Source organism: Alligator mississippiensis, chromosome 2 (genome assembly GCF_030867095.1).
Source record: "Alligator mississippiensis isolate rAllMis1 chromosome 2, rAllMis1, whole genome shotgun sequence".
In the NCBI taxonomy this organism is placed as follows: domain Eukaryota; kingdom Metazoa; phylum Chordata; order Crocodylia; family Alligatoridae; genus Alligator; species Alligator mississippiensis.
The window spans coordinates 257103723-257175333 of NC_081825.1; the positions used below are offsets into that span (position 1 = coordinate 257103723).

General features: G+C 45.2%; 1 protein-coding gene and 1 long non-coding RNA gene across 4 annotated transcripts; one reads left to right on the forward strand and one right to left on the reverse strand.

The window, feature by feature from the left end:
- The first annotated feature begins 8739 nt into the window (after positions 1-8739).
- On the forward strand, positions 8740-41907 carry BRMS1L (BRMS1 like transcriptional repressor). 2 transcript variants are annotated; one of them, XM_014611341.3, is made up of 10 exons: positions 8740-8940; positions 16539-16629; positions 17235-17362; positions 23244-23323; positions 26248-26344; positions 27355-27438; positions 34114-34178; positions 36629-36668; positions 37431-37557; positions 40317-41907. In XM_014611341.3, the coding sequence occupies exons 1-10, from the start codon at positions 8805-8807 to the stop codon at positions 40438-40440; spliced, it is 972 nt and encodes a 323-aa protein (XP_014466827.1). In that variant the 5' UTR covers positions 8740-8804; the 3' UTR covers positions 40441-41907. The 2 variants fall into 2 exon arrangements, with proteins under 2 accessions (XP_014466827.1, XP_019344284.1); XM_019488739.2 differs by lacking the exon at positions 8740-8940 and adding an exon at positions 9407-9679.
- Positions 16623-39464, reverse strand: LOC109283502 (uncharacterized). Of its 2 annotated transcripts, XR_009460220.1 has the most exons (4): positions 39403-39464; positions 20573-20653; positions 16909-17028; positions 16623-16815 (listed from the first exon to the last, which is right to left on the reverse strand). It is a non-coding gene; the product is annotated as an uncharacterized LOC109283502 (long non-coding RNA). The 2 variants fall into 2 exon arrangements; XR_009460219.1 differs by lacking the exon at positions 39403-39464 and having other exon boundaries at positions 16627-16815; positions 20573-20684.
- Positions 41908-71611: the final 29704 nt, after the last annotated feature.

Here is a 71611-nt window from a genome sequence, read left to right on the forward strand (position 1 = left end):
CAAATATTATTGTATGTATAAAATTAAGAGAACAAAAATCCTTCTCTTTTTCACAACGCCTAGCTTATTCTACTGTGTTTATTCTCCTACTGAGTATAATATTAGACATGTTTTCCATCTTCTGGCTTCTTTTAAAGCCAGAAAAATGTATTCTTCCTCCTGAGGTAGTTTAACTAGCCCTTCTCTTAATCAATTTGGATTATATAGTAATAGTCCAAAATGCTGTAGTAACAGTTCATAAGATGTAGCATTTTGGAGCATTAGTTGGCCTGTGGATACATGGCCTTTGATACTGGAATGCCTACCACTAGCACAATGAGGACTTAGGAGTCGGGACAGAGACTGTTGTTGTGACTATATGGAAGACAAGAGCATAATGCTACCTGTAAGGGACGCAGATTTTTGAAAAACAAAAATACTTTGGGCGAGGTGCCATTGCTAGTGCAAGGGGGAAGATAATGAGGTTCATAGTTGAACTTGCTTCAGAAGAGAACTCCCTTCAGATGATCCTGCCAGAGGAATAGAGAAGCTGTAGATGTCAAATTACAAAGCAATAAGAGGTAATAATAGGAGTTATATTTAGGTGTCATTAGGCATGTCTACATGAGATGCGGACTGCAAAATAGCTGAATAATACTGTACAGTAGTGTGTCACAGCACCAGCAGTGCTAATACTCTACTGCACACTATTATTAGGCAACTATGCAGTAGCATCACTAAAAAAGTGTTGCTGGTGCTACTGCTCAGTAACTCCAGTTACTGAACATTTATTTAGTACTTGATTATATAAGTACTAAATAAATGCACAGATTAACCACTATGCGGTCGTGTTCATGTAGACATGCCCATTTAGGCTTTATTTATGAGGGTTTTGCCCTGTGTAGTTCATAGATGTTAGATTCATAGATGTTAGGGTCGGAAGGGACCTCAATAGATCATCAAGTCCGACCCCCTGCATAAGCAGGAAAGAGTGCTGGGTCTAAATGACCCCAGCTAGATACTTGTCTAACCTCCTCTTGAAGACCCCCAGGGTAGGGGAGAGCACCACCTCCCTTGGGAGCCCGTTCCAGACCTTGGCCACTCGAACTGTGAAGAAGTTCTTCCTAATGTCCAGTCTAAATCTGCTCTCTGCTAGCTTGTGGCCATTGTTTCTTGTAACCCCCGGGGGCGCCTTGGTGAATAAATCCTCACCAATTCCCTTCTGTGCCCCCGTGATGAACTTATAGGCAGCCACAAGGTCGCCTCTCAACCTTCTCTTGCGGAGGCTGAAAAGGTCCAACTGACAGAGCTCTGGCCCTTGTCTATACTTCAAAATTTGAAAATATAGCTATATTCAGCAAAATCTCGTAGTGCAGACACAGTCTATGTAAAAAGGTTCCTTAGTCAATATTACTTGTATTGGTTCCTTGAACAAAATAAACTATTGGCAAAAAGGACGACTCCCTGTAGTGCATCTATACTAGGGCTTTTGGTGACATCTGTTTTGGAAAAAATCCATCTTTGCTGCCAAGGTTATGTGGGGGAAACTTTTAGTATACGCTAGGTGTCTCATATTTATTTTCAGTTCTGTTAGACTTCACAAATATGGATAATGGGTTATTTCGAAAGTGATTACATCAACTTTCTTATTATATAACAGGACTTCTGGTCCAGAGAACTGTGAGTGTACCAAATGCATTGGAAAAGAAGGTGATGAGGTTGTCTTTGACACTTTGGAATTACCAGAACTTAGGCCAAGCTAATTGGCCTAGCACTTGTCTGCAGCATCAGCCACCATGGCACAGAGGAGAGAGTCACCTTCCTGTTGAGCAGTTGGGTAATGGGCAGCAGGCGCACACATTCTAGCAGGCACCTGTGCCACATACGTGCCACATACATACCCAGCAAGTCTGCTGAACCTGCACTAAATCCCTATTCAAGTCTCTATACCTGAGGATTGCCCAGAGCCTCTCCTTTATACAGAACTCTGGCATTTTGGGGGTAGGAGGATTCCCCGCAACGCCACCTCTCCAAGGTTCTTGCTGCTAGACCTAGTGTGGATAGCTTCAGGCAGGGAGAGGTGAGTGCATTTGAGCCCACCAAAAGACAGGGGCCTTCAACCCATAGAACTTGATGCCCAAGGTCCCCGTATCAATCTAGGGTAGTCAGTAAAAAGGAGGCATTAGGTTCCTCAGGTACAGATGCCTCCCACACCACCTCTCCTGCATAAACACTTTGCAGTTATTTGTTGTCTTGTGCTCATTCAGCTGTTTTTTAACTAGTTTGTTTTTGGGTTCCAGGGTTTAGGAAGATGCTTTTTCTTCCAATTGTTCAGTAAAACATGCACAGTTGTGTCAGGGCCTGCATTTGACTGAAATCAGAATACTGCAGCTTTTCAAACCATCTGGCAAAGTGCTCCTCAGGATTTTTTTAAACAACTGCAGGTATCTGTGCTCTGTTCTGACCACATATATTTCCCATGTAGATAGTGGTGGAAATGTTCTAATTATTTAACTTTGCCAGAAATTCCTTTTGGGTGATACAATAACTTTGTTCTAGAAAATTTGATTTTTGCTTCAGTGAGCGACCACTCTCTCCAGTCCTTTATGTTCTTGTATTAATGCTGACCTCAATCTGCAGGCACTACCACTAGAGTTCATCTAACCTGGATGTGTCTTTGAAACATGGGTAGATCCAGACAGAAGTCCAAAGATTTATTTTCAAACTCTGAAAATGCTAGATCACATTAAATTTACAATCAAAATACTTTTTCTCTCTCTCCCAACTTATGTAGGGATTTTCCCCAATACTGAGAAACACACAAATGAACCTTCTATGATAATAGTGGAACTCTCCAAAACTGCATATATGTATGAATGTCTGGGCAGTTGGCCAGTTTTATACAGACTCAATTTTCTTTTTGTTAGTGGAAATCCCTGCCCTCAGACTAAGTATTTTTCATTTAGAAGCAATCTGCATTTCTTTGACTTTCAAACTGGAATCTTAAGCTTATCACAGAACATTTGCATCAGTTCTTGTTCAAAAACTTTAGTGCGCCCCAAGCTATTGTCTACATAAATAGACAGAGCACTTGGTATGTTATCCAGTCCTGGTATATCTGGATAACTCTGTTTCATTTCTGGCTACAAGTTTTGGCTGCTGGAAAATGACCCTTGCTGTTCATTTTTCCAAATATGTGGGCTATGAGACTAAAATCAGTCAAATAAGCTTACTTAGCCCCTGAACGATAGTGGGCTTTTATTTTACTTGGGCTGGGACAACCTGATGTTTACAAATGCAAGTGTTGCAAATGTCCTTTTTACTTGCAACAGCAGCAACAGGAGCCACCACAGATATACTGTGGTGGCAACAGCAGCTGGGGACTATTTTTGAGTCCCTGACTTAAGTAATGCTCAGGGGCACAAACCCTGCTTGCAACACCTCTGGGTTCTATAGGAACACCAGCTCACAATTTCTCTTCTTTGAAACTGGTTCCCAATTTTTAAACCAGTTTTAACCACCTGGCCCCGTAAAAGCCTTACAACAGGGGTGGGCAATTATTTGTGTCCTCAGGCCACATAAAGTTTTCTTGAGTTGTCACAGGCTGGGTCAGCATCCTCCCTGCACTGTGCAACAACTCACCAAAACTCCCTATGTTGGGCGGGGTGCGGGCAAGCAGGGAGTGGTGTTCAGGAGTGGGACAGGCAGATGAGGCTGGGATCATGGGGCAGGGTTGGAGGGGCAGTGATAGACACGATCTGCTGGGCGCATACCCGTGTGATGGCCTGGGCTCTGTGGGCAGGGGCATACAGACAGCAGATCGTGGCTCTGCCCCAGCCCCATGCTGTCACCACCCCAAGATTGCGGCCTGGGACGCAGCTCCCCGTTCAGCTGCACACCTCGCTTGTGAAGCCCCTGGCCAATTCATAGATTCATAGATGATAGGGTCGGAAGGGACCTCAAAAGATCATCGAGTTCGACCCCCTGCATAAGCAGGAAAGAGTGCTGGGTCTAGATGACCCCAGCTAGATACTCATCTAACCTCTTGAAGACTCCCAGGGTAGGGGAGAGCACCACCTCCCTTGGGAGCCCGTTCCAGACCTTGGCCACTCGAACTGTGAAGAAGTTCTTCCTAATGTCCAATCTAAATCTGCTCTCTGCTAGCTTGTGGCCATTATTTCTTGTAACCCCCGGGGGCGCCTTGGTGAATAAATACTCACCAATTCCCTTCTGTGCCCCATAGAGCACAGAGGCCATAGAGACCCTGAGATTGCGGGGCAGTGACAGCGCAGGGTAAGGGCAGAGCTGCGATGCTCTCTACCTATGTCCCTGCTTGCAAAACCAGGGCTCTGCCCCACTCCCTGCTGTCACCCCTAGGGTCTCCATGGAGACCAGATGGGAGCTGCATGGGTAGGGCATACGACCAGGGGTTGCATCCAAGGCCAGGTCTGGGATCTGGGGCTGGGGCCCAGGGGGGGAGCTGGGGCAGGGGGGGAGCTGAGACACTTTCGCTCCCGCACGGCCGTGCCCATGGATCCCACGCGGGTCACAGGGACGTGCGGCCACCAGATCGCAGTGCTGTCCTGGCCCCAGCCCCGCGCTGTTTCCTCCACAAGATCTCGGGGAGCCCATCTTGCTCCCAGAGACTACACCCCGCCAGCCCATGGCCCCATCCCAACCACCCACCTGTGCGCCCTGCCCACGCAGGTCCCGGCACTGGGCGTGGGACAGGCGGGCCGGGGTGCCTGGGCAGTAGCGCCGGTTCCGACAGCCGCGGTTGGAAGGAGCGCTGCCGCCGGGGCTGCTGGGAAATGGAGTCCGGCTGCTGCGCTGCCCCAGCGCCGCTGCACGCCCGGGGGCAGGGGCAGCGGGACCGGCCGCACGCGCATGGGCGGGGCCAAGTGAACCTCAGTGGGCCGGCAAGACTGCTTTGAGGGCTGCATCTTACCCAACCCTGCCTTACGAGGATTTTAAATTAAAGGCAGTGGTCATACACCCCCATCTTAAATATAATATTAATAAGTAAAATGTTATGCCCTCTTCATTTTTTCTACCTTTTTATATCTCCATGCCAGAACGGGACACAGCACTCAGATACACAGTGTCACCAGTGCCGTATACAAAGCTGAAACCACCTCCATCATCCTATTTGCCATTCCCTTATTGATATATCCAAGGATAGCGGTCAAAAATTGATTTACACAATGCCTCCTTAATCTTTAGTCAGTATTTTTAGGATACAGTGCTCCAATTTGTAAATAAGGGTGTAGGTTGTAGCCGTGTTGGTCTCAGGACATAGGCAGACAAGATTCTTTGGGTGAATCTGATATCTTTTATTAGACCAACTTAAATAGTTGGAAAAAAAATTTTTTTTTGCAAGCTTTTGGGTTTAAAAACCCTTCGTCAGGCTGAGGATTTGTAAATAAGACCTATATTCTTTGGACCAGATATTCAAAGTTACTAAATAAAAAAAAAAAATCAACTGATACCTACACAAAATTGTACTATTCATGTTATGTTTGTCTGATAATTTCTTATGGGAAAAATAACTTCAGGCAGATTACAATTATAGATAGGGTCATAAGTATTTACATGTTGTTAAAAGTATCTGAATCTGTCATTAGTATTTTCCATATTTTTAGAAAACTTAACTTCAGGTATTTATGACAATATTAGTCACTACCATACTATCTAATTCCCTCACAATGTGTAATGTTTTTATGCTCACAATATCCTAACAAGGTAGAGTTGCTCTCTTATTCCCATTTTACGGATGATGAACTGAGGGGGAAAAAACCTAAGTAATATGTCTAAAGTCACACAACTTACAAATGTGCCTGGAGCACAGCACATTGAGCTGGGTTGCAGCAGCCTTGGCTGGCAGGAGGGCCAGGGGCGAGGGTAGGGAATCAGCCTACCAGCCCAGGGCTGCTCCTATCAGGTTCAATGTGCTCCAGAGCGGCTGTCTGGGGTATGAGGATGCTTCAGTGCAGTGCTAGCCAGCAGGCATCCCCCCGCACTGAAGCACCCTTGTGCCCCAGCCAGTCAGCTCAGTGTCTGCACGTGCGCTAATGTGCATGCCAAAACTCCGCAGCAGGGTAGGACTTTTATTTACAAGACATACCCTGCTAAGGAGTTTATTAGTTTCGTGTGCCCTAACAGGGTTGCACGTGTAGATGCTGAGATGCTTACTGTGCATTCAAATAGTCAACTGCAAAGTAAATGTCTCATGTAGATGTACTTTAGTAGTAATTTAATTTGTGGACTACGGTTCATCAGTTTGCAGCAATGGAATTTATACTGTGTTCTGCACCCACTTCCACTGAATTGACTAAAAGAACAAAAATGTAATAGAATGTAGCACTATCTGCGATGGAATATGTTTAGTATATACTTTGGCATCCTGTACATGGTTTATTTACACCAATGTAGCACCATCATAGCAAGCTTCCAGGATCTTTGTGCTATGATATTGATAAGCATAATTGCTAAGAATAGATGGGATAAATTACAGTAAATCAAGAATTTATTATTTTTTCACTGATGCAGCTATTTGCATGTACCAAAAATAAGTTCTCTCTCTCTCTCTCACACACACACACACACACACACACACACACACACACACACACACACACAAACACTTTTTAATGACTCTGTTTTGGCAAACAAACAAGACTAATATTTTATTGGTTACCTCAGAATAGCTGCACCTAATGTGGAAAAATTAAACTTAGTAATTAATCCCTAATAGTGAACAAGATTTCAAACAGTGACTTACAATTATAGCAATTTATCTTTCTATTAACCAAATCTGCATAGTACTATAATTACATATTTAACCATTGTCTGGTATGTTTCATATACGCATGCCAGAGCATAGATGCTTCTAATTAATAATAGTCATGAAAGTTGCCAACCTGTTCCTTAACCCTCTCTCCCTGGGGTCCCCAGCCAAATTCCTTCCAATTCCACGCGCTATGTCACAGCCTGTTTCCTTTGTGCTCCATTTTCCAGGCATGATGTGGAGAGATGTAAAATCTCTGAAAAAGCTAGATCTGGAATAGGAGCAAAGCTGCCATGTTAGCATGGTGCTGCATCCTGACTAATTAACTCCACCTTTCTGTTTCCCATGTTGGAGATAATAGACTTGAAATATTTTTTTTGTGGGGGGGTCAACTTGCACTTTGGGGGTGGAGGGTGTCAACCAATCCCTCGATACCTGCCTGGGTGGCCCACAGTTTGAGAACCATGGCTTAAACCCACCACTAACATATTAAACACTCTTCCTGTACAGATCACTTTGGGAAAAGAATCATAGAAAATGAGGGTTGGAAGGGACCTCAGGAAGCCATGTAATCCAACCCCACAAGAGCATGTGAGCAACGTATAACAAAGTCTAACTGTTGCTTTTTGCTACAGCAAAACTTGGGTTTTGTTTTGGTGTAACAGAACCTACCCACACCTAGCCTAAAAACTAAAAGTAAGCCTATTTTGTAGCAATGATTCTAGCACTATAAATAGTTACTGCCATTTTAACTCTTGTTCCAAAGCTTTCTTCTGAGATGTTGCCTATACATACCAAGAAATCAGCATCCTGTATAACATCATGTCATCCCACTCTTGATGGTCCCCATGCCAAGCAAGGAGACAGACTACTTTGTGTACTATTATGGACACAATCTGTAGAACTCAGCACTTAAATGAGACACAATTCTTTGCTTCAGTGGACATAACCACCTCCCGTCATAACATGGAAACAGTTTTGTTAACCATCTCTGTTCAATACAGCAACCCCTAATATGGCTGGAGGGCAAACAGAACAATCCTGGAATTCAGGCCTGTAGAACACAGCACAACTCAAGACAACATTGGTTCTTAGTCCTTCTTTATGTCTACTGACTATGAAATCCTCCTTGTTACCAAACCCCTCCCAGTGGTTATCGTCAGCCCTAGGGAGCAGACTTAAAGTCAGGTGTAATTAAAAACTGATATTACATCTACTAAGACAGCGGTGCCCAATCTTTTGGCTCCATGGGCCAAATACAGGCCTTGAGCTCAATTTGGCATGTGCCAGATCACAGCCCCAGCCCCATATTCTGGATCAGCCCTGCCAGCCCAGCCCCAGTCTTGCTTGTGCCAGATTGGGCCCGCTGCCCTGCCCCCAGCCCTGTGTGCGCTAGATCCCAACTGCCCCTCCCCTGCGGATCCAGGTCCTGCGCGGGCTAGCGCGACCCCTGTCACCTGCCCCGCGGGGCTCGGAAATTTGGCGGCGGGGGCTTATGAATTGCCCTGGCTCCCCGGTAGATGTCCGGAGCCTTGGGGAGCCCGTCGCGGACTCCGCGGCCGGATGCGGCCCGGGAGCTTGAGCACCGCTTGCACCAGGAGATGAAGAGAGGTCACGGGTCGGAGCAGGAGAAGAGGAGAAACCTCCGCCCGGGCAATCCTGCCAGTTCCGAGCCGCCAACCTCGGGCCTGAGGCTGGGACAAGGGCGGGGTCGTGGCCCGGGGCTGTCCCTCAGCCCAGCCGGCGGCGCCTCCGATCGCAACGGGCCGCCGCTCACTTCCCCTGCCCCGGCACGGAACCTCGGCACCGCCTCACTAGGGGCGGCACTACGAGTCCCGAGATACACCGCGCGCGGGCCAACCAAGCCTGCCGAGAGCGTGCGGGAGCCACCCACTCGGCGGGGAACCCGCCAATGGGCGGTGGGGCGGCGCCAGGGGGTTCGGCTGCGCCGGGGCAAGGATGGCGCGGGCTCATTGAGGAGGAGGAGGAGGAGGAGGGGCCGGGGGTAGCGGCGGCGGCGACGACGGGCGTGGGCACGATGCCGGTCCACTCGCGGGAAAAGAAGGAGAACAACCACGATGAGATGGAAGTGGATTACGGGGAGAACGAGGGCAGCAGCTCGGAGGAGGAGGAGACAGAGAGCTCGTCCGTGTCCGAGGAGGGCGACAGCTCGGGTAGGCGGGCAGCGCCGCGCGCCCCTCCCCCCTGCCCCGCGCACTGTGGGCGGGGCCGGCCCCTTCAGCCTCATCGCCTCAGCTGGCCGCGCCCCACGGGGGTCCCGCCCCGCCCCGCCCCGCCCCCTCCCCTCGGCCCAGGTCAGCCTCCCTTCTCCGGTCCCTTCCGCCCCGCGGGGAATGCCGCCTCAGGGCGCCCGCCCCGCCCCGGTTTCGGAGCCGTTGACGCTCCTCCCCGGGCCGATGCGCCGAGCGGCGCTCGCCCCGCCTCTGAGTCTGCTTCCGCCGGCTCCTCCCTGACTCGGTGTTGCCGAGGCGGGGACGCGGGGCGGGGGCGGGGTTTCAGCTCGGCTGCCCCGTGTGGGGCGTGCCCCCGGCTGTCCCGGTGTCTCTCGCGTTGGGTTTGCCTAGTTCCCAGTCAGAAACTATTGGGGACGGAGAGCTGGCGCTTAGCAGCGGTGCTCGAGGGCTGGGAGGTTGAGAACCGCTGTCCTGGCTTCCCGGGGAGGGAGGTATCCCGTCTCCCTCCGTTTCTGTGCAAGAGGCAGGCAGTTCCTTCCCTTCTTGCTGGGGCAAAGGGCAGGCTCCAGTCGTCTGAGAATGGCTGAGGTGGCCAGTGCTGCTTAACCAGATTGGGTAGCGAGTTGTTCAGGATGGTGCTGCCTAAATCTCTGGGGCTAGGGAAGTCCAGGGTCTCACCAGTGCGAGATCAGAGCTCCAATGACCATCTTAGTGAAAGGTGAGAGCTACTGCAGGGCTGGGCACGGGGATCCAGAGCAGACGGGGAAGGTGATTATTCCTGGCAAGCTCTGTGGAGCAGATATTGTTACAGCCTTGCTACAGTGGGGGATGCAAGTAACAGCCAATTTGCTTGAGTGAATGGCAACCCTGGGAAAAGCTGAAGATATATGATGCCTTCACTGATGTAGTGCACATTGGTGTGGCCTTACTCCAGTTCTTTCAGGGTTAATCATATGCTAGAGATTGGGCAAAGTGGACTCTGGGTGTTGAGGTTTCAGCTGTCTGATGTGAAAAAAACAGGAGCAGTCCGTGTAAATGTGTCAGGAAATAACAGCCCCCATCATTATAGTATGAATACAGTCATTATTGTATCTATCTGCATTACAGTTCTGAGAAATATTGTATATACTTGACTACCAGACAAGGATTTGTTTCCCCCAATCAGTATGGGGAAGAAAACACCTCATCTTACATTCATGTACAAAGAAACTGTATTAAGTACATCACCTAGCTATGAACTGCTACTAAAAGTAGTATGTGCTTTGTACTGGAAACCAACTATGTCATTAATTAAATATAGTCAACACTGAGCATGACTGTAAAACACTTTTTTTTTTTGGTAAAAGTATATATCTTTATATATACATAAAGGGGGATGTATGTGTGTGTACACATGTACACATACACACCTAGTCACTTTTCATCATTTATTTGTGCCTTCACCTACAAAAGAAAAACCTGTGCACCTATTATAGTATGTGTACCTGTGGAACCATGCTTTTGCACACCCGTCCACAAGGCTGCATCTCCCTTAAACCCACTGTCTCTTAGTCCTCTCCCTGAATACGGGGTTTAAAAACTCGGTTCACTTGTTATCGCTCTCACTGGAGCATCTGCTGCTGCTGTGCTTGTTGCTGCCTTCGAATCCAGTTGTCTCGACATCCTCTTTGCTGTCCGTTTCCCCACTTGAGGTAAGTCTTGGAAGATCCTGTGTCAGGTATCCCTCTGCCAGGTGGATTTGACTGTGTCCTCACTGTCCTGTGCTGCCAGTTGCTGATAGTAGTATGGGAGTTTGCTCAGGGCCATTTTAACACAGTCTGCCACCTCTAGTTCATGTGTCTGTACATCAGGAGGTTCCTGGATTTCCGCAGGGCGCTCCTGATGCAGGACATGAACTGATCGAAGCAGGCCAACGGTCAGGTGCCCGTATGGCGCTGCCTCTCTGGTCAGCTGTCTGACCCCTGTCGTCACTTTGCAGAGCCACTTTACCTTTTTTCACACCTCCTTGGCATAAGAGCAGAGCCATAGGAGGTGGTCGATTGTCTCAGTGGCTCCTAGGCAGATTGCCATCAGGCAGCAGGATCTCCCCGGCTGCCCCTTCCTATGTGTCCAAACCCTCACTGAAAGGGCTCGGTAGGTTACCAGCCAGTTCGAGTTTCTGTGGTCTTTGCACAGGCCTGTGTGGCAGATGCGCTCCCACACAGCTTGGCAAGCGTCGCCCGGGAGGAAGTCTACGGGTGACGATATCTCTAAGTCTCACCCCCCCCCTGTATCTTCTTGTGGTTGGCCATGGTGGGGCCTGCATTCCGTAGGCTGTACATGCTGTGAAGTTCATTCAGGATCTTGTAGAACTGAGGTGGGTCCATGAGCCACGGTCTCCTATTGGTTGACGTGAACGTCCCCCAGTGTCTCGGGAGGTGCCCTGCAAAATATCTCACAAGACAGGCTGTTTTGGACTCTGTGCCCATTGCCAGTTTACAGATCTGGCTTATGTACTTTGCCCAGAGGAACAGGAGGGTGTCTGGCATGGCCCTACCCCTGGCTCGTTTGACCCTATACAGATTCTTTCTGGCTACCTTCTTCCATGTGGAGCCCCAAAAGAATACACGCATCACTCTCTGGATTTTGTGGGTGATATGCTTAGAAGGGGGAAGACCAGTGTGGTGTACAGAAGTAGAAGCAACCCTGCTTTCATAAGTGCCACGTGCCCCCCCATAGAGAGGCAGTGAGAGTGCCACAGACCCAACCTGTGTTTTACCTTGTCCTCTGTCTTTTCGTATGCTTTCCTGCTGCTCAGCTTGGGGTTGAATTCCAGCCTGAGGATCTTGACACCCTCGCAGGGGACCAGAGACATGCAGGGATTCCAGGTCACTGAGCTTGCCCACAGGCAGGTGCTCTTGCCCACACTGAGCTTGGCCCCTGCTGCTGCCTCGGAGATCTGTGCGCCACAGAGTTCATTTTAATGACCACTTGCTTTGGCACAGAACATTCAGATCATCCATGTAGACCAGGACCTTCTCTGCTGCTGCCTGGTATGTGAACTCCTCAGATCCTGGGGTCCTGCCTGATCCACTGGGCCAGGGGTTCAATTGTGCAGATAAATAGGATTGGGGAGAGCAGGCAGCCCTGCCAGACCCCCAGCTCCACTGTGATCCATGCACTCAGGAACCTGTTCACCTGCACCTTGTTGCTCATGTCCGTGTAGAGGGTCCTGATCCAGTGAACAAAGGTTGGGGAGATTCCCATCTGCTTCAGTGTCTCAAAGAGGAACTGGTGGGTTACTCTGCCATAAGCTTTCTCCAGGTTCAGGTTTGGGACAGTGATGTTCTGCCTTCTCTCTTTCCAGCTGGAGTGCCTCTCAGTTGCAGCAGGACTCTGTGGATCGGGTGCCCCAGATTTTGATGATGGGTCATGTCTTTACTTGCCCTGGCCTTTCCTACAGTACAAAGAAACTGTATTAAGTACACAATGTGATTCTGCAGGCCGCAAGTTTGATACCCCTGGTCTATGCTATTGGTTTAGGAGAGAGCGGTCAGACTAGAACGTTGTATTTTAGGGCAGTGGCAGGCAACTTTTTTTTAATGGCAGGCCACAATGACCTGGCTTGGGTTCAGTGCAGGCCACTGCTGAGATCTTGCCACTTCTCCTCACCACCTTGCTGCAGTATGGGCAAAGGTCTGCACTACAGAAATGGCATGGAAGTCCCCAAACTCCACGGATAGGATCCCATAGCTCTGCAGGTTGTAGCTTGCCAATCCCTGCTTTAGGGCACTGCTGCCTAGCCTGGTAAGTTTATGTAGAGCTTGAGTGACTTGTGTCAAGGTCACACAAAATTGGATAGAGCAGGAAACTGTACTCAAGTCCAAGGCAATTGTTGTAGCCTGTGTTGGCTCCTGTCCATGTAAAGGTTCACTTTGAACTTGTTGAATGATGCGGCACTGACTGTTTAATCAATGGATTGTGTTAGATAGAATTGTTATTAGCTCTAGATCTAAATCAGGGGCAGGCAATTATTTTGGGCAGAGGGCCACTTACTGAGTTTCGGCAAGCTCAGAGCCTGGGCTGGCTACAAACAGCCGCGCCAGGCTCATCCCCTCCATGCCGAGAGCTGGGGAGAGACCAGGGCTATGCTGCCTCAGGTCCCTCCCCCACCGCCACCTCTGAGGCGCGCCTGCACGCGCTGGTGCAGAGGTGAGGCCGGAGCCTGGTACAGCTGTTTGGAGGCTCCCGGCTGTAGCCGGCCCCGGCTCTGGGGAGCTGCTGCCAGCCGGGATCCCAGGCTGCTCCCAGCAGGCAGCTGGGATGCTACAAGCCCTGCTGGGAGCAGCCCAGGCTCCAGCAACTACCTAGAGCCGGGGTAGCTGCTGGCAGCCACAGAGCCCAGGCTGTGGGGTAGGGGCTTTGGGTGGGGGGCAAGGGGCACAAGCAAGGCATCCTGCCATGTACCCCTTGCCCTCATTTTGTTTTTTTTGCCATGCTGGCACTCCAGCACCTTCCGAGGTAGGCATTGTGGTGTTTTTCGGCACTCCAGCCAAAAAACGTTGCCCACCCCTGGTCTAGACTCTAGAGGAAAAGACAATCGGGACTCGTAATAGAGATGATATCTTTTATCAGACCAACAAGATTTTTGCAAAAAAAATTCTTTAATTGTAAGCTTTCGGGCACAAACACCCTTCATCAGGCATTGAAGAAAAGATTGTACAATTTTGTAGTTTTGTAGAAGAATCTGGATGATGTCTTAATTTGTACAACCTAAATAATTAACTGCAAAGGGAGAAAAATTGTGTGATATACTCTTCTTCAGATCTTCATGGCATATAAAAAGAAGAGAAAAAAACTCGTTAAAAATCTGTGTGTGTTTTAAATCTCTCCTGAAATGCTCTGGGTAAAGAATTAGGATCATTGTAAACACAAGAGACTGACACCTGTGAAATTCAGAAAGGATTAGAGTTTTTTATCATCGTTTTTTAAAACTGTTGTTTTTGTTAATATTTGAACTTAAATGGCTCTAACTCCTGGAAGAAAGTATATTTTTGTTAGGGTGGTGTCACACATTCAACTTAACACTGTGCAGTTAAAATGTGAGCAAATGCATGTTCAGGCAATTTAATGCATGTTAAGTGCCATTGTTCCATTACAGAGTTGCTTCCTTTTAGGCCAGGATTATCTTAATGTACTACATCACAGCATCCCAAAGATTTGCAACTATTGCAAGTGAACTGTGATTATACCCTTAGAGTGAGCAGCACTGTCCTTTCCACTTGTGTGGTGAGCACTCATGAAACAGTTCTTGAGACACTTTCCTTCTGTCTCCCCAAGTCATCCTCCAATAACTATAGAAAAGATGAGTAGAAAGACTCTTAAAGTGGGGAAAAATTGGAAATTTTTCTTTTTGAGAAACTACTTTTCAGGTTCTGTTCTATATTATTGAAAACGGTGGGAAGTAAAAGCCTTTTACTTCAGTCTTCACAAATAGGGACAACTACCTCATGATGGGTGCAGCTGGCAGCAAAGACAGGGAAGGAGACAAACAGTCTAGAGGAGTAACAGAAAAGGTTATGGATTACTTAGAGAATCTTGATGCTTTCGAGTTGGTAGGGCCAGATGGGATGCACCCTAGGGTACTGAAAGAATTGGCTGAGGTAATTTCAGAGCCATTGTCTATCCTCTTTGAGAATTCATGGAGTTTGGGTGAGATCCTGGATGAGTGGAAAAGGGGAAATATAGTGCCCATTTTTAAGAAAGGGGAGGAGGATCCAGGGGATTGCAGACCAGTCAGCCTGACTTAAATATCTGGAAAGATCATGGAGCAGGTCCTTAAGGAATTTATTGTGAAGCACCTTGAGGAGAACAAGATGATTAGGAACAGCTGGTGTAGATTCACCAAAAGCAAATCATGCCTGACCAACTTGTTTTCTATGATAAGGGGACAGGCTTTGTGGATGTGGGGAGAGCAGTTGATGTGATATACTTTAACTCAGAGGTTCCCAAACTTTTTCTTATTGCATACCCCCTTCCAGATTTACCAGCTGCCCACATATCCCTACCAGCATACGGTTTGTATTTTAACCCCTTAAATGCCAATTATTATTATAATAATGAAAATGAAATCCACCATTAACACAATTTCCTCTCACCTATCCCCCAGATATGTCTGGTGTACCCCCAGGGGTATGTGTGTCACGGTTTGGGAACCCCTGCCTTAACTTGAGTAAGGCTTTTGACCCTGTCTTCTCCCATGATATTTTCATTAGCAAGTTTAGGATATACAGATTAGAGGGCTCCTCTAAGGTCGAATCATTGTGCTCACATCAGTGACTCAGTGTCTGATATCAATGTCTCAGTGTTGGGGGAAGGTATCAACTAGGGTTGCTCAGGGGTCTGTTCCAGGTTTGGTACTGCTCAACATCTTCATTAATGATATGGATGCTGGGATGAGGACATGCTTAGCAAATTTGTGGATGACACGAAGTTGGGTGGAATTGCAGACACGCTGGAGGGCAGGGCTCGGGTCTAGAATGACCCGAATAGAATGGAAAAATGGTCTGCAGCCAATCACACGAGACTCAACAAGGACAAGTGCAAAGCCCTGCACTTGGGACAGACTATTGCATGCAGAAATACAGACCAGGGAATGATTGGCTAGGCTTCAGTACTACAGAGAAGGACCTGGGGGTTACAGTAGACCGGTGCTGTCCAATTGGTGGCTTGCAGGCTGCATGTGGCCTGTGAGGGGGTTAGATTGCCACCTTTACTCCCACCCAGCTGCTGCTGCCTCAGTCACTACATACTGGAGGAAGCTCTGGGCTCCCCCTCCTTCTGGCTGCTGCTTTTGTAGGCTTTGGGCTTTCCCTCCTTCTGGCTCCAGGGGCAGGGTAGGCCAGTGCAGTGTGGCACAGCCTGTAGTATGGGGGAATCCCATGGTATGGGGTGCTGGTATGGTGCAACGGAGGAGCCTGTGCCCAAGGAGCTGAAGGTAGGGGTGGGGTGCCTTTGCACCTGCATGGTGCTGTGGGGTGGAGGGGGAGAAGTACCTTCATGCCTAGGGCAGCACAGAAAGTGCATGCATGCCTGCACGATAGGGAATGTCCCCGTGTTTGGTTCAGTGAGGCGTAGGGAGTGCCCGCTTGCTTGGTGCAGCAGGGGAGTGCCCAGGGAGCCTGTGCCCTGCCTTGTGCAACCCCTGCAGTGTGTGGCCTGTGGGATGTGATGCCCTGGCCACTAACAGGTAGGGCAGCCCTGCAGTAGACCATAAGCTGAATATGAGCCAGTAGTGTGCTCTTGTTTCAAAAAATAGCCAAGAATATACTGAGTTGTATTAAAGGAGTGTTACTTGCAAATCAGGGAAAGTGATTCTTTTGCTCTATTCAGCGCTGGTGAGGCTTCATTTGTAGTACTGTGCTCAGTTTTGGGCCCCACACTTCAAATAGGATGTGAACAGTTTGGAAAGAGTCCAATACAGAGCAACAGAAATGATTAGAGGCCTGGAGAGCAAGACTTATGAGGAAAGGCTGAGAGAGAAATGTTATATTTTATTCTATTACTTTGCAAAGAAATTAACTCTTTTTTATTCATAGAAATGGATGATGAGGACTGTGAAAGAAGAAGAATGGAATGTTTAGATGAAATGTCCAACCTTGAAAAACAGTTTACAGACCTCAAAGATCAGTAAGTAGTTGCATGTTTTGAAAACGTTTTTCTATTTAAAGATGATTTCAAATGCTGCCATTTTAAGAAGACTGATGATTAAGATTAAGAGTAACTTCTTCCTTAGTTCATTTCATGAGGTTTCCAGGTGTAGATCTTCCCCAAATGCCATTAGAGGGGATGGCATGAGTCTGTCTTCCCAAAATGCTGGGGGTATAAAAATATGGAACCGTGTCAAGATCCATTTTATTATTTTTTTAAATAGAATTTGGAATAGTATACACCAGTATATATTATTACCAAGGCTCCTCTCTGGGGTATTAATTAGATTTATCTAGATGCCTTGCGAGAGCAAAAATCTTTGTACTTCATCTTTAGAAAAGGATAGACAATCCTGGACTTCATATCTGCTTACGCCTTCTATAAAAAATATGCAAGAGAATTTATTACAAAGCTTGGAAAATTAGTGGCAACAAATACAAATTTATAGGTTTTAATTTTCTGCTATGGGAGGATTAGATTAGATATGGGATTGTGCAAATAATTTTTTCATAGAAAATTATTTCTGTGATTGTGCTTGTGTTTTTTTTCCCCTTTTACTTAATACTCTCCTTTTACAATTTGAGACTTTACAAAGAGAGATTAAGTCAGGTGGATGCGAAACTGCAGGAAGTCATAGCTGGAAAGGCCCCAGAGTACTTGGAACCGCTGGCAGCTTTGCAAGAAAATATGCAAATCCGAACAAAGGTGGCAGGTAGGAATGTGAAATTATTGCTTCTCTTTAACAGTGTACATTTACTATGTAGATTCAAGGTCAGTATCTTGTTTTAGAGTGTGGTTCTTACAGATGTGAAGTTTTAGGAAATACTTAACAAAGCATAAACCTTTTTAAACAAAAGTTAAAAATTTGTTTGTATCATTTAAAAGATACTGTGTAGGAGAATTTATTAGAACCCTTTATAGAAGTTAGATGTGCATCTTTTTTGAAACTAAGAAATCTCAACTGATCATATAAAACCATAACTAGAAGATGCACCATCTTGTTTGCAGTTTTGGGGTCAAACCTGCACTCGTGGGTCACTGGCAGAATTGGAGTGACCTACCTCATGAAAATTTTACTGGTTCTGTTCTGCTGTCTCAGATTCAGACACTCTTCCATTTCACTATGCAGTCCCCTTCAGTCCTGTGTCGTCCTCCCCCCCCCCCCCCCCCCCCCCCCCCCAAAAAAAAAAAAAAGAGAGAAATTTGAAACCTAGTTAGAGTCCTTTTTCTCAGTACATCTTCATTTATGCAGCTTGCTTGTTCAGATACTGTTGGTTCACAGCAGAGCAGTATTGGATTTTAAACTTCTACCATTTAGCTAACTGGATTTCAGGTTTTGTTTTTTAATTATGTGGAGAAGCCAAAGCTGAGAGAGATTCTTGTCAACTCCGTTTGCTCTCTTGCTGAAGAATATTATAGGTCAAGGCTAACAGTATACAGACGGAGTGCTGGTATGACAGAAACAGAAAAAAAAAAGATCTCCTCCTGTTCAACCCCCATTGTGAAGTCTGTGGATGGTGACCTGTGCAGCTAAATTAGTCTATGGGACTTAAACTGGAAAAGAGCAAAGAATCAGACAATGAGGAGGTCTCTAGCCAGAGAAATAATGTATATGTCCTCTTAGAAGACAAGCGTCAGATGAAAACTGCTGGAAAAGGATCAAAACTGCCAGTCTTAGCAACATTAGTATTGATGCAGCTCTTCACTCCTTCAGTTATATGCAAGAAAGGAAGGCAGGTCAGATCCAGAAGCCCAGATCAAAATTACTCAGTACACTCTTATTCTGGAGTTTCCCCTATTGCTCCTTCAACTGAGGATTTCTAGGGCTACTAATTCTTAACATTAGAAGGATTACTTAACCATCTTTTAGTTCTCAATTAGCCTTCTTCTAGTATTGACATAACAGGCTTTTCTGGCTTGTCTTTGGGTTGTCTGTTTTAAGTCTTAGATCCTAATGCAGATATTAAGAGCTAGGTGGTATGAAGAGGCAAAATACCCAATATTCCTCTCACCCACTTAGATCATAAGCGACACTGTCTGAAGGAGAGCACATCTCTGAAGAAGAAGAGAGGCAAAGCCAAGAAAGAGGAACCCTAATTAGGGTGGGTTAAAATAATACACATTATCCAAGTCAGAAAGGCCATCTTTTAAGTTCAGAGAATATTAGTGGTCTTTCCCTCTGAGTGGGTTCCAGAGAATTTCAAAAGTTATGGTTACTTGTTAAAGGAAAGTGTCACTATTTTTTTCTTCTAGTCATCAGCTTGATTACTTGACCTAAAAATGATAAATCTTGAGAAAGTATTGGGAGAGAGAGATTGTACAAAATCCAACCAGGAGAACTCCTGCTGGGATAAAATTATAGGCTGTTAGAACCTAAGGAAGCTTAAAAAAAGACCAATGTTACAAAAATGTTTTGAAACCAATGCTGAAGTTCAGGGATGTTCACCAGGCAGTCTAAAGAATGCATGTCACCTGCAAGGGGTTAACACACAGCCCTTGGGTTTCTGGCCTGGTCACTGCTCCCCCACTGTTCTCTTCCTGTTACTGTGGTCTTCAGGGACCTCTTCTCTCTTCCAGCTAATACTGCCTGCCTCCCCCCCACCTTCCCCACCCCCCTTGAGTTTTATAGTTATTAGGGTCTGGAAGGGATCTTACAGATCATCAGGCCCAGCTCCCCTGCACTTGGGCAGGAAAGACTGCTGGGGTCAGATGACCCCAGCAAGGTAGGCATCGAGACACTTTGGTTAGAGTGGAACAGCCTGGGGATTTGGGTGCCTGGGGCTTATGCCTGACATAGCAGGGATTAACCCTTGACGGGGGGACGCTCACCTCACAGGGGGTCTGTGCCATGTGACATATGGCCTGGGGTGGGGGGGGATGTGGTCTGTGTGACATGTGGCCACTTAGATGTTGAACAGTCCTTCTAAAGTAGTAGCAGAACTAAAGTTCCCTGGGATCTAAAGTTCTCTAACTTAGAAGGAAAACTATCAGATTTCTTAAAGCACTCACGCCATGCTTAATGAGCTGCTTACAAACGTGTTTAAGGCCATCGTCATCTTTTTCACTTGCTACTAGATTTGCCTATCACTTGGGGGTGTGCTCATTTATTAGGGATACATTTCTAGGGTCTTTGTCATTCTATCAATGTGCTGCTTGTGTTACTTGTGTTTCTATACGGAGCTGTATCTCTCCCTTCTGCAAGTCTTCACCCCCAATGGAGCTATCTTGCAGGACTTGGTTTTAGTGGGCTGGGTTCCTCCAGCCACCACATCAGACACGCACACATGCACGCACGACTTGGGTTGATCAGCATGTACAGGCTGACACCCTCATATGCCAGGAATCGGTTCATTAAGGTAACAATAAAATGCAGTCAGACACAAGCACACAGGTGAACAGAATACCTCTGAATCCGGCTGGGTGTCCAGCTGACACCCTCACGGGCCAGCATTCAGTTCATTAGGGCACGTCTGAGCCAAACTGGGTCAATCAGCCTGTACGAGCTGATCCCCTTATGTGTCTTAAACTCAGCATGTCCCAATCTTTTGCCCTAACTGTCCTAGTAGTGGTAGCCTCTTGATGAGTGGACCCCACAGTATTTTTGTGCTCCACAGGGAACTTTGGCTTAGGTAAAAGAAATGTTGCTGCAGAGCAAGTGGAGAAGAAGTAAAGAAGGAAAAATACACCTAGTTACTACCAGTTTGACTATAAAAGTTATTTATTGCTAACTATATGAAATTTATAATGGTACTAGTAATAATAGACATGCAAGGGAAAACAAAAATAATTACAATATTACCCTGGTTTTATTGAGTATTTGGGGAAACCTAGCTCAAACTTAATTAATAAAATTCAGGTTCAGAAAGTTATGCCTAGAGAGAAAAAGAAAAAGAGAGAGAGAGAGCGAGAGCTGGGATCTTACCGTTCCAAGGCACTTGGGTGATTTGTTGACAAGCAAAGTTCTCAGCACGATCCTTGAAGGGAGATGATCTGTTTCTCCCAGCTTCTCGAGAACAACAGCAGATGGTGTCAGAGAGATTTTTCTTTCTTGAAGCACAGTTTGCTGCTTTACAGCTTTCTTATACCCTTAGTCTAGCCTCTTCAAAGCATTCTTTTAATTGTGTAAATCAGGAGAGTCCCAAGCCATAATTGACAGGGAAAATCCTGTTATATAAACAGTTTAAATTTAAATGAATTACTTTTTTCAGTGACAAGGGGTTATCTGGTTTGGAACATCTCAAGAAACTGATTAACAACCAGGAAAAACATTAAGTTTTAAGGAGTAACCAGACAGCTAGGAGCCAGCTTGAAATTATTATGAATATACTGGAAGGGATCTTCTCAGATGGCCTAGCTATGCTTGCACTGTGAAGTCGGCATCAGTGTTTTGTATTTTACGGGTTGGGAATAAGCCTCAGTTTAGCAAGACTTTCAGATTTTACTGTAGTCTTAACAGACTCAAGGAGATTTCTTGGAGTGTTCATAAACTTTGCGGGGAGGACTTCCACCAATCATCCCGGGAAAAGTATGACAGCATTTGTGGTCAGGGCTCCAACGGGCTGGACACTGTGATGAACCCTTAACTATTGTTCAAATGGTGTCCCTATCACCTCTGACTCGGTCTCTTGCCTCAACATTCCCTAACCCGGTGACTGAGTTTTAGTCAATCAAGTTTAAAGAGGCCTCCCATGAGGTCCTGGGACTGGGGAATTTACAGCCTGAGATGCCTATTAAACTTTTCTTCTGCTTAGTTCTGGTTAGATTGGGGGTGGGGGGGGAATAGAAAAAGTCCTTTGTAAGTCCAGCAAGCTGGGTGCCAGGGCTCCCTCAGGAACACAGAGCTGACAGGTAACACACTTCACTTTTGAGAAACTACTTATAGTTTATCAGGTTGCACATTGATGTAACAAAACAATTTTAAAGTGAAATGCATGTCTTATAAATACATCAAAAAGGAAATATTGCAGTTAGGGGGCACATGTAGGCACACTATGGTGTTCCTGGCCAAAGTGTTTCAAAATGTTGAAGGCCTTCTCCAGCATAGACTAGGCAGGGGGGTGCTAAAGTAGGCTGCAGCAACCTGCGGTCGTGCTGTCAGCTGCCTCCTGGCTCTTGGTGGGTGGGGGAAGGGGATATGGGGGGGCTATGATGAATTCTGGGGTGGCTGCAGCCCCCCCTCCCCCATAGCCACCCCCCCCACATTGCTGCTGCTGCCTGCCCCAAGTGCAGCCCTGGCCCAGACCTTCTGCCGGGAAGAGCCCAGTGCTGCCCCCAGCCTGCAGCAGCAGCTCGTCCTTGCCCTGTGCACAGATCCAAGGTGCACACGCCCCCCATGGCTTCCCTGGGGGTGTGTGTAGGTGCAGGATCCGCCCTCTGAACAAGCCGTGCAGCTCTGTCCCATGCCCCACCCCTACTGGGCAGCACTTGCCCCTGCCCCAGCCCCTTCCCTCCCTCACCGCAGGGATCTTGATCTGCTCCTCCCATGCCCACCCCCACCCCAACAGACTTACCAGCCAAATGCTGCTCTCCATGCTGCCGAGCTGCATATCGGCAATCAGATCAATATTGGCCAATATGACTTGTTAATAATCGGCCATTGGTATTGGCACAAAAAAAATCTTTATTGGTGTATCCCTACTTAGTATAGAGATTGTACCTAGAAACATCAACCAAGTTAAGGTCATTGTATTAGAGCAGGGGTGTCAAAGATACAGCCTCTAGGCCAGTTCTGGCCCATGGACCCCTATCATCTGGCCCTCAGTGCTGCCTGTGGAGCCCTCCATCTAGTCCCGTATGCTGTATGTGCTAGCCCTAGCCCCATGCACTGTGTGCAGAGTCACTCTGGAGAGCAGATGTGGTTGTCTGTAGGCCCAGTGCAGCTTGCCAGACCAGTCCCATGCCCTTCATCTGTCCCATAGGGGCAGATGAGTTTGACACTTTGCTGTTACAGTATGAACATACAAACCATGTACTGTGCATGGAGGAGGGCAAGAGTACAGTGTATTAGCTCTTTGTCCGTGTGTCTACTCTTACTGCAGAAAGTGGAAGTTAAACTGTGCTAGTTTAGACCCCAGATTAACTTCCATATACCATGGGGGAAGAGTGAACTCATGGGCATTTATCCTGGGCTAACTGTTGTGGTAAAGCTCTGCCCACTGTTATCCTGAAGCCCCATGTATGTTTTTCACACTGTGGTTGTTACTTGGGAAGTCTTTCAGTGCGCCAATTTAGGTCAGCTAGAATTAGGATAGCTGTTGTATAATAGCTTTATCATGTGATGCATTGATAGAATCTTGGGGGGATAGACTTAAACTTGTTTTCACCCTATATGCATAACAAGAGAAACATTTTATCTTAATAAAAATAGACTGGAACAGAAAATGAAGGGGTACTGTTTCACCTCCTGAATTTTAAGACAGTTAACTTTCCATAAAGTGTTTATACTTGATACTGGCTGAACACTGTCCATTTCTAATACAGTATTTCTTTACACATACCTAGTGCTAGGATGAGCAGCAGAATTCTGGAAAGATAATTCTGAAATTGGTTATCTATCTAAAGAAATAACAAGTCTCTAATTTGTCTGCTTTCAGGTATCTATAGAGAGTTGTGTTTAGAGTCTGTAAAGAACAAATATGAATGTGAAATTCAAGCTTCTCGTCAACACTGTGAGGTACTGCTAACTTGTTAAAACTGACAGTTGATTGTCTATCTTTGAACTCTCTTGCATGTTAGTTAATGAGAAGTACATCTTTAGTTGTTGTTATTGCCATCATTTTACTATGGTAAGTAACTTCTCACTGTATTACTATGAAAGAAACGTATTATCAGAAACATCCTGAAAGTACATGTTAGCTTGGTAATCAGCTTGGCTTTGAATAAGCAAATTTAATATATTTCCATTAACAGAGTTTGTTAAAGATTAAAAATTATTTTGGAAATTAGAGTTGCATACTAGGCATCCAAGGAAATAACTATAGGTTTATTCCACCATAAATACAGCAATCATACTGCAATTTTTAGAATTGTTTTAATATACAATGCTTTTAACAACTGATAATACAGCCACTATTCAAAAACTAGTACCAGAGGATTAGACATTTCTCAATTTTAGGATAATTTATCAATCATTTATCTAAATCAGGGGTGTCAAATCTCCTTGGGCCTACAGGCTAGATCCAGACTGTGGGGCTCCTCTTGAGCCAGATGTGGGCCCACCTCTGGTGGTGTTAATCCACGGTAGGTTTCTGAGCCACAGCAGTAATTGAAACATGAGCTCTGAGCTCATACAGTAATTGAAACATCTGGACAAATATACATCTATTTATTTATTTATTTATAGAAATATAAATTTATAAATATAAATCTATTTATTCTTCAGATAATGTTACCTTTTTATCTAGATGTAATGTGGGTGACCTAGTCCAGTTCCCTGTTGGATGTGACTGGGTCCTGTTTCTGAATACCACATTCTTCTAAGCTCTTTCCATTTGAGTACTGAGAGTGGTTTTTCAGACTATATATTTGGCAATTTGGATTAGTGGGACCTTGTTTTCCAACTGTTTAGACCTCATCCCATAGTCATCTTAATTGCTCAGGTGCTTAAATGTGTCCTTCTGCATCCAAAGACTCACAGGGCTAATTTGTTTTGGTCAGAATCCTTTCATCCAGGGCTATCATTTAGGTTTCAGGGCTTCTTGCGACCTGGAGAACCTAATCCCGCAGGTTGGATCTGACCCACGGGACTTGTTGCTAGAGCTGTTGCATCACAGCAGCTCCAGATCCCAGGGGGATAATACTCCTGTCAAATTTTGGGAGTTTAGTTGCTATTGGTGAATAAAATTGGCAGCAGGGGGAAAAGGGAGGGGGAGGTGGCTATGTTAACCCTCTAAGTTCTGGAGCCATGCCTGCAGTGTACTAGCAGCTGTTGAGATTAACGCCACTGCTGCTGCTTGCAGATTGTCCGGCTCATGAGAAGCCCCATGGTCCACATCTAGCCTGTAGGATCAAATGAATTTGACACCACTGCCTTAGGCTATATTGCCATTCTAGCCTTCTTGCCATGAATGACGTGCTGTGCTTATAGAGCATTCCTGTAACATGGTCTCTTGCTTCCACTGGAAATCTCTTGGGCTTCTATAAAACATCCCAGCCTCATCTGTTTCTGTGAAGATATTTGTTTAAAATCAGCAACAGTGCTGGTGGCAAAACCATTGTTTTGCTGTAATGGGGCCAGTCAGTAGCCTTGTATGTGTATTATAACTTCCCCATCTAGTCTGTCCTTTTCGTATCAAGTTCTTATTACAAAATTAACTCTCAAAATAATACTAGCTTTTGTATTAAAGTAGAATGAAATGCATTATATTTGTAAAATAAAAATAATTTAATAAATATATTTCTTGTGACATTAGGCTTTCCATGTGACTCATGGAAATTAAAATAGATGTTTGAGAGAGATTTCTAACAGGAGTTGTAGGCATTGTGCTCTTCCTTGGAATTTAAATATTTTGTAAGTTTGAAAAAGATGGTAAACATAATAGGATTTAAATACACTCAATCTCCTTTATTGTCTCTCTTCTCCCCCACAAAAATAGTTATGTCCCACCCCCACAAAGTTGTAACTAAATTTCTGGGGTTTTTTTCCCCAAGTTTTTTTTTTTTTTAATACATTAGCATTTTATTCTTAATGAAGACTTGAGTTGTCTTGTTTTCTTTCCTATTTGATGACTTTCCATAGCTGCTAATCTTGCGTTTCCTTAATAGCTTTTCCTTCTTTCCAATTCAGGTATCTCTTAGTATTTGAATCTAATGTACTTTTGTGACTCAGATCAAGCCTCCTTCCTGCATAAAAGAAATACTCCAGTGAAATCTTTAACATGTCTGTTGGAAGCTGACTGGCAAAAATATTCTCAGGTCATTGAACTGCCTCAAGTAGTATATAAAATAGGACACAGCTACCAACATGGATCTTAAGTCTTCTTGTAACTGTCTTAGTCCTTCTGGAAGTCATTAAAATATCATGCAGTTAAAACAAATTAGGCCCTCTCCTGAAAACCCAGAAGTTAATTACCATTTATACTTTGTCTATTTTCAGAAGACTGTCAGCCAGATAAAAGGGTAGCAAATGTATTGTTTCAAAGTTCAGATATCAAAATAATTTACAGTTGAAATATCTGTTCAATAGGCCATTGTTTCCGATGCTCTTTGTATTCCATATTTGCTTCAGATCTTAAAAACAAGTTAATGGAGTATACCTCTATCCATAGTAGCCCTCCTTTACTATTCACCACTGAGTTTTCTATCATTAGTTGTAGTAGAAAAGCATGCATTTGTGTCAGAGTAGAGATTGTACTTCTGGAGATCTACCTTTTTTGCCTTGCATGCTTATCCATTGCACTAAGTTATTATCTTTGATCACTGAACATCTTGTATTCAGCCTGATATATCTGTAATAAATATTTGCTTTAAGTACCTAGGCTCTTCCACTGACAAAACCTGTGGATGAGGAACTTGGGAAATGTGGCTCTAAACCATTGATGTCAGTTGCATTTAGGTAACATTATGCATTCTTGTATGTTTAATTCTTGCCTTTTCCAGAGTGAAAAGCTCTTATTATATGATACTGTGCAAAGTGAATTAGAAGAGAAGATCAGAAGACTTGAAGAAGACAGGCATAGTATTGATATTACCTCAGGTAAATAGAATTTGAAAGATTTGTAAGCCCCTGTTTGTAGTCTGTTGTGTAGCTAATCCATCTGTGGACCTTGTTATACTCTAGAATCCTTATTTAGAATTGCATTCTAGATTTAATTCTAAGTCTGACCAAACTTAAAATTATATACAATGTTATTTTGGAACGTTCAGCATCCTTTGCCTCTTATTCTGAGACTGTTAATTTTTCACTATTGGTAAAAGTGTAATAGCCACAAAATTGAGAATACCAGGTCCAAGTCAGAAGGTTATGTCTCCAAGTTTTTCTCTGCCAAATAATATTGAAAAAATATTAAAATTTGATGAAAAATGTGTACATTATCGTTGGCAAGTTTCTTTTGGTAAATGTGACATCTTTTATTAGACCTACTCAATGGTTGGAAAAATTGTTCTTTGCAAGCTTTTGGGCACAAACACGTGTCTTTAGGCATAGGGAGAGTCTGCTGGTGTTGGTGGGCTCACACAGTCTCCTTCATTGGCCTTTTTGAGCAAGGGCATGTACCCATTATTGTAAAATCCTTGTTCTTGCTGCACAGCCTCCAGCTCATTGTGAAAATTACCTTTGTAGTCTGTCCTTCCTCCACCAGGCTGTGTGGAGGATGATGCAGCACAGTCCATCCAAATAATGGGATTGCCTCTGCCTCTGTGTTGTGTAAGCTGTTGTGTGGGCAGGCATTATGCAGAATCACCATCTCAGACATGTCTCTGTTGGGCTCTTTGCATGCAGTGGTTCAGTTTTTTTCAAAGTCTTGACAGACCACTGAGTTAACTGTGGCTGTCTTAAGTAAGAAGAACACCCTTGATATATCCAGGGCTGAGAAGATGAAAATCAGGAGGTGTCACTTTGTGGTTCATGAAGCATGACACTGCAGTCTCTGAAGCGTCAAAAAATGATTTGTAGTGTTGTCTCAATTTTTTATTTAAAAAACTAAACATGCAAATTCATGGAAAAATGTTCAACTAATAGAAGGTTTCTGACTGTATTTCTTTCAGAATTATGGAATGATGAACTACAGTCTAGGAAGAAAAGGAAGGATCCATTTAGTCCAGATAAAAAGAAACCTGTTGTTGTATCAGATATCCTTCCTCTATCATTGCTATTTGGTAATACTGTTTTTTTTAAAGCTGATCTTGCCAAACATCATAGTTTATTGCTGTATGACCTGCTGAGACAATAATACAGTCTTAATGCTATTCACGGTAGGTAGACTTTGTTTGATAAGTCACCTTTTATATAATTTTGACAATCCAGAATAAGACTTCTGCTGCCAGAAAACTAGTTCATCTAGTGAGAGTGATTGCAAAAGTTACTGTTTTTAATTCCTTCTAATTTGGCATTTATTTCCAAAAATAGAAGTAGTCATGTATATTAACATTTCAGTTAAGGATATGCTGCCATTTGTTTCAACTGATACATTGTACCAGCTCTAATCAGCAGTTTGCAAAGGCAAAATTTGGGATCTTGAATTTGACACAGTTGCATATATATTATGTAAGATGACAAAGAGTGGATAACCTTCTAAAGAGTTTAGAGCTATTTTTACGATAAGGTTATACATTATTTTATTGACTTGACTGATAGGCTTTAGAAATGAAGGCTTTAAAAAAAATAAATTTAAACTTGTAGGTGATGGTTGCCATGGATACAAAGCTAAAGAAAGAATTAATAGCATGTGGTTGACCTGGTACAGTACTCAGATAGCAAAAGAAGAAAAAATGAATGATTCAGGAGGCTGACTTGGGAGACATTTTGATAAAGGGGAAGAAAGAATGAAGGTAGTAGTCTCTTGGTCTGTGCCTCAAAAGTAATGATTAATGATTTGGTTTTGCGAATAACTTGGAAGTTAGTAAAGTGATCCAAATAGTGACATGAATAAGAGCAAGTTGATAAGCCTGGAGGCTAGAGAAAGAGGCTTCCGAAATGGTTTTCATTTCTGGACCATAGTTTAGAGGTGGGAGTGAAAAGAGATTTGTGCGTGTAAATGCTGCAAACCTGGAACCTTCAAATTGCAAACCTCTGGGACAGACTTGTTCAGTGTTGAGCATACTTTTGGTTTCAGACAGAATTTGATATTGGGCTGTACATGATAGGAAGGTGAGGAAACATAATGTGACAAAGGTTTAATTTAAATGATAGAGGAGAAAGCAGGATAGAAGATAAAAGATGTAACTTTAGGTAATGTAATTTCCTTATTGTGCTCTTCCTGGATAGGTGTTTTTATGTGGCTTTCTCTTAAGTTTCCTCTTCATTTACTTCAGTATAAGAGTCCTCTGTTACTCTTCAGTTGCATGTTTTACATTCCAGAGGTCAAGATTGTTAATGTTTAAAATTAAGGGGTAGGGAGATGTCTTGCTTTTAACTTGGTGGAAGGGCTGAGGGACCCTAGGCACTAGCAAATTGAGCTACAGTTCATGTGTATCCTTTTTCCCCCTTGCATGGAGGAGGTGAGAGGGTCAGGTGACTGAATCCTAAGGGTTAGGCTTAAAGGGCATTTATACACGTGCTGTGGAGTGGGGTGGAGGGAGGAGTGTCTGGAGCATCTCAAGTATCAGCGTCCTTGCTCTGAAAAACGGTGAATGAGCTTTAGTTAAAGTGCCCCCACCACCATTTTTCAGAAGGGGATGCTGATACATGAGATGCTGGAGTCTGCTGGAGCATGGTAATTATCAGGCTCCAGCAGACTTGATTAATTGAGTGTGTTCTGCACTGTAATTATAGTGTGTCAGAGTGGCCTCGCTGCTGGTGGATAGGCACCCAAAGAGTATAAACAGATGTAGGCTGGATGATTAACTGCATATTTCAGACTGAGTCAACATATACCATTATATACCTGTGTAGCTACTAGGGAAAGGGTTCTATATATTCCTTTCCAATTTTACAAAGCCATGTAAATAATCACAATTTTTTAGCGTTTTCTCCCAGGAGAAAGCCTTCTGTTTTGGGATCCTACAAACATACCAGTCCATTGTTCCACTTTAAATACCTGTGGATTATGTGAGAGAGTATGGTGGGGGAAGGGGGAAGAATGTTGTGTACCTCTGTTGTTAATAATGATTTGTTCAAGTTAACTGCCAGTCATTCTGGGGACAAGCCTGTCAGGCTATGTGCCCTGCCTCTTTCACTAAACAGCAGTGCCGCTTTGGAAGGGCTACCTGTATGAAAGGCTATGCCACTTCTCTTTTGTTTCTGGTTTTGACTGAGATCAATCCTCAAATAAGCTGTTTGTTTACAGCCAAAGGAGCCAACAACAATAGTGGTTCTTGGGTTGAAGGCCATCTAACACTGCACCAAACCCAAATGAAAGCCTGACACCAGCAGAGTTCTTTTCCCTGCTTTTGGCCCCCAGCCAGTGTTAAAAGAATGTCTGTTTCATTCTTCTGCACATTCTAATCAGTGCTTTAATTGAGATTCACTGAATTGGGATGGCTGCTTTACTGAAATATTTCCTGGAAAGATGGTTGATCTTAATGATAGTGAATAACGATGACTGTTCCTAAGTTAAGACAGTATTATAAATGTAGCTTAATGGAGATGCTTTCAGCTAGTGCCAGAAAGTTAAATGGTAGTTGATCACTTTTTTCACGTGTAAATTTACTCTGGTCTTTTAATATAGAAATTCCTAAAAGAAATTAAATAGCATGTGAGAAAATATAAGTTCTTCATTCCTTGATGAAGGATGATCAGGTGCTGAATGTTTGGGGTGTAAGCTAAATAGCGTCAGATTTTGTAGTGTATAAACTACATCGGTGACTTTTGTTTAATATGTATAAAAAAACTCCATTCAGTAAATTATTAGTGATTTTAATGTCAAGTCTGCATGTGAAGTAGTTGTTTCAGGAAATGAACAATACCTGAAATTTAGTTCAGATTGAAATATTATTTTAATAATCTCTGGTAGGTCTTCAAGTACCAAAATTGTGTTTACAAAGAGAATGGTAATCAACTATTCTCTGTGTCCATAAATTCTCTCTAGTCATATATTTGCCAGGTAACATCATTACATGTAATGCTATTTGGAATCTTATACCCTATTTCAGTTGTTCTGTTGATCTTGTCTAGAATAAAAACAAAGTTTTTAAAGAATTAATTAGTAGTGGGTATTAAAAGCATCAGTCCAGATCAGTTTCTTGAACTGTTTTAAAGCTAGTGTGTTTTTAAGCTCAGAAGTACTTAACTTCAAAATTTAATAATTTTAATGTTTTTTTCTTTAAGCAGGCATACTTGATATACTTGATAGAACTTTTAGTGACAGAAAGAACTGAAGCTTATTGTAAAGTCATCCCAGTAAGATATTTTTTGCATCATTTGTAGTGTAGTAAACAATTTATCATCCAAAGCTGAGATTTTTTTACATGGCTTTCAGTGTTTAAATCTTTATTTCCTGAGTTTTGGATATTTGTGGGTGTCACGGCGGGGTCCTCACGGAGGGCCGTGATCTCCTTAAGGTCCCTTGCTCCGTGTCAGGCCGGCCCAAGACACCCTCTAATTCTCGCCCGCCACGCCTTGTTGGTCAATATAATGTTGGGAGGCTGCCTTGTGTCTTCCCTGGGCACGGCTACTCGGGACCTCTGTCCCCGCGGTTCTTCCGGACCCCCTGGGGGTCTCCCGATACAGTGGGTGTTCCTCGGACACCCTAGCCTTATGGGCTATGCGTGGCTCCTACCAGCCCCTAATACCACGCCCCAAGCCTCGCAGATGTAATAGACGTTGTCCGGTCTGTACGCCCGCTTCTCGGGCCTCCTCTTTACTGTGGCCCACTCTGGGCTCCCTCTCTCGTGCCCAGCCTCTTGCTGGGACTCTCGTCTGGCCCACTCTAGGCCTCCCCTGCCGGTATGGTTCTGCTCAGGGACTCTCTAGCGGGCCTCCGGTCCTATGGGCCAACCGCACGGGCACCCTCTCTGACCCTGGCTCACCGCGCTGCTACTCCCTGTCTTCTCGGGGCAGCCGCAGCACCCTGCCTTGGTCTAAGGGGTGTTACCGCGCTAGCCTGTGGCCGGGCTCGCTATGCCCGTCTTGGGCTCCTCGATATGGCCCCGCTCTCTAGGGCTGCTCAGTATGGTGCTCCCCCTCTCTGGGGCTCGCCGTGCCCACACTGGGCTACTCAATAACGTACAATGGCGCTCCCCCTCTCTGGGGCTCGCCGTGCCCACACTGGGCTACTCAATAACGTACAATGGCGCTCCCCCTCTTTGGGGTTTGCCGTGCCCACACTGGGCTACTCAATAATACCGCCCCTTTCCTGGGGCCGGGGTCTATGTTCCCCCACACGCAATCCGGGGTCTAGGTCCCCGTCCGCAACCTACGGGTTGCGCCCGCGACCCACTGGCCGCGCTCCTCGCCGCCAGTTGCTCACGCACTGGCGTGCGAGCTGCGCCTTCCCTGGCGCTATGAAAATAATGTGCCCTCTTGGCGCTAGGGCACCCCACACTCTCTGGGGTCCCTGTAATTGAGGCCTCCTCCAACCCCTACAGCCTCGCCCAAGCCTCCGGCTATAATAACACAAACACAAAGCAAAACCACAAGCCCCTAGGCTGTAACATAACCACAAGCCGCGTGGCTAAACTCTAGTGCCCATCCTCTCACGGCTATCATGAGCTGTACTTGCACATCCTGCTCCTTTCCACATCCTCACTCCCAGAGCTCCTGCCTCCCACGCTGCTGGCAGAGAACTGCCAGCCTGGCCTCAGACCTGAGCTTTATAAGGGCCAGGCCCTGTCTCCTACAGGCAGCTGGTTCCCCTTGGTTGCTCCGGCAACCCGCAGCTGCGCTCATTACCTGAGCAAGCCTCAGCTGGGCTCATTATGTCAGGCCAGGGCGCGCTCACTCGCTCCCTGGCAGTTTCTCCTCTCTAGGAGCAGGGCACCGAGGTGCCCTGCGACAGTGGGTTGTTTTTTTTTTACCTTAACATTTTTTCCATAGACTAGTACTTATGATTAGGGATCTACCTAACTTTTGGATTTTGTAGTTTTTTCATGGAAGTTGTGAAATACAGGTTGCCTACACTCTATTAAAAAAACGAAAAACAAAAACAAAAAATGAGGGGAAGATGCCAGCTGGTGAGACAGCACAAAAGGGATAACAGATAAGATGGCGACTGCCCCTCCTCCCTGCTCTCATCCCCCCTGGGACCTGTCTGCCAATCAGTGCTGAGGGGTGGGGCTGGATGAAGGGCAACCAGCAGTCAAGATAGCGACTGCCCTTGGGGCCTCTCCACCAATCAGCATCAAGGGGTGGGACCTCCACAAAATGTCCATGAAATGCCAGGACAAATCTGCAAAAATAGTTTTTTCTTGGTAAGAGTTAAATGAATCCCTATTTATTATGCTTAATGCTGCACTGGGGAGGCTAAGTTAGATTCTTGCTGTCCATGAGGTAGTGAACTAATTCATCATGATGTATTCTTTTTTCTTTTGCCATACAAGAAACAAGGATTATCTTGGTTTTTTCAAGTACAGACTATATACATCAGAAAAATATCTAATCCACCCCCTTCTACTCCCTCTCACCCAGCTTGATGTAAAAACATTCTCCCTAAATCATCCCAAACAAATGTTGGAAGGTTTTTAAGGACAGGTTAGCCTATGATGGAGATTCCAAAATCAATTCTAGTACTTAACTTCTCTTATAGTTACAGAATTCTTCCAAATATCTAACTTAAGGGACTTTTTGCAATGTGAGCCCATTATTACTTGTTCTGTTCCCTGGGCACAGAACAATTGATCACCATGCCCTTTATAACAAAACTTTTTTTGTATTTCAAGACTTAACAAATCCCTGCCTCAGTCTTCTTGTCTTCAAACTAAATAACTCCCAGTTTTTCCAAGTTTTCCTTACACATCATGTTTTCTAGACCTTTAATCATTTCTGTTGCCCTCTGCTGGACTCTTTCCAATTGTCCGTGTCTATTTTGAAGTTTGGTGTCTAAAACTGGACATAGTTCTCTATGTGAGGCTTCAGCAGAGCTGGGTAGATTGGAAGGATCACTTTTTGTAGCTTGCATGCAGCACTTCTGTTAATACATTCTAACAGACTATTAGTTTTTTTCTTTTTTTTTTTAATGTTAACTTGTTCACTGCTAACAAGTTAACATTAAACTGTTAATGTTAGTTTATTATTACAAATGGACCGTTGACTTGTTCAACTTGCAGTCCATATCAGCCCTCAAATCCTTTACTTCATTGTTGCAACCTTGAAAATCACTCCCCAAACATCATCTGTGCATTTGATTATTCTGTCCTAAGTGCAGGAATTTACACTTTTCTTTATTGAATTTCATCCAATTTTATTCCAGACCATTTTCCTAATTTATCAAGGTGATTTTTTTTTTTTTTTGAATATCCGATTCTTTAAAAAAGTCTTCTACCCCAGCATTTTGGCATCATCTGCAGATGTAATTAACATGCACTCAATTCCATCCTCCCACTCATTAATGAAGATATTGAACAGTAACGGACCTCAAGGGAAACCCCCTTTGATAGTTCCTCCCAGTTGGATCTTGAGCACTAACTATTCTTCCATCATGATGATCCAATAAGTTACTCCTATAGGGAATGCCATTGGAAAGCCTTGCTAACTTTGAAGCAGGTCATATCTACTGTTGTGCTACCCACAAAGCCAGAAACCTTTTCATAGGGGGAAATCAGGTTGTCTTAAGTATAGAGCCATACTCATTTCTGGTTGTTGTTAAGGTACTTTGTACATATTGTATGCTAGTTTCACTATTAGTAAAGCAATTTCCTTAACTTTTTAACGCCCCTATATAGTTTATATGTTACAGGACCTTGATATACTTGAAGACTGGACAACAATAAGGAAGGTATGACTGAAGGATGAATGTCAACAGCATTATTTCCAATTGTTATGGCTTTCACAAATATATAAATATATTTCCAGTAAATTTAAGAACCAAAATATTGCAAGGCAGTATTCTTAATGTGGGTCTACTACAGTTCTTCCCAGCCTATTCCTCAGGAGGTGGCAGCTGCTGTGGCTGGAGCAGAACACGGAGTGTAGCTTCCCCTGTCCCCCTCCCCCTCAACCCTGTGGGCAGCACAGCCAGAGCAGAGCCCAATGGTGGGGAGGATGCAGACTGCCCACTGCGGGCTCAGGGCTCCCTGCCCTACTGCCCTCCCCCTGAGGGCCTCTGCAGCCCAGCAGGGGGGACCTGGCACAGGAATGTGAAGGAGGCTTGGTGCTATTGCTGGGAACCTCATGCCAGCTGCGCTGCCATGGTGAGGCGCCCCGTGCCCACCCACCAGTAGTGGCAGTGACAGCATGAAGTTGTGCCCCCCCCGCTACTGTTGGGCAGGCAGGGGGTGCCTTGTCATGGTGGTGCAGCCAGCATGCGGCTCCTGGCAGGCACACGGAGCCTACCTGCCCAGCTTGGCTGTGGAGGCCCTGGTGGGGAGGGCAGCAGGGCAGAGTGTCCCAAGCCTGCAGCGGCCAGCCTGCATCTGCCCCCGTCCCACGCATAAGTCTCCCCTCCATGGGAGTGCGCAACCCCATTTTTTATCATTGCGACCCCAAGTGGGGTTGCAACCCCAGGGTTGGGAACCACTGGTCTAGTAGCTAGAGCATGGAAATAGGGTTCCAGTTCTAAACTAGATCTGAGGTAGATGTATCTGGTCTTGTCCATGTTGGTCAGCCTGTAGACCTTAGTTTCCATATCTCTAAAATGAGTAATTCATATTCTGGCAAATTCAGTAATAAACTAAACCTACATTGGATTCTGTGGCATTCTGCAGTAGTTGCGAGGAAGTACTGTAGAATTTCACTTGCATTAGAAAAAGTTGATCTGAAAGCCTATGTATAAATCAACATAGTAACTTCTCTTTAATAGTAAAATCAGCTTATTTACTGTTTCCCTATGCTTCTACTTTAATCATTCCATAGTTCTGCCACAAACTCTCTGTAAGCCAGTGATTCTCAACCAGAGTGCCATGGCACCCTAGTTTGCCTTGAGATCCTTTCAAGGGTGCTGCAGGGTGCCACATAATGGTAGCAGTGTTAGGTTTGCCAACATGATTCACAAGATAAACCAAGATATTTAAAAAAGAAATCCATAGTTGTGGTCTGTCTGGGTTGTTTCCAGCAGAAAAACTGCTCTATTTATTTTTCTGTAGTCAAAAATAGAGTGAAGACTAGGAGCTGGCATTTGCCAAGGATGCCTTGAATTTATCCAGGGGTGTCTCAAATCTAAAAAATTTAATAACCATCGCTGTAAGCAAAATTCCATTCTTCCTACATCTCTTGGTGGCCAAATCTCCCTCCTGCTTAGTGCCATGAATGAAACCTAGGAAGTAGCAGGTTACTAGGATGTAAAAGCAGTGCTTTCCAATCTGTAGTGTGCCAGATTACTTCAAGGAGATGCGAGTGAAGGAGGAGTTTGATGTGGAGAAAGCTTCATGATGCTGAATCCACACTTCTTATTGTAAACAGGTTGCTTTAAACTGCATGTAAAACTGGGTGTGTTTGACTGCACGCCTGCCTTCCTCCCTTTCCTATGGAACCAAAGGAGGGAAAGCAAAATAAACTGATGAAAACAAAAGATAGGAAAATGCTGAGAAACAGTGAGGAAAAAGCACTGGGTGGGAGGGAGAGAGAGGAGAAGAGGTGCATGAAGATGAACAAAGCAAAAAAGTGGTACCATTGCAACTGGTACAACATAGGCAAATCCAGCACAGGTCAAGCTTCAGCAAAAGCAGGTTGGAGACTGCTTTGCTTTACTTACCATAGGAGTTGAGCAGAATAGACACCTGCTCATAGAAAAGATTTCACCCTCAAGTGCATATATAGTCCAGAGTAGGTGAAGCAGATTACACAAAGAAACTTATAGAATGCAGTGGGATACAATTATAAGAGTATTTTAAGAACCTAAATAGCAGCATGTTTCTACTGCATTTTATTTTTTGCAATCTTTGCATCTTTTGCAATTATAAGATGGTTTTAGTCATTTTATGTAATTTTGGATTCAGTTGGCATAGATATAAAATCAGTTATAAATTTTTTAATAAAATGTCGTCTTGCTTTATTTACAATAAAAGCTAATTAAGAGAGAGTTCTTTGTACATACTGTACTGTATATGCTTTTATTCAGCTATTTAGTCAGTGCTTTGCAGTGTTTGTTTAGACTGCTGTGATGCATATAAATGCAGGTATCTTAAATGCAGGTATCTTAAAATACATTATACTGAAATGAAGTAGTTTTACAAAAAGCTTTACTTGCTGAAGAAGTAACTAACTTGATTTCTTCCTTTGTATTTCAAGGCAATGGCTACGTTGGGGCCACACAGAGTAAAGTCAGAACGTAAGTCACAAAAACTCTTCAGTATTGCCTAGCTTTGCAAAATAATATTTAAACACAACAGCACACATTTCCTCTGGAGACTACATGTATTTGTAGAGTGCAATAATGAAGGAAGAGGGCAGAGGGCTCTAGCCTGCCACCTTTCCTCTCAGATCTTGATGAAGCACATGCTTTTGCACCAGGGCTGGTGACTTAAATTTACATCCTGGGCTTTTATTAGTTTTACAGCATGTACAAGATGGGAAAAGATGTTTTTTAATGTTATTATTAACTTAAATGGTAGAAAAATACTCACAGAAGGAATGGGCCTTTGGTGAATGCATATATCGGGGATTGTCAACCAGGGGTACTTGCAAAGGCCCTAGGGGATATGCATGGGGACGGAGCACCGCCACACACCATCCTGTGCTGCCGCACAGGCGCTGTCTGCTTGGCCAGGTGTGGGGGGTGGGGGAAGTGTTTGGCTGCCCCCACTAGCTCTGCGTCTAGCCGTGTACTGCTGCGTGTTTGTCTGCCCGTGCAGATTTCTCATTCTGTATAAAACAGCTGCAGATCTGATGATGTCTTTTTCTTTCTGAAAATATGAATAGTGTTTTTCATGGAAACAAGTACAACAGGAAATAAAAAAACAGCACACCTTTCCTCTTCGCTTTCCTAACTTGTATTGCCTGAAGGACAGATGTAGATAGTATGTGGATAATTTATTTGTGAACCTAACTTCTGCTGGTTCAGTATTAATGGTGTCTCTGTTCATTGCTTTAGCACCTGTCAAATTAGAAAAACACATGCACAGTGCTAGGTCTGAAGAAGGAAGACTGTATTATGATGGAGAATGGTATGGCCGTGGACAGACGATATGTATTGATAAGAAAGATGAATGCCCTGCAAGGTAAAGGTCATTTTGTTGCCTTCTCTCATTTACAGTAATATATGTGTACACAGAGTGGAGAGTATATGTTTCAGTCGAGCGTTATTTCCTTCTCAATTACTTGTTACTGGTTTATTTCAGAAAATAAACTGCCTGTGTCAGGACATCTGTTTGTTTTCCTTAACTATGTAAATGTTGCCTAATGGCACACACACAGATCTTTGATAACCGATGCGTAAATAATAGTATAAACCAAGGGTTGGCAACCTGTGGCCTGTGGGTCAGATCCAGAGCAAAACAAAGCCTGGATGTTGACAGCAGTGTGGCAGTGGGGTGGGAAGCACCAGCCTGCCACAGACATAACAGTATTATTTTGGCCCACTGCTCTTAACAAGGTTGCTGACCCCTGGTTAAAAAAAAAATACTATATCTCTTAAATCTAGACTTTTATACCATATTTAAGATGGTAGAGGTATGTCTACATAGCACATTGTGCTGCTGTGCAGACATAGCACATTTATCACTGGTGGTATCTTATGTACCAGAAATCTATGCAGCATAAGGTAGTGCTGTGCAGAGAGATCTGAGCTACCTCTGCACATGCTATTTCTACTTCCAGTACCATGAGTGAAATTGCTTTCATATAGTGAGTGAAATTGCTGTCCTTATATTTGAAGAGCTCAGCACTATATTAATTTGTTCTGAGGGTGAAACTTAGAGGACATTTTCCTTCCTGCACTGGATCCTGATACTTTAAAGCGGGCTTATCCAGTTGGTGACGTTGGGGCCTCATGTGGCCTGCAAAGGGTTAATTTGCAGCCCCTGGGCTCCCATTTGGACTCCCCGTCTTCCCTCTCCCCATCACGCTGGCTGCAGCAGCAGCTAGGATCTCCAGGTTCCCCCTACCTCCTCTGTCTTCCACTTCCTGCCTCTGCCCCAGGGAGTTTGGTGGTATGGCATGGCCCAGGGCTGCCATGAAGTGCAGTTCAGTGGGGGAGCCCACAGCTGGGGACCCCAGGGCACCTACACAGCACGTGGCCCAGGGGGCCCATGTCTTCTACTGGTGCAGCCCACAGGGTGTATGGCCCCTGGCCACTTGGATGTTGGACAGCACTGCTTTATAGGGGTGCATTGACGGAGATTTTTGGGGCTGATACTGGTTGTTGATTTTTAAGGAAGCATATCAGCTGATACTGATCCGATTTTCCAATATGCAGCTCTTCAGCTTGAAGAGCTGCATCTAGCTGGTAAGTCTGGTGTGGTAGAAGGGGAGGAAAGAGGTGTGGGGAGGGGGGACAGATCAAGGCCCCTGCAGTGAGGGAGGGAATGGGGCAGGAGCAGGCACTGACCAGCCGGGCCAGAGAGGGGCATGGGACAGAGCTGCAAGCAGCTTGTCCAGGGCGGGGGGGCATGTGCCCCCATGAAGTACGTGGTGTGGGGTGGGCTGCAGCTGCAGGCTGGGGCTGAGGTGGGCATGGGATGGAGGCATGGCTCATCACGGGGGTGGGGGGTGGCTTTCGCTGCTGCGAGCAGCTTGTCTGGTGCTCGTCTGGTGGCTTCTGCTACTATTTCTGCCACTTGTCTGGGAGGGCAGTGGGGGTGGGGAGGGGGGCATGTGCCCCCAGATCTGTCTGGCCAGGAAGTGCCCAGCCCCAGCCTGTCCTGCCCTGCCCCACCCCACGCAGATCCGGTGGTACATGTGCCCCCCATGCCTTCCTGGGAGAGCGGCAGGAGCAATGGTTGGAGCTGCCCCCCCCCCGTGCCCACCCTGAGCCCGGCTGGGCAGCCCCAACCCCACACCCTCTCTCACCGTGGGGGCCTTGATTTGCCCCCCTGTGCCCTCCTCTTCCACCACACCAGACTTACCAGCTGCCAGCTCTGCTTCTCACTGCCTATGTGCTGCGCTGCGGCTGTGCGCGCATATGGGCATTTATTGGACAAATTATTGGCCGCATTGGGCCGATTTCTGATACAGAAAATTTTCTGTATATCGGTGCCCATCTGATACAGAGACCGATACAGTTCTCTTTGGTTTGCTTGTTTGTCAAAGTAATAATGACCAAGCCTGCATGCCACAGACAATCAAGTTCCGTGTTTTGTTTCAGTCCTTTATGCAAAAGTCCAAAGAAGAGAATAGAGCACGCCTGAAAACGTAGAAAACTACAGCTCCAGAAAATAGTCTTAGTAATGTTTAACTAAGGAAACCATGCAAGGAGAAATAGTTCATGTAAAAGTTGGTTAGCCAGGTGTTCAGTGGGGGGGGGTTGTTTTGTTTTTGTTTTGTTCTTTCCTGTTTAGTTATACTGGCTAACAGTTAAAAACATAAGTTTTTCCTAACTTTTTCTCTACTGAAAAGCATCTTGGCTTTGACCTGTTAAGTTTTTGTGAAGGAATCCACTATAAGCTGGTGGACAGTGACAATAATTTTACAAAGATTTCAGAGGCAAGCATATATTTTTTACTATTTTTTACTCTGAATGGTCTTTAAGGCAAAAGATGCATGTCCTTTTGACAAATGAAAATAAAAATCCATTGTACTGCACAAAGACACTTAAGTGAAAAGTTATTACTAAAGATGTAGAGAGTTGGATATATGCATGTCTTTATTGAATGCAAAAATGGAGAAAGTATGAAGGAGGCAGTCAGTATTTTTTTTCTGAGCTTGGCATTTCTGAATGCAAGCAATTATATGCTATGATAATCAGCAATGAGATTGATCCATTGGTTTATAGTATAGTCGATTTTAACTTTGAATGCCAAAATCTAATTTTTTCTTTTAGTGCTATCATTACAACAATTAACCACGATGAAGTCTGGTTTAAGAGGCCGGATGGAAGCAAGTCCAAACTATATATTTCCCAGCTGCAAAAAGGAAAGTATTCAATAAAACATAATCATAATTGACCATTTCTAACCACATGTGTAATAAGTGGTGTTACTATGCTTGATGTGCCATGGGATGAAAGCTGTATTTAATAACGTTTTGTATTCTCCTTAATTTTATGGCAATATCCAATGTGTATTTGTAGTGCTGTATGTAAAGCTTCATATGGATGTCCTTGAATAGGTGGTGACATTTAATCATGTTGACAGACATTTTACCTCTAAATTGGGTCCAGTGCCTAAGATATGAAGTATGCCCTTCAAATATAATGGCTAAGAACTCCTCATTAAATACTGTATATTTAAAATACAAAACATTTGCTTTTATTAGTAGTGGCTAGATTGTGTGTGGTAACTGTGCAATTATCACTTTTACTAGCAATTTATTTTCATATGTTCAAGTGAACTTGTCATACTTGACTTGTGGGTGTTGGTGGGTCTGCTCAGATGTTGCTTCTGAATAGTCTGCAATGGTATAAGTATTCTTTTATCTGATGTGAACAGAATTTCTCAAACTTGAGACCCTGAACAGGTTTGCTAGTGTTGGTGTGTAACCATTTGTAAGTTTTCCCATACTACTTGTAAAAAATAAAGGCAATATTTTAAGATAAATTTTTGAGGAGCACTTTCTTAGTCTAGGAACCTAGTTTATAGTAACCAAACTGGTGGTTTTCTTTTTCAGGTTACTTTAAAATTCTAGCATAAAGTCAATGTAAAGGAGACAGCATTGTTTTTACTTATATTTTATGTCAACCACAGAGGGTACAGGTGCCTGGGTTTATTATGTAAATGGTAAACAATTAGCTACAAGTACTATTACATACTGGACTTGTCTGATCTATAGTCTTATGAAGCAAATATTATTATATTTTTTCAGAAGTAAAACTTATTCCCAGAAATAGTATTTTTGGGAGAAACTAACACAGCTCTCAAATGGCATGTTTCATATTTTTAGTAGTTTAATTCCATTAGAATGATTTAATGCAGTTCAGAAAGTTTGATGTATGTTAAAGCTTACCTTCAAGGTGTCAAGGGCAGAATCCCTGTAGTGTTACAGTACATGTTTAGACCATCTAAAATAACAGGTGGGATTATAGAAAAATAATTTTCCTAGTGGCCTTGTGCACTTTACTATCCATTGTTCTGAGATTCTTTTTGGAGAAAGGAAGAATGATACATTTTGTTTTAATTTATCATGGCAAAAATTGTTTTCATTGTCCCACCATTAATAGTTAGATGTTTTACTCCTAACTGAAATATCTGTTGTTGCAGGGTGGTAATTATTTACAGTTGCCAAAATATTATGCCATTCTTGTTTATCTTGAGCGATGCTTTTCTATCACTGTCACATTACTGTTAATTAATTGTACATTGACATGTTGGCTATTGACAATACTACTGTATGTACACAGCTGTTTGATAATTTTTTGTAATAAAATATTTGTATTTTTTAACTTGGTATATAAATAAATGATGTGTGGTAATGGACATTTTACAGTTGCTTTTTTTCCCCTTCAGGGTTGCAGATGTAGCCAATCTTGCAGAGAAAACATATTTTAAAGTCACCTAAAAATGTGCATTTTTCATAGAACCTAAAAGAGGGAAAACAGGTATTTAAGTATGGAAAATTTCCTTCTAATAAATCTGTATTTTATTGTTGTAGTTTATATATGGACTTACTTTAATATTACATCTAAGATTATGTTTCCTTTAATTAAAAAAATAAATAAATCCATTAAACCAGAAAAAAGATTTGAACTATGGCATGGCATACTTGGTAGAAAATCTAGTTATATAAGTTAGTCAAGAGCAGGGCATAGTGAGCTTTAGAAATGGGATCTGACCAAGTTAGGTGAATGAACAGCTGGATTTCAAATACAATTATGTGCTGCAAAAGCTAGGCAACACCTACACTGGGAAGAATAATTTGAACTACTCTTACATATTAGTGAGTTCCAGATCTAAACTGCAGCTTCTTGAGGAAAACATCTGAACATTATTGTCAGCAATATTAATCTGTCAGATATGCAGGCCAGGTCTAAAGAAGCATTTCTTAACCTGGGGGTTGCAACCCAAAATTGGGTTGCAAGAAGATTTCAGAGGGTTGTGAGCCACAGGTTGAGAAATGCTGATCCCAGGAAAGCACCGAGACTGTGGCAGGACAGAATGGCAGTGGAAAGGTGCCTGCCCCGTCCAGAGGGGGACAAGAGTGGGGAAGAGGTTTGAAGCTGGGCTGGGTGCTCGTGGGGGTAGGGCAGCTGGGAGGTGCTGCTTGGGAGGCAGAAGGGGCTGTGACCTGGTTTGGTGTGGCATAGCAGCCCCAGCCCAGGGTGGGGATTGCCACAGGCCTCCCTTCCTCCTCCCTCCAGCCTACACTGGGGCTGGCCTCACTCCGCTGCCTCCCGCATGAGCCAGAGCCACCACAGCCACCATGCTGTGGCCCAACCTGGGGGCCCCTCTTGCAGGGGTGGTGGGTGGGGGTGGGGGGGCAGTGGGCTGTGGATTGGGAGAGAGGGACACCAGCATGGGGACTGTGGGCCATGCACCAGCAGGGCCAGGGGATTGTGGGTCGGGACAGGCCATGAACCTTTGCAAATGGGTCCTGGTAAGAAGAAGGTTGAGAACTACTGGTCTAAAGTATACAGTATTATGCTGTGTCAATGGAAAATGATACTAAAATGTCATTAAATCAAAGGTATGCCCCCCCTGAGTACTGTATCTTAAAAGTAGAAACAGGTGCTTTAGAGCAGTGATAAGATTGTTTACAGGCATGGAAATAACTTCAGTATGAAGAGAGATTTAAAAGATTCTGGCTGCTTATATTAACGAGGAGAAATGATAAGTTAGACAGTGGTATACTGCAGACGGATCAGGCAGTTGTTCGTCCTTTCTTATACTGAAAGCAAGTGGGGACATTCAATGAAAAGGCAGCAGTTTTTAATAAGGCATGTAGGGCATCAATAGCCTGCAGTGTTTATTATCAAAAGTTATTGAGAACACTGTTTAGAAGCTTGTGAAAAAGATTTCAGTGCCAATGTACCTTTTTTACTTTATAAATATAAAAAAGTTTCCATGCAAAGGTTAGAACTCCCTGTTAGTTGACAAGGAGAAAATGCATCAAGTAGCTTAATACTTTTCAATCGGTGTGCCACAGCACACCAGCGTGCCGTGAGGAGCTCCCTGGTGTGCTGCTAGAATTTTGGAATAATGAGAAGAAAGCTCTCCAGCTGCCTAGCACTAACGAATCAGCTACATCAATGAGATTTTTACAGAAGACTTGTGCATGTGTTGGCTGTGGGGAGAGAGAGAACCAGCTGAGCAGAAGGAAATTCATCTACTTTGCATGTGTTGGCTATGGGGGATGCATAGTTTGAGAGCCTCTGAACAGGTATGCCACGGGATTTTGCTGCGGCAATGAGCTACAATGAACTTATAAGTATGGGCATGGGGAATGCTTTAACAGGTGTGCCACAGACATTTTTTATTAATGTAAGTGTGTCTTGGGCTGGACAGGATTAAGAAACACTGAAGTAGCTGGCTCCATCCGGGAAGCAGCAGCTAATTTTTAAATCTCAACACTAGCAGTACTTCTGCCTCCATCCACTACTTTACTTTGCTTTACTCTAAGATGCACTTATGGCCATTTGAAAATCAAAACCTTATGTATAACAAACTGACAGTAGTGACAGAATAGTTATCTTCTAGTGAACTATGTTTTAAAATTGTGTATATATGGTAATTTATAGGGAGGCATGCAAGTTGCCCCCCCTTTTTTTTTTAATTTTTCAATTTTATTGAGCATGTGAGACTGTCCTGTTATGAAAAATATTTTAAACCACCTAAACCTTCAGTTTTATGTTCCCCCCAACCCACTGATAAATTAAAAAAAAATGCCCATACTTAAAAGCTGTAGTTTGAAGAAGTAATAAAGTAAAACTAGAGTAAGATACTTAAACTGATTTATTGTCGGTTAAACTATAATGTAAATGTGATACCACTTAAATCAAATTACTTGTTCTGAAACGCATATAACTCTTTTGGTATCAACACAAGTATGCTACTGCAAGCCCCACATATCTTCCCAAACAGTGTATTAATTTTTAAAGGAAATTCATTTTAAATGTTAAGGTCCTGCTTCAGACACAGCTCTTCCCTTCTGATTTGTATAGGTCACTCTGAATCCTAGCCCTACCCTCCAGCATATCAAGTACTGCCCCCACCTTGGTGTCATCTGCAAACTTGCTGAGGGTGCACTCTGTGCCATCTTCCAGGCCACTGATGAAGACGCTGAACAAAACCAGCCCCAGGACCGACCCCTGGGGCACTTTACTTGATACCAGCTGCCAACTAGACATTGAGCCATTGATTTCTATTCTCCAAACTTGTGCTGCCTGCTGCAGTAGTCTGGGAGCTGACCTTGCCCGTGAAGGCCGAGGCAAAAGGCATTGAGCACTTCAGCCTTTTCTGCATCCTGTCACAAGGTTGCCTCCCCCATTCAATAAGAGACCCACACTTTCCCTGATCCTCCTCTTGCTACTGACATACTTGTAGAAACCCTTCTTGTTACGCTTCACATTCTGTGCTAGCTGCAACTCCAGTTGCGCTTTGGCCTTCCTGACTTCATCCCTGCATGCCTGAGCAATGCTCTTATATTCTTCCCTAGTTATTTGTCCAATTTTCTACTTATAAGCTTCCTTTTTGTGATTTAATTTCCTGAAGAGTTCTGTAAGCCAAGCTTACTAGTCTTCCTGCACATTGGGATGTTTTGTTTGTTCCTGCACTCTCAGTAAGGCTTCTTTGAAGTACAGCCAGCTCTTATGGACTCCTCTCCCTCTCAGACTGGCTTCCCAGGGGATCCTGCCCATAAGTTCCTGAGAGAGTCAAAGTCTGCTTTTCTGAAGTCCAGGGTCCTTACTCTGCTGCTCTCCATCCTTCCTTTCCTCGGGATCCTGAATTCAATCATCTTGTGGTCACTGCTGCCCAAGTTGCCATCCACTACTACGTTCCCCACCAATTCATTCCTGCAACATCTCCGATAGAAGTCAGTTTACTTGATACAGAAATGAAAAACTCAGTCTGTCAAGCAAACGTTACCATTTAACAAAATGGGTATTAAAAGTCTTTAAAACCTAGGCATAGTGACAAATGTGCATCTTTCTTGTATTGTAGCATTACTTGCTGAAGCTACAATAGGTGAAAAAATTAAAATAAGAGGATAGACACTCAAGGCAAGGTAGGATTTGAAATTTTATTGATGATCAAACCTTTCAATGGCAGTCAAGCTTTATGTGTATGATTTACTTGGATTTCACAGTACCAGAAATCGCTATTCATTCCATCCAGGAAGAGCATACACCAACTGCAGATGCTTCTTTAGCCTGACAAAGGGTTTGTAAACCTGAAAGCTAGCTAAGAAAAATTTTTGCAACTACTTAAGTTGGCCTAATAAAAGATATCAGATTCACCCAAAGAACCTTGTCTGCCTATGTCCTTAGAACAGCACAGCTACAACCTATACGCAAGTGCGAAGTCCTGCAGTTAGGATGGAACAATCCCATGCATCAGTACAGGCTGGGCAACAGCTCTGCCAAAAATGACCTGTGGGTTGCAGTGGACAATAACATGAATATGAGCCAACAGTGTGCCCTTGTTGCCAAGAAAGCTAATGGCATACAGGGCTGAATTGGTAGGTGTGTTGCCAGCAGGTCTAGGGAAGTGATTATTCCCCTCTCTATTCAGGACTGGTGAGGTCACATCTGGACTACTGTGTTCAGTTTTGGGCCCCCCAATACAGAAAGGATGTAGACAAATTGGAGGGAGTCCAGTGGAGGGCAGCAAAAATGGTGAGAGGTCTGGGGGACATGACTTATGAGGAAAGACTGAGGGAATTGGGCTTATTAAGTCTAGAGAAGTGGAGACTGAGGGGACTTAATTAACAGCCTTCAGCTACCTGAAGGTGGGTTTGTAAGAGGATGGAGCTAGACTGTTCTTAGAGGTGGCAGATGACAGAACAAGGAACACAATCTTAAGTTGCAGCAAGGGAAATTTAGGATAGATATTAGGAAGAATTTTCTCACTAGGAGGGTACAGTGGAACAGGTTACCCGGAGGTGGAATCTTTATCCTTGGAGGTTTTCAAGATCTGGCTAAACAAAGCTTTGGTGGGGATGATCCTTCTTTGAGCAAGAGGTTGGAGTAGATGACCTCCTGAGGTCCCTTCCAGCCCTAACTTTCTGTGATTCTATGTGAATCTACTTCTTAGTTTGAGCAGCATAGCTGCTTTTGAGGTCTTCCTAGTTTGAGCAGGTTGCTAGTAATTTGAGAAGCTGTAGATAATTGACTTTTGAGATACTTTGGTGACAAAAATGAAATGGAGCCAACTACAACACTGACTATATGTGTTCTGTTCTAAGTACAGAGTATAGCCATAAACCGAAGGAGGGTAGATTTAGATTGGACATCAGGAAGAATTCTTTATGGTGAGGGTTGCCAAAATATGGAATGGGCTTCCAAGGGAGGTGGTGCTCTCCCCTACTTTGGAGGTGTTCAAAAGGAGATTAGACAAGCACCTGGCTGGGGTTACTTGACCCCAGCACTCTCTCCTGGCCAGAAGAGGGGGTCAGACTCGATGACCTAATACAGGGGTGGGCAATTATTTTGAGTAGAGGGCCGCTTACTGAGTTTTGGCAAGCCATTGAGGGCTGCATGACAGGCAGCCCAGCGCAGATTAATGTTAATTTTCTAAAATTTTTAGGGGCCCTGCGGGCCAGATAGAATGGCCTGGCAGGCTGCATCTGGCCCACAGGCTGCATTTTGCCCACCTCTGATCTAATAGGTCCCTTCCAACCCTGGAAATCTATTAACCAGATTTCCAAGTGTCCTAACTCAACTGTCCATCTTTTGTGTAATATAAGCTGTGATATATTTTCCAATTACCCACTTTCTTTGGCCTCAAAATGTTCCCCTTATGCCTGTGCAAAAAGTAATTGTCTAAGATTATAAAAAGCTCACTGAAAGTTTTTCTTACCATCCAACATCTTAGAAATAAAATAATAAATGTTATAAGAAACCCTTTAAGGCAGGTACCATAGCTAAGACAAGGTAAGAATACCTGCATGTGGTAGGCTGAAAAAAATAGTGTCTGAGCTCAGCAGCTGTGCGGTTGTTTGGTATATTGTTATCCAGAACAGCTCATTTATATTAGAAGATTGGGCAATAGAATCCCTTCCATTTTTGGAACCCACCCGAAAATATTTCTATTTCATAAGTGCTTTATGATATGAAGACAAAGTAAATTTTACAGATATTTCTAGTTCTTTATAATAGGCTGCAGAACCTTATGATGGAGTCAGTATTCTTAGTGGAGTGTACAATGGACTGGAAATCACATAAGCTGGGGCCTGGCTCCGATCCGGTCCCTGCTTTGCTGTGGGAACTTGTGGGGGAACCTCCCCTCAACCCCCTATCCAAACCATTTTGAGATCTGTTGGTGAAAAATGCTATAGAACAGGGGTTTTCAACCTTTTTTAATAAGTGTATCCCTTCTCTTTCAAAGTTTCAGCTCATGTACCCCTTTATATTTTATTATTTTTCTTAAAGGGGGGGAGGGGGCAGATCAAGGTTCCCGCAGTGAGGGAGGGGGCTGGGTTTGGGGCTGGGCCCAGAGCTGCACAGCTGGGGCAAAGTGTGGGACAGACCCACAGACAGCTCATTCAGGAGGTGTGGCAGGGGTTGCTCCTGCTGCTGCATGCACACCAGGAGGGCATGGGGGACATGTGCTCTAGATCTGCATGTGGAGTGGGGTTGGCTGGCCTAGCATTGGGGGAGGAAGTGGGGCTGGGGCAGGGGCTGCCCAGCCAGTGTGGCTCCCGCTGCTACACGCACCCCTAGAAGGATATAGGGGAGGGGTGTGCCCCCAGATCTGTGTGTAGGTTGGGGTGGGCTGCTGGTGTGGGCTGGGGTCAGTGCTGGGCTCTTCCTGGTGGGGGGCTGGGCCAGGGCTGTGCTTGGGGTGGGTGGTGGCGGCACTGGGAAAGGAGACTGGGGGGGCTACAGTGAGTTCTGGAGTGGTCCCAGCGCTGCCGCTGCCTGCCCTGAGTGCAGCCCAGACCAGTCCAGTCCAGTCCCCTGCTAGGAAGAGCCCAGCACTGCCCTGGACCCAGCCTGCAGCAGCAGCCTGCCCTTGCCATGCACACAGATCTGGGACACACACTCCCCATGCCTTCTAGGGCCCACATAGTGGCAGGAGCTATCATTTCCTCTTGCATCTCTGTCCCGGACCTGCACTGTCATGGCCCCATGATCCTGATCCCAGCGCAGTGCTGACACGTAGGGGGTGCACAGAGGTGCATGTGCACCCCCTGAAAGTGCTGGTGTACCCTGTGACAGCCAGCATTCCCTGCTTAGGTGACAGGTGGGGGGGGCAGGCAGGAGCTCTGGTGCCCCTCCAGAGTGCCAGTTGGGGAGTGGGGGGGCTAGGAGAAGCACCACTGGCACTTCTGGGCACACCCTTGGCACTTTCAGGTTAGCACAATTGTTCTCAGGGGGACTACCTTTGCTAACCTATAGGAAATGCTAAGGAAAGGGGCTAGGTTGGTCCCCTAGCCCTCTGGGACTTCAAGCCAAAATGTACTTATGGTATAGGAACACAAAACAGGTGCCACAAGATAAAGATAGGCAGGGATTTAATTTGTATCAGCTGCTTTGCTGTAACAGCCTGAATGCACCCTTACCCAAGGGTGGATAGCATAGTAGCTTATCCCACAGGGTAAGAGTGTATACACAGGCTGTTACTGCAGAGCATCTGACATGGTAAATCCCTGCTGCCTTTGACCAGGAACATAGGTAGATCCAGTAGTAATTTTGAATTCAGAGCAACATCTGAATAGCATGCAATAAACAAGACCTGGACCCTATTTTGAACAATGATGATAAAATGTTGAATGCTATTAAAATAATACAAAATACTAAATAATACATGATCACATCATTAAAGACTTTCATAATGTGTATGTGTAGAGGGCCCAAATAAAGGTTGTAATAGCAACATGAAATGTGGCCCTCCCTAACTTTCAAATGTTTCACTTTGCAACTTCAGCATGATTCCTTTAATGTAGTTTTTACATCTGCTAATCAGAGATAGCAAAGTCAGGAACACTGAGGTAGTCTGGTAAAGACTGTATTATTCCAGTTCTACTCTTAAATATTCTAATGACATTTTTAAAAACGTTTTTGTATTGAGCTTAAGACATTTTCTGCTTTAAAAATAAGTAAATAAATAAAACTTGAAAGTTACTGTGGAATATCCATGAAAGTAGAGTCTGCAGATAGTAACATCATTCTCACTCTAAGAACTGACTTTCTGAGTTAGGTTTTGGTTAATTTTTAAAAGCCTTTAGCCATGCAATTAGTGCTGATTCAAACAAAAGGAAAAAGATATGGCATGTGCACAATATTTAGCATTTACTTTTGTTAGCTGTAATGGAGTTTGTGTTATTGTTTAATGTAACTCTGTAATGAGAAAAGTCCTTAAACAATAAATGCCTTTTTATTTTTTCAACGCATCAGTGACAAAGAACAGGAGAAGGGAGAAGAGACAGAAGTTAAGTTTATGAAGAATGTATGGAATTTTCCATTTGCAAATTAAACTAGGCTGCCTACCTACCTATTTACTGTAAACAGTTAATGAAATACCTTGAAAAGTTAAATCTGCCACCCCAGGCAAATAATATGACTAGAAGAAACATGGGGACTATATTAGAGATATTTTGATAAAAGCCTGCAGGTGGCAGTAAATTCATGCAGGAGTTATTTAGCAATAGTTTTAGAATTTTCTATTTTAGTATCGTATTAGTTATATTATTCAATGTCTTGTAGTTGCAACAATACTACAGTTGGATTTAATCCTAGTGCATACTAATTAAGGGATATTCAAAAAGAACAGATAGTGTCCAGAGTTCTAAAGAAGGATTATTTTTTACTACTGTATGCTGAAAGAAAATCACTGCATAAAGACTCAGGAACAGAAACTGATTATATGCTTGCTAGTTGCTATAGAAACAAAGTATGTAATTAAACAAAAGGAAACATATTACAACTGTTACACTGATGAAAGTACTTAGAAAAAATTGGACAATGAATTAGGTTTTTTTTTATTGGAACACTAAACCAATAACTAGGCCAAGGTTTTTTTAGTAAAAATTCACCCACAATTTTTGGCTCTGAAGTTGACTAAACAATTATTTAGTCAGATGGGTATTTTATTTATCAAATAATAACAATAATTAAAAAAATCAAGAAGTGGTAAGTACCACTGTGATAACTCATTTCACTACTCTTACAAATCAACAATGTATTAAATATAATACATTTATCTTGGGATGGAAATAAATTTTAAGTGAACTTAAACATCTGGAGGAAAGTTGAAGAAATATATTCCTTTATGAATATAAAGTGTTTATATTAGTTTCAAAGCACCAATTTTAGTTTAAGACAATTACTTCAATCTTTCTTACTTATTCTAGACAAGTGCAATATTATTTGCAGTTTCAAATACTTGCTGTGATTTTTTTCACTTGGTGCTTATAGAGTCAGTTTGCTGTAGGATTCATTAAAAAGAGATTTGTTTATAACATTCATGGCCCTACATAGCAATTTCCCACTGATGCAAATCAACATTTTAAATATATATATATATTAATATTTAAGTCATATTAGTTAAACTTCAGGCCAAGCTATTTTGAGATAATGTGAGGACAGAAATATTATATGTCAGCAAATATGCATCAAAATCACATTAGAGAAATACTGTGGTTTTAACAGTATACTGTGGTTTCAGATTAACTAGCTGTTAAAATTAGTTGCCAAAAGAGGGCGCTTTGAGTTTTCTTATTAAATGCTATTCCCATTCAAGTTTCAATTCAGTTCCCAGAACTTTCTTTTTCCTTAAAACAAGAGTCAATTAAAATTCAGTTTTGATTAAAAAAGCATCTACTATAGATATTTTTTAGAAATACTTTTACAGATACTCTTGGTAATTTGAGAGATCTTTGTTAGAAAGGGAGTGATGATTGTATTATTGTAGTTCTGTTCATATTGTCTCAAAACCTCTTCATCATTTGATGCTGGCATTGACCACATTTGCCACTTACAATAAATCCAGGACAGAGACTTCTAGTAAAGACTCTTTTGCTTTGCACTTGCTTCACAGCATCTATCAGACCATATTTCTCCTGGGGGCCTGGTGCTTCCTCCTTCTGCCCCCTCCCCCCCCTGCCCCACACTGGGATAGGGGCCTGGGTCCAGTGTTTCCCCTTCCCAATTCTCCATGTGCCAGGATTAGGCTCTGGTACCTGGCAGTTCCCTTGCCTGGGGCTCCCTGTGGGTCCAGAAATTTGGTGATGAGGGAGCAAGTTCCACAGTGCTCCTGCTGCCAAATTTCCAGACCTGCAGGGAGCCATGCAGGTCAGATGACATTGCAGTGCAGGCCAGATCTGGGTTGATCACCCCTGACCTAGCTCATCCCCTTCCTTTGCACAGCGTATGATCCCTAATGGGGGAGTGGAGTAGTTAAATCTCTGTCTTGGATCATTCCCCACAATTTAGCATAGATCCAGGTACAAAGAAGTAGCCAAACAGCAGGTAGCTTTAAGACCTGCCAGAGATGGCAAGTCCTGTTAAAGCAGATAAGTGTCTAGGGCTTAGCTTTGCCCATTGAAGGTAAAAAGACAATTTAGGGGAAAAAGTGAGATGAAGCCAACCTTGACCCAGAGTTCTTTGAGAGTTTAAGCCATTTCAGACCTTTTTGTTGACCAACTTCTCCCCAACCAGTCATTTGATCCTTTGGGGTAAGCTTCAGTTATGTTTGCACTGATTCATAAACGGCCTTTGTACATTAGACCAGGTATCCAACTATATCAGTACAAACATATCTGAAGAAACATTAAACAGAAAGAGTGATTGCTCCCCACTCTTTTCTCTTAAGCTAATTTAAGTCCTCCACATCTTTAGCTTTCTTCCACTGTTTCTTAAATCTTTTAAGAAATCAAAGCCTTTGCTTACAGTTCTCAGATACAAATTGTTCTTGTCTTGTTGTATTATTCTCACTATACAACAAAGGGTGTTGTGTAACTGATAAACCTGACCAGATAAACAATAATTTTCTTGGGAAAATGTTTGTTTTATTATCAAAAAATACAAAGTTTATTTTAAAAATATTGTCAAAGTTTTCTGTTTTCAGTAAAATATTTAAGATTTTGAAAACAGAAATACTTTACCAGGAACTTAACTGAAAAACAAGAAACTTAACTGAAAACTAAAAATGTTTGCCAAAAAAAAAATCACATTTGTTGTTTTATGTACATGGCCTTTTCCTTAAGAAACATGCTTTGATAAAAAAAATCCGTTGGTTTTGATTATGTAGAAATAAGGCTCTTGCCTTAGGAGATGCCTTGGATGTTGAAGTAAAACCTTGTTGGTCTAATGTACGTAGGGCTGGTGGAACACCCCCCCCCCCCCATAGATAGATAGATAGATATATTTGTAGGTATATGATTTTTCAACAAAAAATGAGGTTTTCAACTAAACTCTTTTTTGGGAGGTGGAGAGAGTGAAAACTGTCTCTTCCTATGGGAAAAAATGTCCTTTAACTGAAAACAGCTGAATTCCTACAAAGAAACATACAAAAATGAAGATGTTAATATGATGTCGTATGGTTTCTTCACCAGATCCTCAGTGTTATATTATGGTGAAAGATTCCAGTGATCTCGCATAGTGGCTCAACAAGAGTGATGACATCACCGGAAATGTAGTCTGGCCATTGAATCCAGAACAGAAATTAGAATGGGGGTTTCAGATACCTGCTTTACAATTCCCATAAAGTCCTGTTAAATAAAAAAAAGTTTCACCAAAAAGTTGACATTTTGCATGCAAAGATTTAACAAATACAATTTTCTTCTCTTCATTTTTCTTGAGGAAAAGACATTCTTTCAATAAGCTTTAATTAGCTATATTGTGTAGACAAAATATGTTTTTTTTTAAAGGTGGGTGACTGGTACTAGTTGTTTTTAAAATATAGTAGATAATTAAAACATACATAAGAACTTAAATTTTACACATCAGCCACTTGTATGTAGTGGAAGTAAAATGATTCTCCTGCCCACAAATTGTAAATAAAAGCCTGCCACTTAACATTTTGAGCTCTATTTTGTTCATCATCTTGTGCACAGCTGTGTTTAAAAGCAAACACAAAAATTGTAAAACACAGATGTGGAAAGTTCTCACATAACCCTAGAACTTAGATTCTTCTACTCTCTCTGAAACATGTTAAAATTACCACAAATAGGTTTTAACTTTAAATACTATTATATAAGGACTTAGGAAAGTAATTTAAGTGGATGGTAGCTAATTGTAAATAGCCAATGATTGAACATAGCTTGCTTGCTTGGTTGCTAAATTGGGGTGTATGTGTTATTCCTAACTATAGTCGCCTCAGTTTTAGAATTCCTTCCTCTTTGAGGCCCACCTGTGCCTGAGCCTGGACATCTTCCAGAAGCATAAGCCAATTTTATTTGGGTAAGCATTAGTAGATGGGGTTAAGTTCATGGGTGTTATCTGGGGTATTATTTGGGGAGTTATTACTTTTATTTTAATATTTTACTGTTTTTACAATTTATCTTCTTTTTATTGTAAGCTACCCTGAGCCTTGTTTTGGTAAGGAAGGAACATAAATCAAATGTGTTACTAGTAAAGATGTTCCTACCTGGAAGATTTAGATGATTAAGGATTTGTCAGATATATTTAACTTATGGAGTTGGGTATCTTGGCTTGCACACTCTCAGAAGCAAGTACAGCTACTGGAAGGGGAGGTGGGATTTGGTTAGTAGAGAAGCTGTTACATGATGGGCAAATTCAACCTGAACAGAGGTGGTATTGCTGCCTCTTGAGCAGAGCTAGAAGAACATGCGAGCAAATAAAGGAAGGAGTTCTATAGGAACATATAAGGAAGATGAGAATTTTTTTAATTCATACTGCAGTACAAGAAAACTGAAAATAAATTAGATACTCTTCCATGGACCCCTGAACTCTCTGCTAGTATGTTCTACTGTCATAGACTCCCTAGGGGCCTAGCCAGACGGATTGCTTATTCCATCTAATCATTTGCATATTTGTGCATCTTTGCATTAATACCACATAACCAGAAAAAGCGATTTGTAAGAATGTGTTAACAGCTAATCTTTTTCAGAATCTAGCCCTTGCCACTTAGAGTGATAAATTCATGTACGCCTTTTATTATGGTATCCTCCGATACAAGATTGCTTGCTCCCCAGAGTGACATTTTTCCCTGGTAACACAAAAAGGAAAGCATTTCTTTTCATGACAAGTAATAAGTTCACTGTTATTAGGAGAACTCATCTGTATTATCTCAAGATAATGGAGAAGTGCCATTAATTGTCTGCCCTTTTCATTTATTAATTGCATTTTTGTGTTATGCCCTTACAGAATGAGGCCTATGATACAGCGAATCTCAATTAATTATAGTAGCAAATCCTAGGAAGGAAGTTAGTAGTATACTAGCAAATCCCACCTGAGGACTAGGTGTTTGGATGCAGAAGGGACATTGTATTAAAACAGAAACAGTACAAATCAGGAATTCCAGTGGCTACAACCCCTACATATTCTGAGACAGGAAGAGAAGAACAGGGAAATGGGCACCAAGGGTGTATCCACACATGCAGGCACGTGCGTTTGCAGCAGCTCAAATAACAGTGGCACAAATTTGTGTCAAGGAGTTTTGCCTCAGTGCATGTGCCTGAACTGGCTGCCCTGGAGGAGTGTGCGGTGGGGGAAAGCGTACTGGAGGAGCCTGCTGCCATCATTGAGTGAACTGAGGGCCGGCCAGGTAAGCAGAAGAAGAGATGCCATGTCATTGTTGTTGGTGACTCACTGCTGAGAGGAACAGAGGGACCCATCTATCGTCTGGATCCCATGGCACATGAGGTTTGCTGCCTGCCTGGAGCTCAGATTTGGGACATCATGGTGATGATCCGGGACCTCGTTCGGCCCTCTGATCACTACCCCTTGGTCCTCATCCATGTGGGCACTAATGACATGGCCAGCAGTAGTCTGGACCGTGTCAGGAGAGACTACAAGGCTCTGGGGGCCAAGTTAGGGAGAAGGGAGCATAGGTGGTTTTCTCATCTGTTCTTTCTGTGAGCAGACGCGGACAGCACCATGAGGCTGGGATCGGAGAGGTCAACCAGTGGCTTCAGAGCTGGTGTTACTGGGCGGGCTTTGGATTCTTTGACCGTGACCCACACTTGTGTGCAGCAGACATGCTAGGGTGGGACAGGCTATATCTCTCCCTGAAAGGTAAGTGTGTTTTCTCTTCCAGGTTGGCTGATCTTGTACGGTGAGCTTTAAACTAGGTTTGTCGGGGCATGGGGATGCAGAGGTGCAGGAGGACACTTTGACATCAAGCCAGGTGACGCGAGCACGAACAACCCAGGTAAATCACAAGGGCCCGGGCAAGCTTGGGAAAAGAGGGCAGCACAAACACCCATAGGAGGTCTCAGTTGCCTCTACACAAATGCTAGAAGTATGGGGAATAAGCAGAAGGAACTTGGGCTCCTGCTAGCTAGCAAAAACCCAGACCTGGTTGGGATTCCCAGAAACCTGGTGGGATTCTACCCACAACTGGATAGTATACATTGAGGGCTATAGGTTGTATAGATGGGATAGAGTAGGGAAAAGGGGGGGGGGGTAGCGCTCTATGTTAAAGAGCAATACACATCCTCAATGATCAGGATGGGTTCAGAAGAGGGGCAAACAGGCGCTCTGGGTTAGAATGCAAGGGGGTCATGGGGAAAGGGACTTGATAGTGGGTGTCTACTACAGACCACCTCACCAGGGGGATGAGCTGGACCTGGAATTTTCAGGTTAGCTCACGGAGCCTGTAAGGACAACGGATGTGGTTGTCATGGGTGACCTAAACTACCCAGACATCTGGGAGGATCAGTCGGCCAGGTCTGAATGCTCATGTAGGTTTTTAGCCTGCATATGGGACCTCCACCAAACCCAGGAGGTATACAATCCCACCAAAGGAAATGCCTTGCTGGACTTGGTCCTTGCCACAGGTGATGACCTGGTGAGGGATCTGAGGGTGCTCCACTACCTAGGCATTAGTGACCATTGTCTGCTGGAATTTACTAACCAGCGCAGAGTGGTAAAAGCAAGCAGTAAGGCAAAAGTCCTTGACTTCAGGAGGGCTGACTTCAATGAGCTAAGGAGATTAGTAAGAGAGACATTGGGGACTCAGAGCCTCAAGGAGATGGGAATCCAGGACGGGTGGTTGTTCCTTAAAGAGACAATCCTCCGAGCTCAGAGGGAGTTGGTCCCAATGCGAACCAAAGTGGGCAAGGGTGCTAAAAAAGCCCCTTGACTCAATAAAGGTATCCAGGAGACCCTAAGGGTAAAAAAGGTAGCATACAATCAGTGGAAGCAAGGGGCTATCACCAAGGAGGATTACACCTCCATTGCTTGTGATTGCAGGGAGGCGGTTAGGAAGGCCAAGGCAGAGATGGAACTAGGGCTGGCGACCAGAATTAAGAATAACAAAAAGTCCCTTTTCAAATACATAGGGAGTAAGAAGGCGGCACCAGGTAACGTGGGGCCCCTACAGGACAGGCTTGGCAATCTGTTGATGGCAGCAAAGGAAAAAGCCGATCTCTTCAACAAGTTCTTTGCCTCCATACTTCTGAGCAGGGACCGGGACAACTCCCCCACTAGGATTACAGACAGGCTCAGGGGACACGACGCCATGCCTAGTGTCAGGGACGATCTAGTTAGGGAACTCTTGGGGGGCTGGACGTGTTTAAGTCAGCCAGTCCAGATGCTCTTCATCTGAGGGTACTGAGGGAATTGGCGGAGGTCATAGCAGGGCCCCTGGCACGGCTGTATGAGTGCTCGTGGTGCTTGGGCCAGGTCTCAGAGGACTGGAAAAGGGCCAATGTGGTTCCCATTTACAAGAAGGGGAGAAAGGAGGACCCAGGTAACTATAGGCCAGTTAGTCTCACCTCAGTCCTTGGGAAGACCCTTGAGAAAATTATCAAGGAGCACATATGCGGGGGCCCAGCATGGGAGGTAATGCTCAGGGGCAACCAACACAGGTTCATTGCGGGCAGATCCTGCCTGACTAACCTTTTTTCCTTTTATGACCAGGTCACAAAATCCTTGGATGCAGGCATTGAGGTAGATGTAGTCTACCTGGACTTCAAGAAGGCCTTTGACACTGTTTCTTACCCCATTCTCACAAAAAAGAGGTGACTGTGGCATTGATCCCTACACAGTCAGATGGGTGGCAAATTGGCTCGATGGCCACACCCAGAGAGTGGTGGTAGATAGGTTGTTATTGACCTGGAGGGATGCGGGCAGTGGAGTTCCCCAGGGCTCAGTCCTCGGGCCTGTGCTATTCAACATCTTTATCAGCAACTTGGAGGTGGGTGTGGAAAGCATGCTGTCCATATTCACTGATAACGCAAAGATGTGGGGCAAAATGGGCACGCTGGAGGGGAGGGACAGAATCCAACTAGATCTAGACAGGTTGCAGAGGTGGGCGGATGAGAATAGAATGGAATTCAACACAGACAAGTGTAAGGTGCTGCATCTAGGGAGAAGGAACCTGCAACACACCTATAGGCTGGGGAATACCCTTCTCAACAACACAGTGGCTGAAAGGGATCTTGGAGTCATTGTTGACTCCAAGATGGACATGAGCCGCTAATGCGAGGAAGCAGTCAGTAAGGCTAACTGCACCTTGTCGTGCATCTACAGCTGCATCACAAGCAGGTCCAGGGAGGTGATCCTTCCCCTCTATGTGGCGCTGGTCAGGCCGCAGTTGGAGTATTGTGTCCAGTTCTGGGTGTTGCACTTCAAGAGGGATGTGGCTAACCTTGAGAGGGTCCCAGAGGAGGGCCGCTCGCATGGTCGGGGCAGCAGGCCAGGCCCTACAAAGATGGACTAAAGGGCCTGAATCTATTCAGCCTCCACAAGAGAAGACTCAGAGAAGATCTGGTGGCCATCTATAAACAGGAGGGACCAGTGGAAAATAGGTGAGGCTCTGTTTCCCTGGGCACCACCTGGGATAACAAGGAATAATGGCCATAAGTTGATTGAGAGCAGGTTCAGGCTTGATATCAGGAGGCATTACTTAACGGTTAGGACTGCCAGGCTCTGGAATGGGCTCCCAAGTGAGGTGGTGCTCTCCCATACCTTAGGGGTCTTCAAGAGGAGGTTGGATAGATATCTGGCTGGGGTATTATGATACCAGCACTCGTTCCTCCCCAGGGCAGGGGTTTGGACTTGATGATCTGTTCGGGTCCCTTCCAACACTAGAAACTATGAACATGCACTTTGGTGTGGGGCAAGTTGTTCCACTTGGGGCAAAAACCTTGCCCAGCTTCTCCCAGATCTGCAGCCAGGGGGAGCTGAAGGCTAGGGCTGGCACCTGTGCTGGCTCCAGCAGTATAAAAAGCTGCCCTGTCAAGCAGCTCAGGGCTACTTTCAGGAGCTTCTGGGGGGAAGTTGGCCCCTTCCTGCCTCAGGTGACTGCTGCTGCTGTTGCCTTCACCTTCACTTTTACCTTTACCCTCTGTGAAGCAGTGGCAGAGCAGGAGCCTCTGGTTGGGGGGGGGGGGAACAGATGCCCCTGCAGAACTTCCTGCAGCCCCTGCTGTGAGGGCAGGTTCCAGCCAGGTGCCTGATGGGGCACATGTCCCTACAACGCCCACCCTGTGGGCAGACTCCAATCAACTCCCTTGTAACAGCCAGAACCAGAGGGATTAATAAGCAATAAATATGTGCTTCTTGGAGGCATTTGGTATTTTGCCTAAACAGGTAATATTAGTTAATATAAGCTTGTAAATTTGTAAACTGCAAATGTAACTTGTCTGTCATAAGTTTAACCAAAATGATAAAATTAACTGTTTGTGGAACTGACTGGGCCCCATAGGCAAAACTATAGCTGTAAGATTAGGAGACCTAACGGTTTTTTTGCTCAGGGTTAAGCCTTGGTAAAACTGGATCTAACTGCCTGGTGCACCCAACACATTCCAGGAAAAAACATCTCAAGAAAACATATTCAAATGAAAACTAAAAGGGGTTGGAACTTAGGCGAGACAATGTCAATTTCAAACTTAAAGGTACTGCATTGTAATTTGCTTATTGGATAAACCCGAGTCTGGGTAGTAACCTTTTATGATAATTTTTAACACCTTTCAATCCCATAGGGTAACAGCTATAGGGCAACATTCTGAGCAGCTCTGAGGCCAACACATTAGCGTAAGACTAGGTATAAAAAAAACACGTGCATCAGGTAATCAGCACGAAGGAGGGAACAGAATGGTCATTTCTGTTCCATGCCCAGACCCCAGACTCCTGGTGTGAGTGAGGATTGGATCCTGATCAAGGGATCTTCCCCGGTAAGCCTCTGACAGCGTCGATTGGGGATGCCTGACTTCGCTGGAATCACTTGGCGCGCACCTGGCATTGAGGGACTATCGATAAGTTGCCAACCCATGTCTGTCTATTTGTTGTTTTGAACAGCCCAGTGGCTAATTCCCTCGCAGTGCCCAGTTGGCCTGCGACAGAATTGATTTATCTGTTGTTATTATTTACCAGTAGCTCTTTAATACTGCATTATCTGCTTATCACATTTATCTTTCTGTTAACTGTTGTGTGTGTGTAAGCTATAATAAATTTGCTTTTACTTCACTCCCAACTTTGCCTCCTCAATCCGAAACTGAATCAAACAGCCCAGTCGGCCTGTGATAAAACTGATACACTCACAGTGCCCAGCTCATTCTACCACCAGGTCATGATCCAGCTGGCAGTCACAAGTGCCCCATGGGCCAGGCGGGGAGGGCGTCCGTGGGTCCCACTGGTGAGAAGGGTGCCCCCACCACTGGTGCCCCTCAGGCCCCACTGGCACAACACCCAGACCCCACCCCCCCATGTGCTCAGGGGACTCCATCCCCCCCAACCAAGTTTGATGGAGTCCCAGGGAGGGAGGCAGCAGCAAAGGGGAGAGGGAGAGCAGGGTCCCCCTGCCTCTAGCCATGCCCCTGCTGTAACTGTCCCCACCCCCCCCAACTCTCATCTTCTACCAGAGCTTCTCCACCCGAGGACCACCCCATGGCGGAGTGGGTGCAGGTGCCCTCTGGGTTCAAAGCCAAGCAGCAGGCCCAGGCACAGGTGGAGCCCTCTGAGGTAGAGGAACCCCTCCCCCCCCTCAACTCCCAGGACCACCATGCAGAAGGAAGGAGTGGCCCAGCTTCTGCGGGCCTCCCCAGCTGTGCCCAACACCCCACCCCTGGGAAAGATAGAACATAGAATCTCAATGGAGGAGGCTTCGGGGCTGCTGGACAGTCCCAAGCAGGAGCCCATGGAGGAAACAGCTGGCTTCGCTGGCCAGGGCCTACTTCCCCAAGACCACAGACTGAGGCCTTGGGTGACCCAATGGTAGGTCCAGCAGTGAAGCCATCTCCCTCTGACAATTTGGGGGAGACAGGGGCCCTGGGGCTCATGCCGGTGAGTCCTGAGGGAGAAAAGTCCTCTCTTCCAAGACCCCAAGGCAGGCACTGACTGCCCCAGTGCCTGATGGGTCTCTTCCCTCCCTCCCAGAAAAACTTTGCTATCAGCCCAGCCTATGGTCTCACACCAGAGGAGACTGAGGTGGGGTCCCCTGATCAACAGGCTGATCTTGTCAGGGACTCCATGCAGACCCCCCGGGGTTCCAGCTCTGCCCTATCATCTTGTAAGGGAGTCTTACCTACACCGTTACCCCCACCACCATCTCAAGGGCTGCAGAGCTCTCCCAATCCCAACCAGAATCCGGGGTCTTAGTGGACTGAGGGGTTCAGATGGTGCCTAAGGAGCCCACTGAGCCCCAGGACCAGGAGAAGAGCACCCAAGAACCAGTGGGCTCCATCAAGCCCACAGACCTCTTGGTCCTGGCGGTCCCCAGGGGTGAGCTACTTGCATTTCTTGACTGCAGATAAACCCAGGGGTCCTTCAGCAAGGTGCAGCTTGCCTTGGACCACTGGTGAGAGGGCCCTGGCGGGGTAAGGCAAGGGTCCCAAGAGCTGCAACCCTTGGATCTATAGCTGGCCCGCAGTTTTATAGATGCCTTCTATGCTTATGGGAGGGTGCTGCACGAGCTGGTGAACCCCACACCAGGCATTGAGGTGTGCAAGGTCCCTGCTGAACCATCTACTCCACCCCCCTCCAGCCATGAGGTTGTTTAATATTGTGATCCTCAATGTCCACAGCTGCAGGAAGAGTCCCCAGAAGTGCCACATGCTCTCCTTCCTTCAGAAGGGGGTTACCCCATGGTATTCTTGCAGAAGATCCTGACGACTCCGGTTGACAAGCCTAACTGGCGGTTGGAGTAGGAAGGCAGGGTCTCAAGCTGGTTTACTCAGCCATACAACAGACAACAGGGCAAGGGGAGTGGACCACACGACTTACCACACAAGGTCAAAAAACACAGGGAAGGCTGCTAAAGCAGATGTGAAAGATGGCTGGAGCGGTGAAGGGGCTTTGTTTGTTGAAGATCAGTCTAGGCCTCCAGCCAGGCACTCAGCAGCAGAGCAATAGGCCAGAAAACAAAGCAGGATCAGATGCAGTGAGGCAGCTGTGGGGGAGGGCAGGAGCAATCAGTCAATTAAGGAGTAATCCAGTGCAGGTGTGGTGTTGAGTGGTGCAAAGTTGTGCAGCAGGGCATCTCCCTCTCTTCTGAGAGGGGACAGCAGCAGAATAGATAGCAGCAGTAGTAACAACAGCAGCAGCAGTAGTGGTATCAGCCATCCAGTTCAGCCACTCAGGGTGTCCTTCAGGTGAAAGTGGAGGTGCAGGTGCGGGGTGGCCTGTCAAAGCAACTGTGGCAGGCAGGGCATCTTTAGGCTCTGGTAGTGATGTTGGGGGAGGGGCCCACAGGCAGTACAGGCTCCCTCCCCAGGCTGTCCCCCGATTGTGGGTTGGTAGTGGGCTGGGCAGCAGGCCAGAACAGGGGTGTAGTGCAGTGTGGTGGACCCCTTCTTGAGGGGGGGCAGTGGCGTACAGCAGAGGATCTCCCCGTGTTGGGGAAGCAGCAGCAGCAGCATCCCAAGGCAAGAAGGGGTGCGGCCAACTTACCTCCAAAAGATCCAAGAACAAGCCAGCAGCTAGCAGTAGCCCAAGGCAGGAAGGGGCCTCGCCATCCTCTCCCCAGAAGCTCCTGAGACCAAGCTTGCAGCAGCAGCAGCCTGGGACAGGAAGGGTCATGGCCAAGTTCCTCCCAGAGGCTCCTCCCTCAGAAGCTCCTGAGGGCAAGTAGCCCTGAATGGTTCACCAGGGCAGGTTTTTATACTTCTGGGGCCAGTACAGGTCACCTCAGCCTCTAGCGCCCCCTGGCTGAAGATCCAGGAGGACCTGGGTAACGAGAGAAAGATCAATCAGCAGGGCAATATTTTATCGATATACTACAATTTTAAAGCAATTTGGAAGCCTATCAGTGTCTCTATCATCATAATAAAATAAATTCTAAATATCTGTATGTTTTGATGTTTGCTTTTGGTTTTATTATCATAGAACAATTAGAGCTCCCCCTGACCCCTTCACTAACCAGGATATGGGGACAGCTGTCCCTGCAGCTGCAGCTCCTGCCGGCAGGTCTCATCCTGTCTGGCAGCTGGGCATGCTGGGTGCGTGATGGGGAGATGTGAGGTTTGCAGGAGAGGGTTGGGAAGGGATGTGGGTGGATACGGGTGGGTATGGGGGGATGTGATGGGCGTAGGTTGTGGGGGTAGTGTGGGTTTGCAGGAGGCGTTTGGGGGTGTGTGGTGTGTGGATGGAATTGGGGTTTGACAGGATGCCACCACATGCCCACCCCTTCACCCCCTGGCACACAGCCCCTGGCACCGGCAGCAGCAGGCAGCAGGACTGTGCCTGTGGCAGCACTGCCTGACCCACTGTCCGTGTGGGGAGAACAGGCCTGGCCAGACCCAACCCGACTGGCACAGCCCACTAGTGTGCCTTTGGACAGGACCAGGATGCGCAGCTTGGACCCATGGCTCCTGTCCAAAGACATGTACTAGATGGGCAGGTTGGGGCAGGCCAAGCTTGTTCTCCATGAGGGTCAGGCAGTGCACGGTATTGCGGCTGTGCCTACAAGCAGTTCGGGTTGGTCCAGCCAGGCCCATTCTCCCCACACAGACTGTGGGTTGGGCAGCACTGCTGCGGGCATGGCGGTGGGTCGGGCAGCACTGCTGCGGGTGGGCGGTGCCACTGCTGGCACTGGGGTCTGTACACCAGGGGATGGTGGGGGGCATGTGGCAGCCCCCTGTCAAACCTCTACAGAAACCCAAGATCTCCTCATACATTCTCCACACGCCTACCTGCACACCCTACACCCACAACCCCCCCACCAAAAACAAAACAAAACACACGGCCCCTCCACCCCTGCTCCCTGCTTACCTGGGACAGTGCCTGAATCTGGGTCATGCCACAGCCTTGTCCCACTTCTGTTTGCCCTGCACACTAAGGGAGGGTTCTGGGGCAACAGAAACATCATAGAGATGCTCTAGCTGGATAGCAGAGCATCTTTATAGAGGTTCCAGACCTGGCTTGCTTCAGGGCAAAGTCCTGGACTATGCCTTGACCTCCTTTTTCTGTGGGTTTTGGTTTTTTTTGATACCTGGAAATCCAGGTATCAAATGTAGTGCCCGCACTGCAAATATGCAGTGCAGGGAACATTTTTTCATTCTCAGAATGCTTCTTTGGTCAAATTGATTGGTTGGTGCTCAGTCCAGTACTTTTCAACATCTTTATTAATGATTTGGATGTGGGGATGAAGAGCTCACTGGCCAAATTCACGGATGACACCAAGTTACGGGACAGCGTGGTCATGCTTGCAGATCGGCTACAGAAACAGGCCGACCTAGACAGGCTAGCAAGTTGGGCGGATCGGAACTTGATGAAATTTAATGTTGAGAAATGTAAAGTGCTCCAAAACAAGACGAGCAATGTCCAATACAACCTACGGCACCAAACTGACTAGCACCACAAATGAAAGGGACCTGGGGGGAATAATAGACCACACTGAATACGAGCTGGCAGTGCGATGCTGTAGCCAGTAGGGCAAATAATACTCTGGCATGCATCAATCGATGCATCTCCAGCAAAACCAAGGAGGTGATTTTTCCGCTCTACGCAGCATTGGTGAGACCTCAGCTGGAGTACTGCATCTAGTTCTGGGCACCGCACTTTAACAAGGATGTGGACAAGCTTGAGAGAGTCCAAAGAAGAGCCACCCATATGATCAGTCTTAAAAGGCAAGCCATATGAGGAAAGGCTGAGAGATCGGGGACTCTTCAGCCCGAGGAGAAGGCAGCTGACGGGACCTGGTAGCAGCTTACCACTACAGTAGGGGAGTACATCGGTGAGCAACTGTTCACCAGGGCACCTGAAGGGAAACCAGGAGTAATGGCCACAAACTCCTGGAAGATCAATTCAGTCTCAACATTAGGAAAAACTTCTTCACAGTTAGGGTGTCCAGACTGTGGAATAAGCTCCCTCCAGAGGTGGTGCAATCACCTACCCAGGAAATCTTCCAGAGGAGACTAGACAGTCACGTTGCTGGGGTCACCTGACCCTCAGTTATCTTTCCTGCTTACTGCAGGGGGCTCGACCCGATGATCTTCCAAAGTCCCCTCTGGCCTTACAATCTATGAATCTATGAACACTGTGTGTTAGACTCTGCCCCCATCTCTGGCCTTTCTCTGGTAGCCCAACCACTAGGCCAGACCACCTGTGACTTACTCCATTATACCCTTTCCCCTGCCTCTCACTTGGGAGAGTTCTCTGCCCTCACCCTCATGGGTGTGTGTGTGGAGGGGGAGGTGTGACTACTCCTAAAACCTACTAATCCTCTTGTTTCACCAACAGCCATACTTTTTTTGTTAATTATTTTAATATTAGAGGTACGTCTTTTTTATCTCTTTTGCCCACCAAAGGCCACCCTTGAGCATGGCCTCCATAAGGAATATAACCCTTTCAACGTTGGTTGGAAAGTACTGGCTCTGAGCTGTTGGTTAGGAGCAGAGGCTCCTAACCAACAATTGTATGTTAAGAATTGGCTTTCAATTACTTTCATCTCATTTGATTTATTTACTAATAAAGTTAATTCATTTCTGAAAGCTGACTACAGCTGAACTCCAGTCCTGTAGTGAGCCCACAAACAATACAGAGGGAGCCATCTACTGACCTGACCTGTTTTCTTGGGAAGTCTTCTGCTTGCCTGGAGCCCAGATCAGAGATGTCATGGAGGGATTACTGAGACTCATCTGGCCCTCTATTACCCTATGCTGCTCATCCATGTGGGCACCAATGATACTGCCAGGGGAGACCCTGAGTGGATCAAAAGTGACTACAGGGCTCTGGGTGAAAAGGGGAAGGGGTCTAGGGATCAGAATGTGTTCCCTTTGAAGGGAAAGGGCCCGGGCAGGAGCAGGTGCATCCTGCAGATCAATACCTGGCTGCGCAGGAGGTGTCACCAGCAGGGCTTTGGCTTCTTCGACCATGGGATGTTGTTCCAAGAAGAAGGATTGCTGGGAAGGGAGGAGATCCACCTGGCAAAAGAGAGGGAACAGCATCTTCATAGACAGACTCGCTAACCTAGTGAGGAGGTCTTTATATGAGGTTTGCTGGGGGATGGAGACCAAACTCCTGGGGTAAGTGGAGAATTGGGAGACCTGGAGGAAGAGCAAGCAGGAGGGGGCAACAGGGCAGGTGTTCTGATACTTTCTAAGAAATCGGGGCAATCAACTAGTTAAGTCAGGTGCCTGTACACATATGCACGGAGCCTGGGAATCAAGCAGGAAGAATTGGAAGTCCTTGCACATTTATGAAACTATGATGTGACTGGAATAACAGAGACTTAATGGGAGGATGCATGACTGGAGCACTGCCATAGATGGGTACAAACTGTTCAGGAAGGACAGCCAAGGAAGAAGGGGAGGAGGAGTTGCACTTTACGTAAAAGAGCCATATGATTGCTCACAGCTCCAATATGAAACTGGAGATAGGCCTGTTGAAAGTCTCTGTGTTAGGTTAGAAGGAAGAGCAACAAAGATGATGTTGTGGTGAATGTCTGCTATAGACCACCAGACCAGGAGGAAGTGGTGGCTGAGGGTTTCTTAAAAAAGATAGTGGAAGTTTCCCAAACACAAGCCCTGGTTCTCATAGGGGGCTTTAGTCACCCTGACATATCCTGGGAGGGCAATACAGCAGTGTGCAGACGACCTAGGAAATTTTTGGTGAGTGTTGGGGACAACTTCCTGGTGCAGGTGCTGGAGCAGCCAACTAGGGGCTGTGCTCTTCTTGACCTGCTGCTCACAAACAGGGAAGAATTGGTGGGGAATGTAGTAGCAGATGGCAACTTCGGCAGCAGTGACCGTGAGATGATTGAGCTCAGGATCCTGAGGAAAGGAAGGATGGAGAGCAGCAGAGTAAGGGCCTATGCTGCTCAGGCTTAGAGGGTAAAAATCAATGGCTCAATGTCTAGTTGGCAGCTGGTATCAAGTGGAGTGCCCCAGGGGTCAGTCCTAGAGCTGGTTTTGTTAATTGATTTCATCACTAAACTGGAAGATGGCATAGAGTGCACCCTCAGCAAGTTTTCAGATGACACCAAGCTGGGGGGAGTAGTAGATGCACTGGAGGGTAGGGCTAAGATTCAGAGTGACCTAGAAAAATTAGGGGGCTAGGCCAAAAGGGATCCCATGAGGTTCAACAAGAACAAGTGCAAAGTCCTGCACTTAGGATGGAACAATCCTGTGCATTGGTACAGGCTGGGCAGCAGCTCTGCAGAACAGGACCTGTGGATTATAGTGGACAATAAGCTGACTATGAGCCAACAGTGTGCCCTGGTTGCCAAGAAGGCTAATGGCATACTGAGCTGCATTGTAAGAATTTGCCAGCCGGTCAACGGAAGTGATTATTCCCCTCTATTCTGCACTGTTGAGGCCACATCTGGAGTACTGTGCTCAGTTTTGGGCCTCCCAGTACAGAAAGAATGTGGATAAATTTAGGGAGAGTCCACCAAAGGGTAACAAAAATGGTGAGGGGGCTGGGGGACATGACATATGAGGAAAGACTGAGGGAACTGGGCTTATTTAGTCTAGAGAAGAGGAGACTGAGGGGATTTAATTACCTCAAGGGGGTTCAAAAGAGGATGGAGCTAGACTGTTGTCAATGGTGGCACATGACAAAACAAGGAGCAATAGTTTCAAGTTGCAGCAAGGGAAATTTGTGTTAGATATTAGGAAGAATTTTCTTACTAGGAGGGTAGTAAAACACTGGAACAGGTTACTCAGAGAGGTGGTGGAATCTCCATCCTTCAAGGTCTTCAAGACCTGGCTAAACAAAGCTTTGGCTGGGATGATCTAGTTGGGGATGGTCCTGCTTTGAGCAGGGGGTTGGACTGGATGACCTCCTTCCAACAATAATTTTCTATGATTCTATGATTTGCAAAATTAGCTTGTTTTGCAGGTTCTTTCTTTTCCATCCTCAGTATGTCTGCAGACCCTCTCACTTCTGCATTGCCTACTCCAGGAGTCAGCAACACTTAGAAATTGTGGGCTGAAATTGTGCCACAAAACTGGAGGTGCTCCACTGCTTATTAATCAACATAATCAGGTACTTGCTTATACCTGGGTCAACTAGGATCAGCTTTTGACAGTTCAAAGCAGGCACCTCCAGGGCCATAACAGGACATTTTAATCACCTGAATGCTGAAATTCAACTGTGAAATTCAGGACCAGCCTAGAAAATTAGAGATGATTGCTTTACAATTATTTAAGCATAATAAATGCTTGCCATTCGAGTGCCTGCCTGTACACAAATGCAAGAAGCTTGGGGAATAAATAGGAGGAACTTGTCTTCCTGCTTAACACAAATAATTACGATGTCATAGGGATAACGGAGACCTGGTGGGACTCCACCCATGACTGGACTGTGGGTATAGATGGCTATACCCTGTACAGGAGAGATTAAGTGGATAAAAGGGGTGGGGGTGTAGCTCTCTATGTCAAGGAGAGCTACGTGTCCCTGCAAGCTGATATTGGCAACCAGGATGAATGACAGGAGGCCCTCTGGGTTAAAATCTGTGGGGAACATGGCACAGGGGACACAATAGTGGGAGTCTATTACAGACCTCCCACCCAAAGTCAGGAGCTTGACCAGGAGTTCTCCAGGGAATTGGCTGAGGCCGCATGCTCCTGGTCCATGGTTGTCATGGGAGACTTCAGCTACCCAGACATCTTGTGGGAACAGCCCGCGGCTAAATTGGAGCGGTCGGAAAGCTTCCTCTTGTGCATTGATGACCTCTATCTGACAGAAGAAGTCTATGGGCCAACGAGAGGTAAAGCGCTGCTCGACCTGGTACTGGCAACCGGCAACAACCTAATCAGCAACCTATCAATCGATGGGAAGCTGGGTGACACCAATCACAAGCTGATCACCTTCACCATCTACCATAAAGGTGGCAAGTCAGTCAGCAATACAGAAGTCCTCAACTTCAGGAAAGCTGGCTTTGACAAGCTCAGGAGACTTATCGGTGAGGCCCTAAGGGACCACGACCCAAAGGGAAGGGGAGTTCAGGAAGTGTGGTTGCTCCTCAAGGGAGTGATCCTTGATGCACAAGCTAATGCTATTCTGTCTCGGAGGAAAGGCAGCAAAAGGGCACAGTAGCCCCCTTGGCTGTCCAGGGAAATAGCGGACCTCCTGAGGCTAAAAAGAAAGACCTACAAAGGATGGAGGGTGGGATCCACCTCCAAGGAAGAATATTCCGCAATGGTCCAGACCTGCAGGGAGCTAACCAGGAAAGCCAAGGCAGCAACTGAACTCCAACCGGCTACTAGGATAAAGGATAAAAAAAGTCCTTTTTTAGATATGTGGGGAGCCAAAGGAAAAGCAAGGGCAATGTTGGACCCCTGCTAAACCAGAAGGGACAACTGACAACCAATGCCCAGGAAAAAGCCAATCTATTAAATAGGTACTTTGTGTTGGTCTTTCATCAATCCCATGGGACGCCCCTGCCCATTATGGGACAGGGAGGCCCAGGTGAGGGAGATTCTTTGCCCTCCATTAATGCTGACCTTGTGAAAGAACACCTTGAGAGGCTGGACACCTTCAAGTCAGCCGGCCCTGACAGTTTACACCCCAGGTTATTGAAGGAGCTGGCTAGCATCATAGCTCAGCCCCTGGCATGGATCTTCAAGAACTCCTGGCGCTCTGGTGAAGTGCCTGAAGATGGGAAGAAAGTGAATGTGGTGCCTATCTTCAAGAAACGGAGGAAAGTGGATCTGGCAAACTACAGGCCCATTAGCCTGACCTCTATCCTGGGGAAGGTCTTAGAAAAAATCATCAAAGAGGTCATTCTCAATGGACTGGCCGATGGCAACATCCTGAGGGATAGCCAGCATGGGTTTGTTGCGGGTAGGTCTTGCTTGACCAATCTCATTTCCTTTCATGACCAGGTGACCTATTACCTGGACAAGGGAGAGGAGATTGATGTTGTATATCTTGACTTCAAAAAAGCCTTTGATCTGCTATCCCATGATTAACTTTTGGCAAAACTGGCCAACTGCGGCCTCAGATCCGCCACGATCCTCTGGCTGGGGAATTGGCTCTGTGGTTGGACCCAGAGGGTGCTGGTTGAAGGAAGTCAATTGTCATGGCACCCTGTGACCAGTGCAGTTCCTCAAGGCTCTGTCCCTGGGCCTACATTGTTCAACATCTTCATTAATGATGTGGACGTTGGAGTCAGAAATGGACCGGCCAAGTTCTCTGATGATACCAAACTTTGGGGCAAAGCATCCACACCTGAAGACAGGAGCGTGATCCAGGCTGACCTTGACAGGCTCAGGAAATGGGCAGACGAGAACCTGATGGCGTTTAACACCGAAAAATGCAAGGTTCTCCACCTTGGGAGGAAAAACCTGCAGTATCCTTATAAGCTTGGCAGTGCCACGCTGGCTAGCACTATGGATGAAAGGGACTTGGGGGTCATGACGGACCACAAGATGGACATGAACCTTCAATGTGATGCTGTGGCTAGTAAAGTGAGCAAAATGTTGGCTTGCATCCATTGATGCTTTTCAAGCAAATCCTGGGACATCATTCTACCGTTGTACTTGGCTTTGGTGAGGCTGCAGCTGGAGTACTGCATCCAGTTTTGGGCTCCACAATTCAAAAAGGCTGTGGAGAAGCTTGAGAGAGTCCAGAAAAGAACCACGCACGTGATCAGAGGTCAGGAAAACAGACCTTATGACGACAGGCTGAGAGCTATGGGACTCTTCAGCTTGGAAAAGTGCAGGCTCAGGGGCGATCTGGTGGCCACCTATAAGTTTATCAGAGGTGTTCACCAGGATCTGGGGGAACGTTTGTTCACCAGAGCACCCCAATGGATGACAAGGTCAAAATGTCATAAACTCCTCCAAGACCGTTTCAGGCTGGACATAAGGAAGAACTTCTTTACTGTCCAAGCCCCCAAGGTCTGGAATATCCTGCCACTGGAGGTGGTTCAAGCACCTACTTTGAACACTTTCAAGAGAAATTTGGATGTTTATCTTGCTGGAATCCTGTGACCCCAGCTGACTTCCTGCCCCTGGGGAAGGGGGCTGTACTCGATAATCTTCCGAGGACCCTTCCAGCCCTAATGTCTATGAAATATATGAAATTTATTAAATGTATTTTATATCAAAGGTAAAGCTAACTGTTTCTGAGACATTAAAGTTTGAAAAACACCCACCATACTAGCATTTTAAATGCTTCTTTTTTTAATGGGTTTTGTTGGGAGTGATCCTTTATGCAGGTGAAATTTCACTTTGTGCTACAGGGGCAAGAGAGCTGGTTCAAGGCCTTTCAGCAATACTCCTGACAATCCTGATAGTAAATGCAGAACCAGCTGACCGACACTTTTGCAGCTGCGTTGGACAGAAGAAAGATTCTTGAATAGGGTGGGGAGAGTTGGCTTAGAAATGGTATTTAAGGGTTTGTTTTTTGGGAATTGACTTATAGGTATATATGTGTGCATTAGAATTGTTTAGGATGGGCAGCAGATTAGTCAGAATAAATATTAAGCTAAGAACTAAACTCACATT

Bases quoted from the DNA above. Each gene is read 5' to 3' on its own strand.
- BRMS1L (XM_014611341.3), top strand. From the start codon at position 8,805: ATGCCGGTCCACTCGCGGGAAAAGAAGGAGAACAACCACGATGAGATG. The intron at 17,363-23,243 runs GTAGGAATGTGA...GTCTGCTTTCAG, and splicing joins AATCCGAACAAAGGTGGCAG to GTATCTATAGAGAGTTGTGT. The intron at 23,324-26,247 runs GTACTGCTAACT...TGCCTTTTCCAG, and splicing joins CTTCTCGTCAACACTGTGAG to AGTGAAAAGCTCTTATTATA.